The sequence below is a fragment of the Thunnus maccoyii genome, chromosome 12, assembly GCF_910596095.1.
Source record: "Thunnus maccoyii chromosome 12, fThuMac1.1, whole genome shotgun sequence".
NCBI classification, from domain to species: Eukaryota; Metazoa; Chordata; class Actinopteri; order Scombriformes; family Scombridae; genus Thunnus; species Thunnus maccoyii.
Genome location: NC_056544.1, coordinates 28,006,754 through 28,078,842, shown reverse-complemented (window position 1 = coordinate 28,078,842; position 72,089 = coordinate 28,006,754). Strand labels below are relative to the sequence as shown.

General features: G+C 38.8%; 2 protein-coding genes across 3 annotated transcripts in view; one reads left to right on the top strand and one right to left on the bottom strand.

Annotated features, from left to right (window-relative positions):
* The window catches only part of gtpbp4 (GTP binding protein 4), a 10,390-nt gene extending 9,778 nt beyond the window's left edge, over window positions 1-612 (bottom strand). Inside the window, exon 1 of the mRNA XM_042429857.1 lies at window positions 501-612. Within this exon, the coding sequence (XP_042285791.1) occupies window positions 501-548 (48 nt within the window). The 5' untranslated portion in view covers window positions 549-612. The remainder of the gene's footprint in view (window positions 1-500) is intronic.
* Window positions 613-12,149: 11,537 nt separating this feature from the next.
* On the top strand, window positions 12,150-58,404 carry larp4b (La ribonucleoprotein 4B). 2 transcript variants are annotated; one of them, XM_042427577.1, is made up of 17 exons: window positions 12,150-12,900; window positions 18,306-18,439; window positions 34,700-34,853; window positions 39,326-39,490; window positions 41,094-41,172; window positions 46,292-46,428; window positions 47,209-47,312; window positions 50,717-50,827; window positions 51,069-51,122; window positions 52,998-53,204; window positions 53,497-53,603; window positions 53,852-54,115; window positions 54,988-55,012; window positions 55,233-55,403; window positions 55,512-55,708; window positions 55,823-55,934; window positions 58,072-58,404. In XM_042427577.1, the coding sequence occupies exons 2-17, from the start codon at window positions 18,359-18,361 to the stop codon at window positions 58,402-58,404; spliced, it is 2,301 nt and encodes a 766-aa protein (XP_042283511.1). In that variant the 5' UTR covers window positions 12,150-12,900; window positions 18,306-18,358. The 2 variants fall into 2 exon arrangements, with proteins under 2 accessions (XP_042283511.1, XP_042283510.1); XM_042427576.1 differs by having other exon boundaries at window positions 54,967-55,012.
* Window positions 58,405-72,089: the final 13,685 nt, after the last annotated feature.

The window sequence follows — 72,089 nt, the reverse complement described above, 5'->3', positions numbered from 1 at the left end:
AAACCTGCAACTTTAATACATGCTCGTTTGTAAGCAATTGCAAACACGTTTTAATAAAGTCACGTTTTACTTCCCACAATCATTAGTGTCTTGTGGTAATTTCGGCATACATGCAATTCACATAGCAGCACTTTATCTTGAGTTCCCACAACCGCAACGTGGTGTTTAAATGGACGGACAGACGAGAAACAGGTGAGAAACGCGGATTAAACTTCAAGATTTTCGAAAGGAGTTTGGTACGTGAAATATATTCACTTATGTCATTTCTTTACCGACCAAGACTTTTCTGACTCAGTGGACAAATACACAGTTTCGTCTGTTTTTCTGCTATAATAAATCAATAACTATGTCACGTTATATTTAGATGGAGACCAGCTACAGTCCAGCACGTGTTTTCCTTCACGTGTTTTTTTCTCTTTTCTACCGTCGCTGTCAGCTGAAAAACCAACCGGAAGAAACAACAAGCGTTTAAATCGTTGAAGACGTGGAATAAAACTCACCTTGGCGGTGGGAACCACCATAATCTTCTTGAAATTATAAAGTGCCATTTTGTCGGGACACGTTGTTGCCCGTTGACGGCACAGGGAAAGGAAAGATCCTCGTTCCGTAAACCGGAAGAGAGACTGAAAACGAGTTTTTAACACATCGCCCCCTGGTGACCCAACACAGACATAGCATCAACAAAAACACATTATTATTATTATTATTATTATTATTATTATTATTATTATTATTATTATTATTATTATTATTATTATTATTATTATTATCCATTTATTTGTCTTTTATTTGTTTAGGCCTGTTCACCTTCCTCTGTACGTATTCTGATTTGTGTGTGTGTGTGTGTGTATGTGTGTCTGTCTGTCAAAGGCTATTTTCGGGGACAAATTTCAGGTTAAAGACAAGTTAATTGTCTGTTTTCCCAATTAGGGAAAAGCTGATTTTAGGGTCAGTGGTTAAGGTTAGGGTTAGTGTGTTTTATTGTGTATTGCACTATTTGTATGGATGTATGTGGGTGGGTGTGTGTGTGTATTATATATGTGTATGTGTGGTATTTGTTGAGGTGGATTACTTTTGGTCATGACTTGTCAATGTTGTATGTTGTATATATTATTTGTCTCAATAAAAAAAAAGAAAAACACAAATATTCAAACATTTCTTTCAAATTCAAGTTTCTTTATTACTACATCTCATTACATTGTATGAGAGAGTAAATCTTAGGTTTCAGCTCCTCAACAATGCAGTAAGGAGAAAAAAGAGAAATATTTAAAATAGTAAAAGCAATAGTAATAAATCAGAGTATAAACAACAAGCTACAAACACAAGGGAGCCACAGTCACAAGGGTGGACAAATACTGGTCAGTGTTCAAGTTTGGTGAAGAAAGCACTACAATTGATCAGTGTGCATTGTTTTTTCCTAGGCTATGTCCAGACAGATCCTAATATGGCCATTTCAAGTCCAAAATGGCACATAGTAACCAAATTACATTGTAGGTGTTTAGAAGTGTAAAATATCATATTTATTTTATACAACAACAAAATTACACAAACTATTCATTAAAAAATGTTTATTTTATGATTTTTTTTTTTTACAAAATAGTAAATAACCCAATATAAATATTATAGGTAGCATAAAAATGTATTTAGGTCACTGAGACAGGCAGAAAAATACATAAAAACAGCAGAATGAATGAATGAATGAATTTTAAATATATAGCACTGTCTGTGCACAGAATGCAGCTCAAAGTGCTTCATAATTCAGCAGCAAGTGAAAAAAACACAAAGTTTAAGACCAAACACAAGGAGGGAGAAAGAAAATAAGAACGAGTGTTCCTATTTATGAAATAGCATTTATACAGTTTCTTTGGAAAGAAAGAGAAGACAGTGCACATAAAATAGTTACAATCATGAACAAGAAAAAATTTAAAAAATCATTAAATAAAAATGAGAGAAAATAATGAAAGATTAAAACAGACAAATGCTGGATTACAGAAATAAGTTTTGAGTTGTTGTTTAAAACTGTCCACTCAGCCAGCATGTCTAATATTTAAAGGCAGGGGGGGGAAACTAAATTCAACAAGAAAATACATATAAACAGCAAAAAACACAGTGATACAATAAAATTATCATAAAACATAAAACATACATGACTGATTCTTCTTTAAAAGTCGACTTGAGTTTTTAAATGTTCCCATTTGTATATATATATATATATATATATATATATATATATATATATATATATATATATGAACTATATGAACTACTGATCTGATGAACTATATGAGCTTTTATACAAATACACAAAATGTAAAAGAAAAAAACTCCTTTTAAAACACACACAAATCTCAACAAGAAATTAAATAAAAACAGCAGTAAAAACAAAGAAGAAAACCGAAAACATAATGATTAAATAAAATTACCATTAAACATAAAACATATATGACTGGTCCCTCTCTGACAGTCAACTTTAATTTAATATGTAAATTTCTGATCCATTTTAAGTTCCAAACGTTAAGAAGTTATGAAGAAACAAGGTGATAAAACAATGTTAAGTTCGTTTTTGAGCTATTAAGCAGGAATAAATTGAACATTGGGGTTAATAATGTGTTAAAAGGAAAATATTTATGTACAATCAGCTCTAATAATGCAATTTTAGCCTAATATGCTTAACTCGCGTTTCCTGTCAACCCGGAACAGTCAAATCTACTCCATATTTGTTATGATCCGCGGCGAGCGAGAAACGACCAATCAGCGGGCGCCGCTGCCTCTAGGCCACACCCACCCCCGCCGATCACGAGTGGGTCCGCGTGCGCCCACTGCGAGTCTCGACCAATCAGAACGGCCTGCTGTGAGCGCGAGGGAGGAGAAGGAGGGGGGAGGGGCGGGAGCTCCCGGTTCAATGCTGCACCAGAGATAGCGAAAAAACGAAGAGCGCTCACTCTGCCAACAGGAGAGTATCCCAGCTTTATTTGTGCCGCCCACTTACCAATCAGAGTTATTGCCAAGCAGGTAATCAGATTACATGCAAGGAAATTTTCATGCTGTTGTTGTGGCGCGCGGCCGTTATATATATGCACAAAACTAAGACATCTTAAATAATATAAAAAAGAATTTACAATAGAAGAAAAATGTAAAATATAAGATGTAGTCTGGTGAGAGGAGCAGCAACAGGTTAAATTTTAAATATTAAATAGAAGAGAATGAGATGTATGTACAGGATACATTTTTAATAATAGTGTGTAGGGGGTCCCAGACCTTGTTGACGAAGCCGGCTGCAGATGGGAATAATGTCAAGACCGCAGCCTCTCGCCAGAGGGGAGCATTTCACAAAGTTTATGTCCGGGGTCGGCCATGATCTTTCCTGCTGGCCTTAGTAGTGTCCTTGAAGCGTGCAGATCCCGGTGGGATGGTGGGTTGCAGCTGATCACCCTCTCAGCACCAATGATGATATGTTGCAGTCTGCCCTCGTCCCTGGAGGTTGCAGCCGTGTACCAGACGGTGATGGAGGAGGTGAGGATGGACTCAGTGATGGCGGTGTAGAAGTGCACCATCATTGACTTTGGCAGATTGAACCTCTTCAGCTGCCGCAGGAAGTACATCCTCTGCTGAGCCTTCTTGGTGAGGCCGCTGATGTTCTGCTCCCACTTGAAGTCCTGGTTGATGATGGTTCCCAGGAAGCAGAAGGACTCCACTGGGGGGGTCATACAGGGTGAAGGGGATGGGTGGGGCTGCGTTCCTTCTGAAATCCAAAACCACCTCCGCTGCCTGTAGAGCACTGAGCTCTAGTTTCACCAAGTCACCAGATGGTCAACTTCCCCCCTCTTGGCGGTCTTATCCCCTACAGAGCCCAATGAGGGTGGTGTCATCCGCAAACGTCTGGACCACGATTGGCTCCAAACTATTTGTGATGTCACAAATCATGCTCATAGGCCCGCCCCCTTATAATCAGGTTTTCAATGAACACAGAGAAACTTTCCACTTTTAGCAGATCAATGTGAAAACAGCCTTCTAGCGTCAAGCTCTGCACATTCATCATTCAGCACAGTGAAGCTCAAACATTCAACTGTAGGAACAAGAAGAAAAACACATTTTGACTGAAGGAGAACTTAAAGTTTAGGTGAAGATTTTGGTTTTGGTTAAATATTATAAAAGTCAACCAACATGCTTCAAGACTGCAAACTCTCTGAATCTGCTTGTTCATTCCCTTTAACACCCATATGAGCAGGGACCCAACAAAACTGCACTTCTATACCCATCCTTTGTAATCTTAAAAAACATGATGTGAATTTCTATCAAGCGATCTTCTCTGACTGTTCGCCTTGATGACAAACCTCCTGAGGTTACATCAATGTCTTTCTTGAGTTTTATCTGAAGGGATCATAAAGGGCTCTTCTGCAGAGCAGCTGATGGGAACGTCATTGGTGGTTTTGGCATAATCTGGATTGTAACTGGATCAGAATGGCAAGTAGTAGTGGTGGTGGGATGTCTGAGGATGAAGATATGGATCTTGAATGGACAAGAACAGTAACCCGGTGACGCTGTCAGGCAAACAGGTACTTGAAGATGTTGAGGAAAGACATGATCTAAGTAAAAAAAACAACTAATGCTGGAAGAGTTTAAGATCATTCTTAAATTCAAAGCAGGACATGAAACACTGTCTGTAAGTCTGATTGCCTTAACAAATGGATTAAGGAAAGCACTTGGGGGTATTGAAATGGTTAAGGTGTTAAGAGATGGTGGTTTGTTGATGAAGTGTGGAAATGCTCAATAGAGAAATAAGGTGCTTAAACTTAAAACAATATGTAAGAAAGAAATAGCATAAAGAAGAACAGTTGGTGATAGAAGCAGCATTAGGCGAGTGATATCAGGAATTCTCCTAGGAGAAAACTTGGAAGAACAGAAAAAAATGCTTAAAAGAGGAATGATAACAGGAAGTAGACGACTGCAGCCATTCAGGAACGCTGAAACCGTTGACAGTCCATCAGTATTGCTGGAATTCAAAGATGAAGTTCTTCCTGGAAAGGTGATGGTTGGATATATGAGCTTTCATGTAAGAGCATATGTTCTGTCCTCCCGAGAAAAACGACCCTGTAGGTCGTAAATTCAGTCGCCAAGAATGACCTCTAGTTACATTTGAATGACAGATGCTATCTAGCGGCCGTAGTAGTTATGACCCGGAGATGTGATGCAGTTCCAGCCTGATCGCCAGAATAAAACGTTGGCATTGTATGTTTCTGCAAACCACAGATACGTTTCAACACGCGTAATACGTAGCATATTAACATTTCAACAAAGCGTATCATATCAACATTTCTAAAGTGACGTAGTTCACATGACATCTATGTGAGCTGACTTTCTTATAAAGGAGGAGGGGTCAGTGGATGGTTAGCAAGTTTGTTGGCGGAAAGATGGAAATCAGCAGAGAGCACGGTTCGAGACCACCTCGAAACCAATGCCCATTTCCCGTTTCAACTGACAAAACTGGGTGTTTTTAGCGTAACGTTGGGACATTTTCAGCCATTTTTATTTTATTTTTTACTTAATTTTAACCCAAACCATGGTCTTTTCCTAACCCTAACCAGGTGGTTTTTGTGCCTAAACCTAACCAGACCTTAACCACAGCATTTTCACACCATAAAACATCAGTATTCAACAGATAATGGCCAACATTGAAACGTAGACATTGAACGTATCCCTGGTTTGAAGAAACGTACAATGCCAATGTTTTGTTCTGGCGATTGGATTGGCACTTCAGATGACGTCTATATAAAATGACTCCCTTGTTGGGAGGAGGCAGGTTGGGCTAGATCAGATGGCGAAAAACACAAGTCGGGACATTTAAAAAAAAAAAAACAATGTGGTGTTTACTGTTGCCATGAAGACGAAGGGTGCCTAACTTTAAGGAAGTAGTAACCGCATTTCAAGTTAATATTTCAATACGAACCATGATCTTTCCCTAACTCTGACCGAGGGGTTTTTGTGCCTAAACCTAACCAGACCTTCACCACAGCGTTGTCACATCATTAAACATAATTATTTTGTAACGGTTTTGGAAAGCGGCATATTATGCTCCAATGGGTCGTTCTGGTGTGCAGGTACAAACGACCTATGTGGTTGTTTAATTTGGAGGACTTGTTGGTTCCTCCTCCCCCCAGATGCTTGAAATGTCAGACATATGGCCACACTGCTGACGTTTGTGAGGGAAAGCAGAGATGTGGAAGATGTGGAGGAGAACATGCTTGTGGAGAATGTGGGAGTAAAATGTTGCAGCCGCAGAGGAATTCACACAGCAGCCTATGGAGAATGAATAATGAGAAAACAGAACAGAGAGTAATGCATGCAGAGGCAGTGAAGATCATTGATAATGGAAAAAGAAATGAAAGTATGATCCAAAGTAAGGAAGCAAGCACAGAGATAGGATTGTCACATAACTGCCAAATAGGAATCACAGCAGACTGATCAGTCCTGTTTCTGCTCAAAGACCAAAACAGAAAAAAATCTAAATTATAGTGAAGGCAGCAGCAAAGTTCTTCAACATGAAAGACTTATCTTGTGGAAAAATGCAGATCTTAGTCAAGGAGAGGAGACCTCAGAGAGAAGTTCTCAAATTATACCATATGTTTACTTCAATGCTAGAAGTCTGATTGCAAATGGAAAAAAGTTTAAAGGATATATCAATACATTCAAAACAAAACCAGATGTTATCTGCATACAGGATACATGGCTAAACCAGCTCTAGATTTTATTATTAAAGGATATTCCAGCATAAACAAAGATAGAACCAGTGGAAATGGCGGAGGGTGTGAGATATTTATCAGACAAGGAGTAAAATATAACAACAGCAAACCTTTTATTTTACACAAATATAAAATACATATACAGAACTCACACAAATCAATAACATAACTTACATCACCAACACAAACAAAAACAACAGACATACACATATATAAGCATACATATATGTACATACATGTCAAATACTATATGTAAATACATCATTCTATAGAAGGAACTAAATTAAAAAGCCAGATAATATTAATTTATGATATCATAGAATAATGACAGCTCTGTATCCCAAGTTTCTGATATTGTCAAGATCTCCCATTTATTTATGTCTGAGCTTTTTGCTCTTCCTTCAATAATTATGTCTTAAAGAATAATATGAAGGAACTCAAAACCAGATTTTTTGGAGAATCAAATATAGAAAGCTTGCCAAGCAACACAACAATATTCAACAACATATTTTTACCATCTTGATAACCCCAAATAATATTGAGAGGGAATAAAGGTAAAAAGATTGCTTGTTCAGATAACCAATTTGCCGCCTGCTGCCAAAAGGATGCAACAACTGGACAAAATAAATGCATAATATCCTCCTCCTCATCGCCACAAAATCTACAGATATTATCCTCAGTTATTCTCCATAATTTAAGCATTTTTCTTGTCGGTAATATCTCATAAAACATTTTAACTGGAAGGCCCATAAACAAGTAGAGTAAGATGACGAGTAAATACATCTAAAAATGTTTAACCAACAGGAAGAGGAGTATCAAACACATCTTTCCAATATGTTTGAAGAGAGTTTTACACTTCCCCAACCATTTGTAATTACTAATGCAAGGGCGACAAACATCTATATTATCCTCAGAGTTTTTAATCAAAGTTCTCCATAATGAAGGGATTGTGGACAATAGCTGCATATATCAATACTTTGTACATATATCCCCATATTTTGAAATTAAACAGTCATAGGTCAGAAAATCTCCCTTGACATCCAATATATCATTCACAAAAAAAATGTGATTAAATAAAAATAGAGGCAAGCATACAGGTTTATTATCTATATATATATATATTTTTTTTTTTTTTTTTTTTTTTCATTTAACCATAGCAACTGTTGTCTCACCTCTACTGAATTTTTTTGGTGGAAGAGACTGAAATTGAAACCACAAGGACATTGAATTCATAAATAAATAATAAAATTGTATAACCCATGCTAACAATTAGAGAAAGAAACATTAGAATCAATTTTTGGATCATTGGAGAGGGAAAGTAATCTGGTGTGGAGACGTCAATGCACACGGTATAATATGGGCGAACCAAGAAGATTCAAATGGAGAAATTATAGAAGAGATAATGGATGAAAAAGGAGCTGCTGTGGTTAAATGATGGTTCAGGCACCAGGATGAATTTGATGAGGTGTGCAGAGTCAGCAACTGATCTCACACTGGTATCACAATCTTTGGCTGGAATAAGTAGTTGGAAGGTATTAAATACATCCAATATCTGTTAATATATGATATAGAGGAATAGAAAGTGATGTAGAACAGGATGAAAGAGAAAGGAGATGGAAATTTGAGGAAAGTAGATTGGAGCAAGTTTAAAATATCAAATGAGGGGAACCTGAAGGATTTAAATATAAATCAGTAAGTTAATCAGTAGAATTATATTAGGAGCAGCTAAAGAGTTGATCCCCAAAAGAAGCGGTAATAAAAGGAAAAAGTTTCAAAGTTTTGAAAAAAAAACCACTGTGTTTTTGATTAATTATAAGAGAAAGCAGGCTGGAGTGAGGAATATAATAAAGAGGTGACTCATCAGGTAGAAACACACCATTAGAGAGAGTATGGGGTATGATTAAAAGATTGTCTGGTAACAGGAAAGAATATGGACATCCGATAATGAAGGATGATGGAAATATAATGATAGATAATAAGGACAAAGCAGAATTATTGGCACAGGCCTTTGTTAAAGTACATTTGATAGAAAATTTGAGTAATAAAGAAAAAAAGAAGGAAAGAATGAACAATAGCAAGAAACAGAAGCACTGCAGGATGTAAAGGAACATGGAAATACAATTAATATGATATTTTCAAGAAGTGACAGAAGTGAATAATGTGTTAAAGAAATCTGGAAAGACAACTCAAAGGAAAGATCAAATAAGCTATTGTATGTTAATTAATCTTAGTGATAGGAATAAAGAAGTATTATTAAAGTTGTGCAAAGAATCCATAATTGTTCCGATCTGTAAACCAGATAAAGATCCGAGCTCGGCAGAGAGTTATAGACCGGAAGCTCTAACATCTCATGTAAGAAAACTCATGGAAAAATGATTAATGAAAGGTGATTTATTATCTAGAAATCAAAGGAGAATTAAAATGTTATCAAAGTGGATTTAGAAAAGAAAGAAGCACAATAGGAAAACTCATGTTAACAAAGAGAGTGTAGTTGTGGTATTTTTCAATGTTGAAAAGGCAAATGACATGATGTGGAGAGAAGGATTAATAGTCAAGTTGCATCAAACAAGAATAAGAGGAAAAATGTATAGATGTATTAAAAGGTTATTTTAACTTGATAGGATGATCTCAGTAAGAATAACCATTGCTTTTAATTTGACAAGTTTACATTATTAATTTCTAATTGACATTGTGGGTGTATGTGATGTGCTGTTGTGTGTAGCTTTGTATTTTGTATTTTGTATTTTGTATAATGTGTTCTGTGTGTTTTTTGCTTTGTACTGTTTGTTGTTGCGCCGTTATAAATTAGCTTTGAGCTAACTCTGGTACAGTGCATCATTCATGTTAAAAATGTACACTGTCCCATAAATAAATACAATACAAAAAAAGATTTTAGTGGGAATTATTTAGTAGAAAATGCAACTCCTCAAGGTAGTATAGTAAGTCCAATATTGTTTTCAAATATGATAAGTAAAATATTTAGCAATGTAAATAAGTGTATCAGGGTCTCATTGTATGCAGATGATGGTGTTGTGTGGAAAAGGGGACAAAATACAGAGTTCATAGTAAAAAAGTTACAACAAGCAATAGAGAAAGTTGAAGCACTGGAACAAGGTTTTAGATTTTCAGTTGTAAAGGGGTTTTTTTTATGAAAAAGAAAATAGATAATCAAATCAATCATAAACTATATGGAGAAAACTTAGAAAACATAGATTGTTTCAAGTATTTGGGAATTTGGTTTGAGAAGAAGCTCACTTGGAAAACACATATTGAAAGAATTGTAGGATATTATTATATGTTTGAGGGGCAGAGAGTGAGAAGCAAATAGATCTGCTTTGAAAACTACATATATTGATTTAATCAGGTCAGTTCTTTATTATAGATGTATAATCTATGAATCAGCGTCAAAGACAATATTTAAAAAGTTTGACACAATCCAGTATCAAGTTTTGAGACTGTGCTGTGCGGTCATGAACTCCAGTACCAGCTTTACAGGTGGAAATGGATGAAATGCCTTTGAAAATAAGAAGAACACAGTTAGCATTAACATATTGGCCAAACTGAAGGAGAAATAACAAGAATCATCCGGCTCAGTTTATTAAAACCATGTCAAGAGAAGGAAAAAGGACAGACAAACAGTTTTAGTTGGACAATAGAGAATAAGTTCAATGAGAGGAACAGCTGATAAAATGTTAAGCCGTTCTCTATTGTCCCACCATGGACTCTAGAAGAAGTTAGAGTCGATTTAAAGCTGCAAAAGAGGGAAAAAGAAAAAAAATTCAGTAAATACATCAAAGGAAATTATTCTGAATATGTTTAAATATATACAGATGCAACTAAAACATTGGACAATAGAGTGGTGTTACGCCGAACCCTTAACAGTCCACCATTGACACAAAGTAGAACTCTAACACCTTTTAAAATACCAAAACCATAACATAAAGACAGATAAAAACAACCAAGACACTAAATAAAATCCCAGGCTGAGAGGCAGCAAGACCCGCAGTCCACAAACTAGAAGCCTGTCCCTGCAACAGGAGCCTGGAGCATTTAAACACTTCCTCTCCTGGGCCAGTTGCACCACATTGAGGACTGATCCTCAATTAGGACTGACCCGGGCGGAGCGAGAGACAGAAGAGGAAAAAGGACGAACAGCACAGGGAATACATACAGCTGTAACAGTGGCTACTCTACTCGCTTTAAGCTGGATAGAAGAAATCAAACCAAACAAATTTTTGATAGGTTCTTATTCCAGCAGTGCTGTAATAAGTATTAAATACATGCAGTCAGACACAAGGCAAGACATAGTAGTCGACATAACTCAAATAATATTCAGAAGTAAGAGGGCAGGAAATAAGTATGGTAGTAAAATATATCAAAGCTGAGGTTAAAAATATAATCAAAAAGGAAATTAAAAGAAATGGCAGGAAGAGTGGGATAAAGGAAATAAGGGCCAATATAACGACAACATACAAGGAGGATAAATGAGAGGAAGCAATAAGAATAGAAAGGAGAAGGACATTATATCAAGGATGAGGTTTGGTCACACCGGTCTGAACACTACATTAATTATCATGAATAAGCTAAAGGTAGGTGTGAACATTGCAGACTACAGGAAACAGTGGAGCATGTATTTTTATACTGTCCTAGATATCAACAAGAGAGACAGACACTTAAAATTACACCACAAAGGAATCACATGACACTTGGTATTAGAGAAATGTTGCAGAGGAGTTGTAGGGTACAGGGCTATTTTCAGATTTATAGAAAACAAAGGACTTAATAGGAGGATTTAATATAATAGAAAAGTGCTTCCTAACCTTTTTGGCCTGTGATCCCCTTAAAATAAAGCAAAGTCTACGTGGGACCCCTCATCACATGTTGCATTGTCTACCAGTAAAGTTATTGATTACTGATTTTATCCATCGGTTAATCGTTCAAGTCCAAGGTTGCATCTTCAAATGTCTGGTTTTGTGACTAACAGTCCAAATACCAAAGATATTCAGTTTATCATCATGTTCGACAAAGAAAAGCAATAAATAATCACATTTGAGAAGCTGAAACCAGCTAATTTTTTTTTCATTTTTGCTTTAAAAAATGAATAAAATGATTCATCAGTTATCAAAATAGTTGCTGATCAATCTTCTGAACCTTGCAGCTCTAGAAAGAGGACTTATTTTGTTTTATTTTAATAACTTTTAGAGGCTTGAGGAGGTAAACACAGTAGTCAACAAGAAATAAAGCAAAAAAAATTAGAAGAGAGTTTGGAAAAAAAATACCAACATATATATTTTTTCTGTATCCAATCTTGTTTTATCATCTCGCGACCCTTTTAATTAATCCAGCGACCCCTTGTGGGGGTCCCGGCCCCCAGTTTGGGAACCACTGTACCTGTTCTGTAACTGATCCACACTCCTTTACAGATGGTGGCGGTAATGCACCCATAAGCTAATTACCAACCGCCGTTAAACAACAACAGAAGAAGAAGAAGAAGAAGTCTGACTGGCCCGTTTCCTGAGTGATCCCTCCGCCTCCGAATAGACGATCTTTGAGCTGCACACGAAAGGGAAAGCAAAGCGACTTCTCCATTCCGGGATCCTCTCTCGTCTTCAACAGTAATGAGTGTTTGAGCGATCGGAAGCGTTTTAAAAAGACGAGTCACGTTTTACTCCTCGGTTTTTTTTTCTCGGTCGGTGTTAGATTCTGTTTTTTTCCCTCCCCCTCCCGTAGAGACGTTGCTGTTGACCGTGAGGAATCTGCTTCGCGTGATCTTTTTTTCCCAGCCGCCAGATTTACATCGAGTACACAAAGTTGATCGGGCAAGCTAGCTAGCTAGCCACGTAGCTAACTTGCTAACTAGCTTGCAGTGCTGATCCGGGAGTGTGTGTTTTTTTTAGCAAACATTTTTCGGGGGCGTCGTTTTGTCAGTTCACTGCTTACTCGTCTTGGCTATCTCCCCTGAAAGCTGAAGACTATTTGCGGCTTGGTTTAGTGAGGTAAACCGGTTGTTCCCAGCTAGCGTGCTCGATATAGCCTGCTAGCTAATACCCTGCGTATTTAGCCTGGAAGCCAACAACTGAAGGCCTCAGTCAGCCTCCAACACATATCAGCTGCAGCTCACACCAGAGTACTTGCATTGCCGTGCAGTCAGAGTTGACAGGTGAGTAAAGAAACTGCTTTTAAACTTATATAACATAAGAACAACAAAGCACACTGGCTCCTGTAAAGTCAGGTTAAGTTAGTTCTCCCCGTGCTAACTAAATATTAGCATGATTCAAACACGATGGGGGGTTGGTTGGGAGGGGATCCGCGAAATCACGCCGGAGGTCGCCATCTTTCATTGGATGCTGCTGCTGCTGCTGCTGCAAGCCAGCTAACGAGACATGGCTGGTACTTTTCTACCCGATCTGTTGTTTGTTTACAGCTGAAACGCTTTTGCTGTTGGTCGTTTATGACCCCGCATGAAGCCCCCCCTCCCCTCCCTCCGAAACCCGCACTTCGCTCTCATTAAGTGTTGCTCAGCCACGCAGGAGTGTCGCTGTGAATGCATGGCCCTTGGCATGGGCATGGCATGTGAGCTGCAGCCCTTTCATCGGCTGTGTCAGCTGCTAAATACGCCTGCATTGCGTCTTCGGTGGAAGTTGCAGCCTTTCTGACTGCTAAAGTTGATCATCTCAGCTTATTCGGATGGAGACAAAAACACCGGGTTCAACACGCCCACAAGGGACACGAGAGATGCTGGGGTGACCATCCTCCACCAGCGGTAACCCACCCGGCTAAAAATAAACTCGTTGGCCCCTCTGTTGCATTTTTCACCGGTACGGGTTGAACCTGAGGCTTGTTTTGAAACATCACAGGCAGCATTTGGGTTATAAATCACCTATTGTGATGATGCAGGATGGACACAACGCAGTAGAAGAAGAAGAAGAAGGAGGAGGAGGAGGAGGGAGGGAGCAGAACTGAGCAAAGTGTGTGTTTTGGTTCAGGCCTTGTCTAGACGTTATGATTGACTCAGTGTATCTGTTGAGGAAATGACGTACTGTGTCCAGGGTCAGTGTTTTTATGGGTATATATCAGTTCAAACTGCATTGTAAATGTTGTCAGGAGCTCTGTGATCAAACTCTGCACCTGTGTTATGTAAATTGCGAGACTTACAGTGCAGTTATTTTCTCAAAAGAGGTAGAGGTAGATTATGTGTTTGTGAAAGGTGTTAACATGACATTGTGGTAGGGCATGGCGTATATTGTTGTGCTCTGGTTGTGTTGGTGTGTCAGGATCAAAGGGTAAACCACCTTGGTTTAAGATGAACTTTGTGCATTTTGACTTTCCCAGTAAGTTATATGAAAAAGGCTCTATAAGCACAGAGAGTTGTAGGAGTTAATCTAACTCATCTAGGAGGATATAATCCCTCATCATGAAGCTAAAAAATGGAAAACATCCATTGTGTTTACACAGCATATACATCACAGCAGCCTTATAGTTTCCAAAACACAACTAAGTGTGAGGATTTGCGGCACAGTTTGACGTGTAGGGCCCAGAGCAGATCAATCTGAGGGTTTATTCTTAATGAAAGAAGCTCGTTTGCCAAGTAAGGTTATAGATGACACACAGAAATGTTGGTGGACAGACCCAAAGCCTTAAAGGTTCAATATTTTTCAAGTCTGTCTTAAAACATCACTCAGGTCCCCAAATGAACACTGAAACATGCTGTAATCATCCCTCCTGTTCATACTGACCAATCCACAGTCCTTCTCCTGTGCTGAAATGTATTTAAAAGTTTATCTGAAGCTAATATGAAGCTTCAGCATCCAAATGAGTCAAATTAAGTAGATATCTTTCAACGTTACAGTCTTTTTAGTGCCAAAGTCGCTCTTTTTTTTACTATACTTCCACCGCAGCTCAACAGAGAAACACTGTCCGAGGAAACACAAAGAGGGAGTTTGATGCTGTAAAGACTGTAAATGTGTCAGATATCCACTCGATATGACTAACTCAGACTGCTGAAGCCTCATATAAGCTTCACATCAACTTTTAAATGACTGTGTGGACACACTGTGGATTTTGGCCTCCATCATTTACACTGAAAGCACATTTGAAGGATCTTTTAATGGTCAGTATGAACAGGAGGAAAACCTCTTTCACTGCTCATACAGACACCTGACTGCTGTTTTAAGACACACTTGGTGAACCTGTCCTTTTAAAAACCTGCTTGTGAAACCACAGAAACATTTAACATATCACTTCAGCCTGCTATTCATATTGTCGGCTATGCTGTGGCTGAAAAAAAAAACCCCACACACACACACAAAAGTTTATGGTACATTTCAATTGGTAAACAGCTTCTAAACAAATGTTAAACGTTTATGACAACAGCTGCTTTGATAGCTGACTAGAATTGATAGATAGTTGTGTTTAGCCCCATTCATTGCAGTGGCATGACACACACACACACACACAAACACACACGCACACAAACACACACACACACACGCACCCCATGTATGGGAATCAGTATGTGGCTCAAAGGTCATCAGCTTTACAGCCATGCCATTCTTTTTCTGCTTTGTATGCAAACACAGCGAGGGCCCGTGTCAGAGACAGGCACCCGATTGTTGGGGCGGATTATCACTGCTTTACAAGCGGCTCCAACAGGACAGAAAAGAAGGTGTTTCCAGTGATGTTTGGACACGGTGGAGTCCTCCTCCTCCTCCTCTTTTTTTTTTTTTTTTTTTTTTTTTTTTTTTGTGCAATGTGTAACTGTTGAAGTCAGATATAGTGGAAGTGATTAGCCAATCACATAGCTGATACTCAAACAGCTGCATAAGAGATAAACAGATACACTAAAGTAGAAAAATGTCAGTCACTATGTGGATAAGAATAGATTATCTGAGGGTTGTGTGGGGGTTGATGATCAGTTAGTCGAATGACTGGCTGAAACTTCATCAAATTTCAACATCTCTAAACGGCTTTTCTTAAATCTGAAAATGTTTTTTTTACAGGCTCCTTACTTTGGCTGCAGCTGAAGATTATTTTCATTATCAATTTATCTGCTGATTGTTTTTTTTTAGATTTTTAAAATTTGGTCCATAAATTGTCTGAAAAGCTCTGAGAAGTTTAGTGACATAAAACACAAAGAAAACCAGCAATTATTCACATGTGAGAAGCTGCAACCAGTTCATTTTTTTTTTGTAATTCTTGCTGAAAAAATAACTTAATCGATGATAAATCAAATCTGACGCTGAGTATTTTTCTGTCGGTCAACTAATTGATTCATCAGCGAATCGTTTCAGCTTAAACTTTATGAATCTGATTGTTATTGGCCATCGTTGTTGTTTCATAAAGGTTTATTTTATAAAGGTAGGTGAGCAGAAATTGATCATAAATAGGCCTAATTGTTGCATCTTATTTTCTTCCTCTTGGCACAGCATGAGTCAAGACTTCCTTAAAATATATCTATAATTAGGGGGTTATATATATATTTTGAATTATTAAAATGTCAAAATCAAATGCAAACTTCATGTGAGTTGGATTTTAAAAAACAAACACTGTTGCTAATTATCGTCGTTCTTTTTAATAGCTTTGCAGCTAAGCAGCCGCTCATTAGCAACAATCTTCGCACATTTTTCTTCACTTCGTATCATGTGAAACACATTCAGAGCTCATCTGACGGCAGCAGGACTCAGTTTACTGTAAACTAGTAAACAGGAGGGAAAGCTGCATCTTTTTGACGAGCCGGGACATAAAAATTTAGGTGTAAAACCTCAAGTTTTTATTTTAGAAACTTGGGGATCTTTCAGTAAAATTCAGTAAAAAAAAACAACAACAAGCTCAACTTCTCTGTAATGAATTTGACCACAAGAAGGTGTGTTCACTTTTTTTGTTTTAGTAGGAATTTGATTTGCTTTTATGAAGCTCGTATTAATATCTGTAAGTCTGTTTCTATCATTAAACATGTTAAACTTTGTGTTAAACTGTCACAATTATTTTTATGTTGGTTTATTTGGCAGCAGATATCGTATATTGTTTATTAAACAGCTGCATTGTTTCAATAAACACAGTGCAGCTGATGTAGAGTAGGTAGTCGAGGCCGTTTGTTGGGTTGTTCCTGTTATGGGTTTTAAAATCTGTTAAACCTGTTTAACCAAATTTAAACACCCGTCTACAGTGGGTGGCAGAGTGGCAGAATAGATATGTATCCTTCCTAGTTATGTCCCTTCTCTCTCCCCGTAGATTGCAGGTTGAATCAGACTCACATATATTTTCTTGCCATCAGTTTGAACTTTGTCGTATTTTAACATAATGGAACCGGTTTGGCGAGAGTTGCTACGCTGCGGCTAAATGTGACGTGGAGCAGAAACGGAGACGGTTGAATGAAATGTACATGTCGTCTCTGACAGGTTATTAATTTTAATAGCTGCTGAGTGCCGGGAAGATTTGTGTGTTTGGATAAATATCACGGAGCAGCAAACCTTTCTAGAAATGTTAACACTTGTTTTACTTGTGGATAAATTTGTTGTTTTAAGATTTTGAGCTGCGTTTAAATTATAACTCAATAATGTTTTGTTTTACTTTTTTTATTGTATTCAGTATAACATATAGAGCTGTAACAATTAGTCAATCAATTAGTCGATCATTAGAACATTAATTGGCAAGTACTTTAATCAATTAAATGTTTTCTGCTTCCAGCTTCTCAAATGTGATCATTTTAAAGCCGCAACGATCAGTCGATCAGCAGAAAATTAATCAGCAACTATTTTAATCAATTATTACTCGTTTTGAGTCTTTTTTTAAAAGAAATAATAATAAAATTCTCATTTCAGCTTCTTTAATATTAATACTTCCTGGTTACTTCAGTCGTCTGTGACAGTAAACTGAATATCTCCTGGTTAGAGGCTGTTGGTCGGGACAAACAAGAGGTGCATGCTGGGTAACAGTTATCGTCGTTCTCACCATTTTCAGACATTTTATCGATCAAACAACTAATTGATTAATGGAGGAAATAATCAACAGATTAATCGATGATGAATACTACTCTTCTTTTTTTCTTGTCATATGACAGTTAATTGAATATCTTAACATTTTATACTGTTAATCAGAAAAAACAAGAACATTGAAGGCTTCATTGTTGCCTTTGAGATATTGTGAGTGCTGGTTTTTCCCACTATTTTAAACGTTTCATAGGTTAAATGATTAATTTATAAAATAATTGGTAGATTCCTGGATAATGAACATAAGTCTGCAGCTCTAATAACATCCAATAATCTTTACACAAACTGGCGATGTGACGTTTCTATGAAGAAAAAAAAACATTTTGTCTCGTGATGGTTCTCAACAACTTGTGTGTTTTTATTTATTTATTTGTCAAAGTTCAGCGGTCCTTGGCAGGCTTCGGTAGAGTAACTGTCGGACACTGCCCCCCCTGCCCTTTTTCCATCCTGCAAGTGTTAAGAGTATTATGCTGCACTTAAGTGATAACCATTCGTTCTTCACTCTCTCTCTCTCTCTCTCTCTCTCCCTCTCTGTCTCTCTCTCTCTCTCTTGTTTGTCCCTTCTGCCCCCCCGTAGCTTCTTTGGTGACACAGAGACTTCTCCCTGAGGAGCCAAGAAGCAGACGGCTCATGACTTCTGACCAGGACACAAAAGTTGTCGCTGAACCACAGGTGCAGCAAGTACAAGAGGCAAAAGAGAGCTCTCATTTGGTAAGTTTTTATATATTTATACACGTGTACACACTTTTTTTTTTTTTTTTTTTTTTCAACCTTCTCAATATATCTGAGTCATTTTTCCAGTGACTGTGAAAATCCCAGAAATGTTCTGAGGGTATTTGTTTTGCAGTTTGTTTCAAGTGTTGTGAAATTTGTGGAAAGTCCTGAAGATTTATTGTAAATGTCGTCATCAAATCCTGAACAAATTGGCAGATTAACTTTGTTATTCTTTAACATTTACTGTTGGAGTTAAAAACTAAAAGTTCTTAGTTTTTGGAGTGTTTTTCTCTTCAGGATGGGTGATGTAAATAAAATCCTCTTTCATGATAGGTGAGATTTTATATTGTGACATCGATACATATCATGAAACGGTTCGTTTTCTAGAAAAGTTGTTGAGAAATTGTTTATTTAAATTATATTTAGTGTATTTATTTAATGTTAATGTAAGTTAGTTTGCATGTCCGTCCATAGATGAGCTTTTGAAATACAGAGAACTCAACAAGACACAATGATACAGTTACAATCAAGCACCATAAAAGAGCTGCAACTAATGATTATTGTCATTATTGATTAATCTGCTGATTAATAGGTTAGTTGTTTTTGCTATAAAATATCAGAAAATGTTGAGAAATGGCTGTTGTAGTTTCTCTGAGCACACGGCGACACCTTCAAATGTCTTGTTTTATCCCAACAGTCCAAAATCCAAAGATATTCACTTTACTATCCTCTACAACAACAGTGGTCCCCAACCTACAGGTCCGTAGGTCATTTGGTACCGGGCCTGATCTGTGTGAAGCACGGAGTAGACTGAACATAAGCAACACACTTCGGGTGTCTCCCGTCACCCCTAGATGGGACCGTATGGTTGCAGAGAAACAAGCTCAGGGCTCCCACTGATTCAGCGTTATGTCAAGTTGTGTTTTTCATGCATGTTATATTTGTTTTTGTGGTGTATCTTATTTTGAAGGCATGTTTAAACGTTACCATAGTGACCAGCGAGCATGGTGGGGGGGGGGGCAGAGAGGATGTTACTCGTGTTATGTTGTTGGCGCAACGTTATGAGGACGCTGCTAATAAAGTTGCATACAAGTACAGAGTGGATTCAGGTTTATTATTATATTTAGAAAACACCACAGTTTTTATGTCTTATCATTTTAGTTTGTTGTATTTATCCGCCGCAATTCCAAAGGCCGGTCCGTGAAAATATTGTCGCAAAAAAGGTCGGGGACCTCTGCTCTACAAGACCAAATGTGTGGCATTTTTGCCTAAAAGATGACCAACAGTTGCTGGTTTATTTTCTAGGTATTGACTAATCATTGCAGCTCTACATAAACCTCATTTACAAGCTCCAGATGCGTTCATGACCACATGACTGATCCCTCTTTTTAAAAAAACATGAGTTTTAAATGAGTCCAGTCATGATCCAGTTTGAGCTCTGAGGATCTGAGGATGAGGAGATCCACACATTGATTCCCTGAACAGAAAAAAAAACCATCTGTCCAAATTAGGTTTTATGAAAGGACACCTCAGAGTTCCCCGTAGACTCACCAGGTCACTGAGCCCCTGAAGAACCAGGTCATTTAAGGCATGTGTGGACGGAGATTAATATCATTAAAATTAAGAGTGTGGCAGTGATGAGATCTGATCAACTTCCTGACCAACATTTTAACTGTACTATTAACTTAAATGTGAAGAGATGAGACGTTTAAAGGATACATACCTCCAATATAAATTATTACAGTATCCACATATCGCCCATCCTCGTATATGCAGTTATGCAGCGACACTACAGTCAAATTTGCTATGAAATCATGTTGAAAATCAAGGAATTAATTGTAAAATATGTGGCTTTTTCTGTGATCTGGCTTCTGTTATTAGACGCTCTGCCCACCACCTTTTAGTTGACTCCATTGATCTTCCTCTATTGATCTTGCTTACTTATCCGTCACGTCGGTGTCACCCAGTGGAACGTGAGCTGTCTGCTGTTTGTATCTCGTCCTCAGGCGGTCACCGTGTGTGTTTTTTATTAAAGCCATCTGCTCGAGGGGGGGATGACTCCGATGCATCAGAAGTTTAATGATTTTTTTAGATGTTGTCGGGTACAACAAATTTCCCAATATGGGAGGAACTTGATCGGACACACACACACACACACACACACACACACACACACACACACACACACACACACACACACACACAGTGGATTACTTGCATTGCTTTGAGATAATTGGCATTCAGTCGACACTCTTAACTTAAGTCTTCAGACTGAATTAATGAGTTTAACAGTGAAATTAACTCAGTTTTTTGACTGGAAACGTGTAGCTGGAGGACATTTATCTCTGTATACACATGCATGCTGTGTGGCTTCAGAGGTTTCTGCAGATGGTCAGTGGTCAGACAGCGCTGTATAGTGTCGCTTTTTACATTTATGAGAGTAGTTGTATGTTGGTTTTTGTCTAATTCTATCTTGAAAATTTGTCATTTTAACCTTCTTTCTTTCTAAATAGGACTAAAATGAAAACAAGCTTTTAGCTTTAGTCTGATTTTCATTGTTATCTATTTTTACTTTATGTCGGCATTGAGTGTTTGCGATCTTTTATTTACATTTTATCCAGAGCTGCAACGATTACTCAATCAACAGAAAAGGAATCAGCAACTATTTTGATAATCAATTAATCATTTTGAGACACTTTTTTTTAAAAAAATGCTAAAATTCTCTGGTTCTCTCAGTTGTTTTAGTCCTATATGACTGTAAACTGAATATTTCTGGGTTGTCGACTGCTGGTCGGGACAAAACGAGACATTTTAAGTTGCATCTTGGACTTTGGGGAAAAAGTGAGCGACATTTTTCACAATTTTTTGACATTTTATAGACAAAACAACTAATCGATTAATCGGGAATATAATTGAAAGATTCATCAATAATAAATATAGTTGGTAGTTGCAGTTCTTCTTCTTCTTCTTCTTCTTCTTCTTCTTCTTCTTCTTCTTCTTCTTCTTCTTCTTCTTCTTCTTCTTCTTCTTCTTCTTCTTCTTCTTCTTCTTCTTCTTCTTCTTCTTCTTCTTCTTCTTCTTCTTCTTCTTCTTCTTCTTCTTCTTCTTCTTCTTCTTCTTCTTTATAGTTGGTAGTTGCAGCTCTTCTTCTTCTTCTTCTTCTTCTTCTTCTTCTTTATAGTTGGTAGTTGCAGCTCTTCTTCTTCTTCTTCTTCTTCTTCTTCTTCTTAGTGAGACAAGACCTAAAATGTGAAGTAAGACAGGATGTAACATGCCTAACTTGAAGACTTTGTCATCTTTCTATCTAATTAAGACCACATTTAGCTTTATTCTGATTTAATCCTCGTTAATTTTATGTTAGCAGTCTTATATTTACAGTAGGATATTACTAATTCTGCCAATCTATGCCAGTTGCTGATAATTTTGAGAATGAAACTTGTTCAGATCTTGCTGGTGTTTTCATGTTTGTAGCATTTAGCAGCTAGTGGTATAAAACCATTGCAACATGAATGTGGTTTTCAGTTCTTGCATCACCAGCAATGAATACATAGTTTGGACAGAAGATATAGTAGATAAATAATACTAATAATGACTTTAACATGTTTGAATTCAAAGCCAAAGTTATATTTTTTGTTGTAGTTTGTATAATCAGAGTTGTACCAACCACTTGGATGATAGTCACTTCCTTTTTATAAACTGGCTGATTTAATACTCACCATCATACAAACCACAACCTGCTTTTGACCGGAGTTGATTTCTCACACTGATTATGTATAACGGAGAACCGCTCGGCAAAAGAAACAGGAGGCAGAATAAGAGGCAACTCTTGTAACAAAATAACCGTGACCTCTTTTTTTTATTTCTCTCTTTTCATGAGCCCGTAGTGGCCCTATTGATCATAGGCATGACATTTTGTTCCCTGTTGAAGCGTGAAGGCCAGGCCTGGAAAACAGAGCGGTACATCTTGGGTGCAGTAGAGCAACAGCAGCAGTCGAGGTTGGATTCCCATGCCTTCATTGGGTGTGACGACACAACATAATACACTATCAACTAAACAAACCGGAGCTCAGACTGAGGCCTTGTTAGGAGCAGTGTTGGCTGGGTTTGGATGTTGTCGCTTCTTAATTTTTTAGCCTTTCTCATCCCTCGTTTACAGCTCCTTTTGTCCCGGTGTTTGACAGACCTTTTGTGGTTTTTTTTATGCTCCAATCCCTCTCATCACAAAATCTGTTGTTTGTTTTTTGTCCTCTGCTTTTCCTCACATTGATTTGTGTTTGTTTTTTTGAGGTGTATACTTTATTTTAAGGCTGTTACTCTTCATCATTCATTCATTCATCTGGAGATTCTTTTTTTCCCCTTTTATAAATCTTTTAGTCTTTATAAAATGTCATAAAATAGTGACAAATATCCACATTTTCCACCAGACTTGTCTTTAAATTGCTTATTTTGTCAGACCAACAGTCCAAAACATTTAATTTGCTATCATAGAAGACTAAAAATGTAAATAATCACATTTCATTTTCACATTTTTAAAGGAGTTATTAATTTGTTATCAAAACTGTTGCCAATTTATTTTTGATCAACTAATTGTTTCAGCTCTACCTTATTTACAAAGCAGATAAGAGCTGCAATTAATTACTATTTCTATTGTCACTTGTCTCTGTTTCCAATTAATTAATCCAATGTTTATTATACAAAGGCAGAAAATGTATGAAAATGACCGTCACAATTACCCTAAAACTCCACAGCGACGTCTCAAATGGTTTTTATTCGACACACCAAAGAGACAAAAGTAATAAATCCTCATATTTAATAAGCTGGAACCAGCAGATATTGGGTATTTTTCCATTTTATTCTCTAAATGGATCAATTGATTACTGTTATTTCAGCAGATTGTCCAGAATCGAGAAGTGAAGCAAGAAATTCTGCTGTGTTGACATTGGTAAACCAATGGGAACAACAACTGGTGAAGTTCAGTTGAGGTTAATGCTGTTTGGTCTTATGATAAACGCCACTTTCAGAAAAACAAAAAGTCCACACAATGCCGTTCCTCCTGCTGTCGAGACCTAGACGTAGAATTACCTCCAAACAGAGCGGAGCCCCGACGGCTTTGTCTACACCATTTTATTATTGTGTTTCCCTTTTAATACGAGGGCGGCTGCCAAAGTTAATTGCAGGTTGTCTGCATGTGTGTGTGTGTGTGTGTGTGTGTGTAGTACGCGGAGAATGTTTTACATTTTTTGGCTCGTTGAAGGGACGATGGTTAAGGATTTTAATGTAGTGGTTGAGGAACTTGATACCGACCACGAGACAAAATACCTCAGGAATTTATGTTCTCCTATTTCGCTAAACCCTTTAGCAAGCAACAAAACATGAGTGGCAGTTTATTATAGATGTAGGGAGAGTCTTGAGGGACCGCTACAATCTGCAAGGCGAGCATCACATGACGGGATTGAAACCGGCCCAAGTTGTCAAGGAAGCTAATTTGCTGTTAGCCTTGCTAGCTTGTTGGCTTTTACTGTAGAAGGTAAAACAGTGAAAAATCACATAACACAACTGTTTCATGTTGTTTCACCTTTTATTTAATTTGGTCAAAATTATGATTCAAAGTGTAATTAATGAAACAAATGTAAAAAATTCTGATTATTGGAGAAAAAAACTAAGAATTTGTAGCTAATTTATCCAAAAATACATTCTACCCTTCATCAATATTCATGCTAACACAACTTCTAGTCAGAGTTTTCCCTCAAATCCTTTAATGTGTGGATGAGAGATGATGTTGTCATGATAAATAATGGTTAATTGAAATTGTGAATTGAGTTGTACCTGCTTTGAAGAGACACTCAACTCAACCATGTTAGCAAAATTAGTTTTGGAGTGTTAGTGTAGGCGATGGGTCTCCAGTTATAGATGCGTGTCAGGGGTCACTTAAACTGAAATCCTACTGTCAGTGGTAAAATATAGTTAAATTACGTAACGCTGTGACAGTGGTCTGTATGTTGCAGCTTTGTTGGAAAATAACATCAAAAACATTCATATTTTGGAAATGTGTGAATTTTTCCTGATGAAATTGATCACTTGATTCCTGGAGTGCAAGAACTTTGCAGTGAGTTTATTCTGCTGGCTGTTAACAGTTAAATATTTCTCTTTTTTAAAGGCGGAGTACTTTGGACACATTTTCACTCGTCATAAATTTATTTCCTCCGTGGCAGAAAAAACACGTTACACGAGCCTTCAGAAACTCCTAAACTTTAAACTGGACTAACAAAACACTTGTAGGGCTGATTGACTGTAACACACTCACCATAAACAGACTTTGAGACAATCGCTAGCCTAGCAACATTAAAGCTACAAACAATCCATAATGCAACACTCTTAAGTAGGAGTCAGTTTTACACTTTATCCATTCAAAAAGAATATCTAATGTTGGGAACACTCCGAATGTAAGACGACCCCACTTTTTCAGACGAATTTCCAGGAGAAATCTCTTATATTCTGACCAATACGTTAAACTTTTCAAATACATTTATTCCTGTAGTTTATTCTTTATAGCCTTTATATTCTAATATTCTTTATTCCAGTGTTGTCGTTAAGAGGCCGCCTTTGCAGCAGGAATATCGGTCAGCATTCGACAGGCACGAGAGAATAACTGATGTCCCGTCACTTGAGCAGATCTTTCAGCGGTAAAGCTTGATTCTACGGTGGGTGTAACGTGATTGCGTTACCGCGGTAATCCAGCAACTGCGACAGCTCTTAGTCTCAGGTATTTAACCTCTGTTGCGTCGTTATCAAGGTCATTTATACCAATTGGTTCGTTAACACTCCTGGCTGTTGTGACGACGGTCGTTAGCATCGTCGGAGTTGTCACATGAGGCCAAATTATGAACGGTTGTTAAATCTCCTGGGAAGAGATGAAAGGACGGCGTTGTAGGTGGAGGGATAAGTGAAGTCGTAGACCTTTGTCTCTGTTGAGGGAAGGTTTCCCTACTTAGATGTAGATATCCTCCCTCACTCCTCTTCAAGAGAAGGAAGATAAAGTGTTCAGTCAGGTGTGGACGGTTTACCATAAGTGCTTTACATAGTCTGACAGTGTGTGTCTGAAATGTTCTTTATTTTATCTGCCAGTTAAACCACAATGAGTACGTTTACATGTCCACTAATATTCCACTATTATTCCAAATATGACAATATTCTGAATTTGATAAACAGCATATTCCGTTTGGATATTCCGAATGTAGCATCTTCCGATAAAGACATGTGGGATATGCCGGTATTATTCAGGTTTAGGAGCATTCTTTGGACGTGTATACAGTGCAGTCGGAATATGCGTCTCAATTGGGAGTTTTTACCACAGTTTGCGACACACGTCCCTCTCGCCTGTTTACCCTTGCGCAGGAAAAATGACACAAACTGGAGCAGGAAGGCAGACAGAGGAGAGCCGTTCAGTTCAGGACAGGTCGGAAAAGCAGCAGCAGCAGCAACGACGGAGACGGAGAGGTTTAGTTATTATCCTGACTGATGGCGACGACTCGGCGTGATGCACCAAAAAAACACTCAGCGGTGTAGTAAATATCATGGGACAACCGAGGGACTGGATGTAACTATAAATTTCTAATATCAGTCATATCACTTTATAAATATCAGGCTGCAGCAGCTCACTAGTGTTTCTCACCTCTCGCTGGTTTACTTCACTGCCTGCGGAGATCTTGCCGTTCCCACCGGAGCAGAGAGGGAAACCCTCAATATGCTCTTCATGTAAACAGGAATATTAGTGGAATATTCATTTTCATTAGCCATGTAAACAGCTTAGTAGGAATATTACCTTTTTGGGAAATAAGGGCAAAAAACAAAAGTCGTCAGTCATTGCTTCACTTTGTCCTCAGACGTTGAGGTGACGTTAAACAGGTCAATAAAACCGGAATTGAATAAAATATTCCCTTCTCTCTCTCTCTCTCTCAATCCAACTGGTGGAGGCAGATGGCCGCCCACCTAGAGTCCGGTTCTGCTTGAGGTTTCTTTCGTTAAAGGGGAGTTTTTCCTTCGCCGCTGTCGCCAAGTGCTTGCTCATGAGGGGAACGTTTGGGTCTCTGTAAATTAAAGAGTACAGTCTAGACCCGCTCTATGTGAAAAATGCCCTGAGATGACTTCTGTTATGATTCGGCGCTATATATATATATAAATACAATTAAATTGAATTGAGTGGGTTTGATTTGTAACTTTCTAGGCAGAGAAACTGAAAGTAAATTACAGACTAAGATCATTTTCTTCTGGTTAAAATCATTTAGACAGTAAAGTCTCACTGAAACCTTTAACTTGACGCTGTTCTCTGTGTGTACAGATATGATGAACAGATGTAGACTTCAGATTAAAACTCACTGACTTGATGCGCTTTTTATCTTGTCAGCTGATGAGGTTTGACAGTTTAAAGAAGAAACAGAAGACTTGTACTGTATATCTAGTTAGTGCCTGAGTTTTTTTTTTAAACTTTTTGCAACCATTTTTCATCAGAGAACAAACTACAAGCAGGAAGTCTGTCAGGGATTGGACAGTTTTTTACCTTGATGTCTTTCTATTGGTTGCTTCACACTTGTCATGAGTCTCATGGGAAGTTTTAAACCAAAGTCAAGGTAGTTTACATCCCCGGTGGTTCAGGAACACGTGTGAAGACGTTGCAGCTCGGTGTGGAGCAGCGAGCCGTGCAGCCCGTTTTTAGATGTGAACGATCATTCGCTCTGATCTTGATTACTGAGTGTATTTGGTGGTAAACAGGAACCAAGATTTGACTGCGTTTCATTAATGCATGATGACAGATGTCAGCGTTATTATTATTATTGGCTGGTAATGACTAACTGCATCTCCCAAAAAGCAAACTTGTCATTTTGCACTCTGTACCACCAAATTAACATAATGCATTATCTATGCATGGCTGCTTATCCAGGGGAATAAGAGCAGTACATCACCCAAAAAAAAAAAAAAAGTGACACAAGAATGCAAAAGACTTTAGATTACCAGCTGCTGTTAACCCTTTATCACCCAACTGAACCTAAAGCTTAAAGATCAGTTTTTTTTAATATCTATCAAGGATAAACACTCACATATCTGTTTAGAAATCATATATAAAAAAGAGATAGTTATTATAAAGTAATCTCTTCTTCATAATTACAGGTCAGTCTGTGGTTACAGTGGAAAACAAGAACTACTAGTAGTAATTCAGAATGATTTTCCACGGCTCAGATTCATCAAAATGTAAACACATTCAGGCTAAAAACCCAAATGCAGCCCAGCCCTTTTTTTTTATTTATTTATTTTTTGGTAAGGTGAGGCCAGTTTATTTGTGTAGCACATTTCAACAACAACAAGGCAATTCAAAATGCTTTACATAAAACATTAAACGCATTAAGACAAAGTGCAAAAGAAATACATTATAAAAGGACATTTAAATACAATAAAAAAGTAGTTATTAGAGAGTTAAGAGAATAGAAAATACAAATAAGCTAAAATAGAACAAGACAGTGCAAGAAATTAATCAAAAGCCTCAAATTTGATTTAATAAAAAGGCAGCAAACAGAAAAGTCTTCAGCCTTGAGTTGCAGCAGACCTGCAGTTTTCTGACAGTTTGTTCCAGATAAAAACTGAACGCTGCTTCTTTTATATTTAGTTTCAACTTTGTCCTGCAAACTGTTCTCATATTGGCAACGTTCAGACTGGCTGAACGTTATCACAACAACAATAAAGTTTGGACTCTAAGACGATCAAGCATTTGGACTTTAAACCACAGAGATTCAAGACTTCCTCACTTGTTTTTGGGTTTTTTTTTTTACTGGCGTTAGCTAGCTAAATGTGTCAGGAATACAGCATACTTAGACTGAGTCGCAAGGTGGGCAGTATGGGTGGGTGGTGTCTTAATTTATTCATGGCTTTAATTGGCAATCAAGTGGGTTTTTTTGGCCCCGGTACTGTCTCACAGCCCACTGGTCGGGTATCATTCTTAGCACATGTATAATAATACCGCTCACATCAACTTATCAGGAAAAAAACAAAATATGGCTACCAAGGTAAGACATGTAGTGACTATGCCAGTAAATAAAGGGAGTAAAAATAAAGAGGAAGTGCTATGCACGCTACGTTGATTTATTCTTCTTTGTTTTCACTCACGGACCTTCCTGTGTGGGGAAACGCTGCATACTGTTCCCACCACACACTCCTTCATTCATTTGCATTGAGAGTCTTTTATGGCTTATGATTCTGCACCACCCTGCAGGTTTGATTGATGGTAGCACATGTGACACCTTTTGTAGAGACTGGCAGGGTAATGTGCAGTCACCAGGGTGGGATATTAACACCAGCCAGGCAAAAATCCCTCCCACCCCACCCCACCCCCAACCCCCCCCTTCTGCACCAACCACTTAACCAACTGTCCCTTTTTTACATTTCTAGTTCTTTGCTCAGAGAAGATTGTTGGATTGAAGGCGGGTTGTTGTTAGATATGTAAGCTAGATCATCCCCCAGTGGTGTCAAGCTTGTCTCTCCCTGAACAGTATTTTGTGCCACTGTCTTGGCGTAGACTTCGGGTGACTGGTTTTCCTGGCTCGTGCTGTTACATGCTTCGAGGTCTGGGATCGGAAATCAGTTTTACTTTTGTTTGGCACCGGTAGTATGACTTGAGGAAAGTAGTCCAGATCGTTCCCTGTTTTGGTCACGCTTATGTTTCAGTGCAGGCTTCTGCCCTTTAAATCAAGCTTCTTGGATTGGGTGATGATGCCTCTTTGTATTTTTAGAGGGAAATCTTTCTCGGTTATGCTGTTATACTTCAGCTTGCTCTCTCTCTCTTCTAGCAGCGATGGTTAATCCTCTGCTGCTGCTCGAATGCAGAGGAAATGCAACGTTGGAAATCGAGAGAGTAATAATCTGCCCGTCGTAAAGAAAGCGAGCGCAGGGATGTGTCTTCATGTTTCCCCCTGATGGGTTTCAATCAACCTCTTCAAATAGGAAAGAATGTGGGACTGAGGAAATGGGTAAGAAGTGAGCGGATGGCCTTCAGGCAAAGAAAAAGTTATTTTTCCTGAGTGCTCCGAAATTAGGAAATGGAAAGAGCCTGCTGTCTTTTTTCCACTGTCATTTACACATGCTCAAGATTGGAAAGAAGATTGGCAGCGAAGAGGACGGGGCAAAAAAAAAAACCTCCCTGTCGACGGAGTCCAGTGGGCTAATGCTTCAGGCTGTAGGTCTCATTACAAGACAGGATTAGTGGTGGGAAAAGTGGTCGGGAGAACCGAAAGGCTTCCAGGGTTGAATACACACAGTTCAGGATGTCAAAGTTACTGAGCAAAGAATCTGAGAAATTATAGACACACATTTCCAGCTCTGAAAGTCATAAAATAATGAAGGTGAAATACACAAATGAATGCATCTCTAATGCACATATTGGAGAGCTTCTTGTGCGTGACCATGACAACAGCAGAAGTTCAGAAACGCTCGTTTACTTTCTCTGTCGGCTGCTCGCTGCACGTCTCGTGAGCTGAGGAGACGAGGAGGGTTGACGTCAGCGTGGTCTCTGCGATCATGTTGTGTGTTGTTAGCCGGGTTGCTAACGTTAGCCACAGGGTTCGCCTACTCTCAGGAGTCACCTGATGCTGGTTTAGTTTGTCTGGAGTGTCAGTGAGGCTACGCTAACGCTAGCTGCTGGGTTAATAAATCCTTCCAAACCACAAATCTCATTTTCTGTTTTCACATGTGTTTAAACACAAAAGACGCAGCGTGTGGAGGATTTTGTTTAAAGGCAACATTGACGGAGCTGACGGCTGAGTAACTAAAGTAAAGTAAGAAGTAATATAACACTTGCCCAACCCTGCTCTCAACATGACGCCTTATTTGTGTGTTTTATCAATCCTGTCTTTTAGTCTTGTTTGAGTCTTGTCGATGTATTCAGCTCCCACATCAGTTGATTCCTTTTATATGTTTTATGTAGGTTGTTTTACTCCATAATGACATTAGAATTAGTTTTCAGGCAGATGCAAATATACTTAAATAAGCATATAAAGCAAATATCTTTCCAAATGTTCTCCCAGGGCAGCATGTCCCTTTCTCTATCCACACAATGTTCTGACCTTTTTATCCTGTTTGCATCCTTGTTTAATTAAACAATTAATAATTAAGTATTAAACTTGGCAGGATTAAAACATCTCATTTAACTAAGAGCATCCAGTACATCTTCAAATAAGAGATATTGAGATAGTAAATCACCTTTTCTGTGAAAATAATACATTAAACAGAATCGTTTTCTTTCATCTAATTAATCTTGTTTACTCCCAAATTAAATTGGTGCCATAGAAACACAAGCCATGGTGCTACCAAACCAGTGTTTCCACCTCATTCCTTATTCACACACACACACACAGAGTGATACACCATATGCTTTGCACATATGTGTTAGAAACAAACCAGATATTGAACATGACCTATTTATAGCCGCGCATATTAAATCAAATCAGTTACGGGCAAAAAGCCGGAAAGAAAGAAGGAAAGAAGTTTCAAACTGGACTCCAGCTGGGATCAGATCCTCGGATCATTCGGGATTCGTTACTGGCTGCTGTTTAATGCATTGGAAGGAAAAAAAAAAAAAGCTTTGTGTATGAATGCAGAAGTAAAAAAATATCGAGTCAGAAACAAAAATGCTGAGTTTCAACCACATCAGAGGAAACTCAAATCCTCAAAAGATATTCTCAATTAAATTAAAAATAGTCCGTCGTCTTTTCCCTGCTGCTGCTTTTTTGTTACGTCACACCGATACCTAACAGCTCCAGCTGGCTAATTATTGCACAACATTAGCAACCGAAAGCACAACTTGACATGACACATTTGTTTAACCATTCACTGCACAGATGGCCAGATAGATATGCAGCGTTGGAAGTCCAACTTAGTGCTGATTGGCTTGATTTTTTTTATTTCTTTTTCTTTTTTTACTTCTTAAGTGAGAATACTGAACATGTTAAAAATGTGTAACAGTTACAGTTTGTGCTGTGTGACATCAATGAAGTGCATCACAGTAATATTGCTGTTGGGGAAACTTTTTTTTTTATGCCAGTTTCTGTTTCAATTTCTAAACCTAATAAACCTTTCATCTCAGTCTATTTTAACTCATATAGTTGAGACAAAACTTTTCTCAGGAGTTGATGGAGACCAAACAGAACTAAAAGAAGAGCGAACATGACTCCAAACTCTTCATTTTGGATCTTCACAACAAACATTATATGCTAACATGTTAGCCGTATTGACTTTATTAGATGATATGTCCGACTTGTTTCAGTGTGGCCCAAAAAAGTGATAAATGTAGCTTTCATAACTTATAGAAACCTTCATTTGGTAAAAAAGATCCTGCTGCAAGTTGATAAGAGGTTTAAAATGCTCTTCACTAGTTCTGTGAAACCTTTTTATTACAATAAAACTCATTATACATGTCCCTGGGCGGTTCACATACTTTCTCATTCAAGCAAATAGGAAGGTGTGTCCACACTTTTAACTGTATGTCTTTGCTGTCATAGCATGACTTGAGGAAAGTGCTGTTTGATCAAAGGCCTTATCAATAAATGCTGTTTAAGCACCCTTCAGCTCAAAGTTTCTTTCTCTGTTTCAATGCTGAATTCTTAATACTTCATCACCCTCTGCTGTTGATGTGGTATTAGCCTAATGGTGTAGTAGTGGTCGCTCCTGGTGAATCATTTCGCGGTGTTTGTGATGCATTTGACTGCTGCAGCTCTCGTCTGGGCCCGCTGTCTCCTCCGGCTCTGTAGCTGTCAGAGAGGGAAGAAGAGCCTCAGGTTGCAGGCAGACAGACAGACAGACAGACAGACAGATAAATCCAAATTCAGCTGGTTTTTTTTGTTGTTGTTGTTTTCTCCTCCTAAAGGACTCTCACATGTCTGCCTCCTCTGTCTGTCTTTCTTTCTTTCTGTCCGCCGCTGCAGTTTATTGTTCTCACACCGGCCCCGATGACACCGACAATAACTCGTCTCCGTCCGCGCGGTTTGTGATGAATCACACACACCCCCCCTCCCACCCCTGCCCACCCCCCCCGAAAATACATTCTCAATCAGGGACGCAGCTAACCTTTTCCTCCTCTGTGAAGGGAAGGGAACATTTAAAAATTTTTGAAAGGTCAAGCGGTGCCCAGAACGTACACTTCCGGTGATGTCAGCCGCAGTTTCTATGGCAGCCAGCTCGGACAGGAGTGGGAGTTTTAGATTAGTGCAGGGCTGGATTATTAGCAGAGGCGGGGGTGTGTGTGTGTGTGTATGTGTGTGTGTGTCTGTCTGTCTGGCCAGACACATCCCCAAATGATCTCGTAGTGCAACGTTTGTGAAATACGACCCAGGAACGCTGCCTCTCGCTGCTTTTTTTGCTTTTAACAAGCCAGCCTTATCTCTCCGTCTTACCTCATTTCTCTATTCTTTCTTCTGTGTCTGAGACTTAATTCTCGCCGCTTCTTCTCAAACAAGAAGAAGCGAGTTTTCCCAGCCTTTTTCTTTTTTGCCTCAGCGGCTCAACTCGTTAGCAGAATAATCTATTAAAACCGAGGGGTCAAGAGGGCTGATTTAATTTGAGCAATGCCTTAGGGTTGATTTAGCACACTGATCCCCCGGAGCAGGCTCTGTGTGAGCTCAGGTGTGCAAATCAACACACACACACACACACACACAGACACACACACACACCCTTCTTACAGCTCCGGCGTTCGAGCAGAGAATGACTCAGTGCAACAGGGACAAAACAAAAGCAGAGACGGCTGCTTAACGGGAGGCAAGACAGCCAGTCAGCTTCTGCAACGTCAGCCTAGCCCACCGGGGTAGCGGAGCCTCGCTGCTGTCATCAAATTTGTCGAATCAACCACCCAGCTGCTCGGATCAGAGGGGCCAGACGGAGCGTGGCAGTGGCTGAGATTTGACGGAGGTGGTGGGGGGGGGGTGGGAGAGAGACGGTGATGACTTTGAGAGATGCGGTGCTGATGCTGGTTGTGGTGGTTGTAGTGGTGACTTCACTTGAAGGAGCCCGGGTTATGGCTTAAGGCATAAAATGTTGGCCATGAATCTTCCTCTTCCTGCCCGCGGAGATACTTAGACTCTTGTTTATGTGTGTTAATCATGGATTGGATGCAGTGGAGCTTTATACCGCTGCCGACAGGAAGCACCTGGCCCGCTATGCCCCAGGACTTCAATGAAACGCTGGCTCTGACCACGACTCTGGGCTACAGCCTGTTAGCCTGTGAAACATGCATGCTGAACTGCTGCTTTGATCCTGTGAGTATGTCCGGCAAGCAGCGGGGCTTTATGGGCCTGATTCCTGTCAGCTTGTACCACTGTTTCTGCTGGGTTTTTTTTGTTGTTTTTAAAGCAATTCCTTTCAAAAGTTATTGGTCTGAGGAGTGGTCGTACAAAATGATCGTCTGTTAAAGGATTGCTTTGGCTCAAGACAGAAAAATCCATAGAATTAATGACATTTCTGTAGGTTTTAATTATGTTTCCCTTATCTATTTCTGTTACAGATTGCTGCCTCTCTATCATTTGGGGCAGTGCTCAGTTTTGCACATTTATAAAAAATAAGTTATTAAAGCACTGCATGATAAAGGGAAACCTCATTTATTTGTGCAAAATTTGTAAAATGTAATGCAAATGTCATTTCCTCCCTGTATGACAGTCAGATTAGCAGAGAGGAAACTGTTTGTTGCCGTCAATTAAATGTTAAGTTCTGATTCCACCGATTTTACACATAGAAGTCTGTTCACAGGGGAGAGCACTACTGCATATGTGTAAAAAGTTGTGTAAAGCGTTTTGTGGCTCCAGAGGGAGCTGTTCTGATAAACTGTGATGTCACTAGTGTGCTACTAGCATAGCACAACCAAACTCTCCCACTGAAATGGACTCTGGCTGAGTTGGATTGTGGGTAATGTGGCTGCCAGGTTTTAACAAAGAGGAAGAATGTGTGGCAAAAAAAAAAAGAAAGACGTTATCTCTGGTTCTGCTGTATTGATTTTAGATTGTCCATTGTGAATCTGACAATGTAATAAGAGTGCAATGCTACATCAGTGGAGTGCTCACTGGTTTCACTGGTTTCCTTCCTCATGTCACTAAGCTGATGCAGGTTATATTGTCAAAAAAGCAAATGCGACAGTGTTCTGCTTGATTCTTTCTTGTTTTACTCTTTAAGTTACTGTCGATATGCATCAGCTGACATCTCTGACCAAACTCTGTATTCTGTTCACAGGAATCCGCCAAGGTTTCAGACCTCAACCCCAATGCGAAAGCATGGGCCAACCACATGTTTAGCCTGGACCCCAGCGGGAGTGCCGACACCACAACTGCTGCCTTGCAGCCATGGAAGGAAGGCTGCGATAGTTCGGCCGACCCCGGCCCAGAAGGTCAGCCAACCATGTGGGATGACAAATATAACGACCGCTTCTATACTTAGCATTGGTGTTTTGGCCATTATAGGGAATTTAATTAATCTGCAACACACACATATTTGCATATAAAAGTAATCTGAACACACACACACATATATATATATATATATGTATATAGACACAGATATAAGTAGGAGGCACTTAAAAAAAAAAGCAGCAGGCAGCTTAGACAGCAGGATGACACTTTTAATAATGGGCTTTTGTGCCTTTTTAATGCCAAAGTATGTAATACATCTATTAAGTTTTGGTGACATGTTATGCCCCAAAGCCAACTGAAACATCAGGACCACCACTAAAGTTAAGTAGATAAATACAGTTGTAAAAAAAAAAAAACATTTTCTGAATTTGTGGTATACCTTTTAGAAAAAGTCGATGACTTTGTCTTAAAGGAGATAAATTTGCAGTTGAAGTGTAAGAACTTGAAGCGGTTGTGGTGTCAGTGGGAGATGAAACACTGAAATGAGGTTAAATGTCAGTTGGATTTTAAGCATTGAAAGGAATTAAACCGAATAACTGAACAGAGTTGAAAGTGTCAGTTGGATTCGTACAATGAAGGCAATGAAGCTGTTTGTGGGATTTGGAAAAACTGAACAGAGTAAAAGGGCCAAGTGGAGTTTTATCACTGACATGTATCACAATTACATTTATAATATCTACCAACATGTAAGCTATCATGATGTTAGTTCCTTGGATGTATGTTGGTTTGGGAGTAACGGGGGGATGGTTGACGCACTTAAAGGAGTTAAAGTGGCAGCTTAAGTGTACGAACTAGACGCGCTTCAGTGTCGTTGCACTCTTTATATGAAGCCTCATATAAGCTTCAGATAGACTTTTAAATGCATTTTTGTACTAAATGACTGTAATCACTGTGGATTTTTGGCCTCCGTCACTCCCATTGAAAGCACATTTGAAGGGGATCTTTTAATAGCCGGTATGAACGAGGAGGAATGATTACAGCGAGGGGAAAAAAACAACCTCTTTTTAAGACAGACTTGGAAAAATTATGAACCTGTTCTTTTTAATTTGTTTTGAAATTTGAAACCTTGAATAGAACAGGACGGGAGAGGTGGAGCCGAGGCACTGAAAGGACCTGAAGTGTTAAAAAAAAAAAAGCACATAAGCCATGTGTCATAATCCAATAGTGACCAGTGATGTCGGCTCTTCTCACAAACCCCTTATTTTATTTTGAAGCCTCCGCCTCCGTCCGTTCTCCGCTGTTTTTCCCTCGTCATACTGAGACACCTCTTTAATCATTCATTCTCAATTTAGTATGAGCTATGAATATTCCAGCCTCTAGTCACGTTTTTCCCCTCTACACAAATGATCATAATCAGTCACTTTAATGTACCCGGCCAAGTATAGACAATAACAGAGGCAACAAGGATATGGTGGTGAAACAGAAATTATTGATTAGCCTGCGTTGGACTCTGATTGACATCCCGGCCTATTTCATCTCCTACGTCTGCGAGGACGTTGATGGAAAATTTATGACAGAGGACCGGTGACTCAGTATAGTCGGACCATTCACATAGTGGCCTTTTTTGCACCACTGCGGGCTTATTTTGCCATTAAGGGGGGGAACTTTTCCTCCCTCAGCCCTTTACAGTGGCTGTTTCCTCCCCCTTAAAGGTGACTTACAATGTTTTTTTGTGATTTTTCTGTCATGTATGTGCTGTTATAATGTTGGATGTCTATGTTAAACTTGGTCAAATTACCAAAATATGAGGTGAACATATGTAAAAATACTACTGCTGCTAATGCTACTTCCCCATCGAGCTGACGTCAGATTGTTCTGTTGCTGTTGCTGAGGTTGTTCACTCGCGTATTTCAGGTCAGATTCAGGCTTGATCATGAGAAGTTTATATTTAGAGTTAAGGGCGAGAAAAAGTGAAACCAGACGACTATTGTTTGTTTACGTAGCCTCTGTCTGTCGAGGAGCAGCATCCTGAAACTTAACCAATCAGATCGGAGTGGGCTCATCTGGAAGAGGGAGGGAGGGGGTCTATAAAGGGTCCATAAAGAGCCAGTATAAGATAAATAACTGTAAATGATGCAAAGATGTTCCAGTAGAGCCCCTGAGTATAAATATAGACCTGGAAATGTGAGTAATACGCTCACTGTCACGATCATTGCAGGAAATGACAGAACTTGCAGATAATTTTGTTTGTATTATTTAGACAAATAAAGAAATATCACTGTTGAGGTTATAGAGTGCCATGAAGGAGTAGGGGGGGGGACATCACCCTTATTCAGTAGCAACTTTGACTTAAGACGTTTTTGTGAGATTATCAAATAGACGTAGAAACGATCAGAGAGTTATGGAGATGTATTTTTTTATTGTCTATGTGGAGAATTTTTACCAACATTTTAGTGTGGTGACTCATGTTTGGTTGACTCATCGTAGCCGTGAACTCCATTACTGTCAGCATACGTTATCCTGGAACACAGATGAAAATCTAGACAATACGTTAATGTCCAGAGAAAGTGTTTAAATTATGTGAAAGATATTTCAAATAATTGTGAATAAGGTTGAGTTGCAGAGAGAGTTACCTCTCTCTCTCTCTCTCTCCAGGGATTAATCTTAATCTGTGTCTGGTAAACAAGCTTTAAAGGACCAGTGTGTAAGATTTAGAGGCATCTAGTGGTGAGGCTGCAGATTGCATCCAAATCAATACCCCTCCTCCCCTCACCTTCCCCTTCCAAGTGAGTAGGAGACGGTGGCTGCAAAAAAAACACGAAAGGCCCTCTCTAGAGCCAGTGTTTGGTTTGTCTCTTCTGGGCTACTGTAGAAACATGGCGGTGCAACATGGCGGGCTTCTCGGAAAAGGACCCGCTTCCTATGGAGATATAAAGGGCTCATTGTAAGGTAACGAGAACACAACCATTCTTATTTTCAGGTGATTTTACACTAAATAAAACATACTTATGAAGATTATATTCAATTTCTGCCAAATCTGTTCTGCTAGATGCTTATAAATCTTACACACTGGTCCTTTAATATCTATAGGCTCATTACACTTCAACACTCTTGAGTATTAACTTTTGTGTTGCTCCTTTTGAAAGTGATTTTTCCATTGCAGACAATTTAGATAACTTTCTCTAGAATACATGAAGAGTTGTTCTCACCTTTTAAAGAATAAATTTAACACTATAAATGTGAAAGAATGAGCTTAAAGGTTCAAAGGACTATCACAGAGCAGGTTGACTACTTGCATCCTTCCTTATTAGTCTTTAGAGACGTTTTCTAAACAAACTAACGGACCCAAACTCTTTAACAATCAAAAAAAACATGGAAAATCACCAGCCTTCATCTTTTAAAATAATAAACAGCTATGACAGCGAGTGTCTGTATTGAGCCAAAGATTGTTTGAGAAGAGACGTCACTCTGTAACACCTCAGTAGGACCACGAGTCAACATTGTGTGTACTGTAGTTCAGCAGGAACCAACAGAGTAATGAGTCATCTCTCATAGAAATAACCTCGCCTCACTTCAATGTAAGAATTTCCCTGTTAGACCTGGATTCATATCAGGACCTTCAGTATCAGGAGTTAGTCAGATACAAGAATACAGATACAGAATGTGTCAGATATGTTTAATTAACATGTTTATATATTATGCTGCTCATCTGGTTTCCAGGTTATAGATGCAGGTTGTGAGCATTAATTAAACTGTAGTGTTTCTGCCAACAAAAGAGCTTTTTACTTGCAAATTAAATATAAGTTGGATGAATTGTTGAAAGATAATCATAAAATTCAACAAGGGCTTTGATACTGGGTTCAAATGACACGCTATCGAAACCCATCGCTACTCATTTATGAAGGGCATCTTTTAAAAAAACAAAAAAACTTAAAGGCACCAATTTGACTTTAACCCTTTCATGCATTAATTATGATTTTTTTTTCCTCTTTAGGCATGAAAAAAAATATTTGAACTTCTTTTTTTTTTTTTTGTCCAACTTAGTGGACAGATGATTAATTGTCATTTTCTCCCAACATAAAATCAATACTTTTAATTTTTTATAATTGTTTTACTCCTTATTTGTTACTTGATGTTACAAAATTTTATTTACCTGCAAGGGTCTACTACCATAGACGGATTGGCAAGATGTTCCTGAGTTGATTAGCATTTCCAGCCGGCAGGCGGCCATCTTGGTTTTGAGCTTTTACAGTCTATGTTTTTGAGAAATTTGTGTTGCACTTACAAAGGCTGGCCAATGAATGGCAGCGTATGAGATGACACACTAGAGTCCACTGTGTTGGCTGATGTGCAACTATACCATTAAAACCCATGCATATATAAGAAAACGGCTTTTGAACAGCTGTCTGCTGTAGTGACCACTATGCATGAAAGGGTTAAAATGGTGAAAGTCCATATATTTCAATGCCTTTTTAATAATTATGATACCTCCCCTTGTTGATTGCCACAGGCTATGAAGCCAGTGAGGACAAGGCTTACAAGGAGCCCCTACTAACCGACCCAGATGAGCCTCCACCGGTACCAGTAATGCTGGCCGAGCCGGCCCCCGTGGCCCCCGTCACACTGGAGTGCTCTGAGCCAGCCTACACAGAATACCCCGAGACTGGGCAAACAGGTGGGCTGGTTAGCAATCGGTTGTTTTTGTCGGAGGAGGAGGAGGAGGAGCAGGAGGAGGAGGGTGTGGACTGGTTCCTTATCACACTGCAGATTAGTCACACAGTATGATGTAGCTGTACAGCACCTTAAACCAGGACCTAACTGATGATATTACAAGGTCTAGAATTAAATCCTAAAGGGTCTTGGACCTTCATAACTCAGCATTTAGGGAATTTGGTTGCTGGATAAAAAAATATAGAATCAAATGTAAAAATTTGTTTGTTTGAATTAAACAACAGGCACAATTTCTGATTATTTCTACAACAGAAAAACGCAGCAGAATCTACCAACTGAGAGATTATTGGTCGTCCAAAGTGGTCTCGGCTGAGTCAGTCTATCTAAACCGGCAGATTAAATGAATAATCGCTGTAGCGCTTCCTGTGTGGTGACACTTGAGTGATGTTAGCAATATTGTGTCTTTTATTTGACCGATCCGAGTCTTAGTTATTGGAATAAAATCACATTATGTTGTGAGAGCCTCAAGTAGGAGAAGTTATTGTGTGGAGGTGTACGCTGACCGCTTAAGAGCTATTTGTTGTTTTTTTTATGTTTTATTTATCACAGCATTAAAGTTTCATTGACCCTGTATCAGACACTACCTGCGACAAGACATTTATCTCTAAATGAACCTCCTCTACCCCAAAACAATGTCAAACAACACAGCTGAAGGGAAGAAACCTGATTACATGATCCATTTCTGCATATAATATGTGGATTCATGTGTTAAAATATCAGAATATCAGACATCTAAACTCATTTGTTCAAAAACTTGAAAATGGATAAAAAGTCGGAAGTCTGAGGATTGGTTGACAAGATTGTTTCCATCGATTTGTTAATTTCAGAGCTGCAATGACGAGTCAATTAAATGATCAGTGGACTGACAGAAAATGTATCCGCAACTGCTTTGATAATTGATTAATAATTAGTCATTTTACAAGCATTTTTTCTTGATTTGATGAAGAATGGGCAGCTTTTCTTTGTTTTACATTAGAGTAAAGTGATTAATTTGAGATTTTGGACTGCTGTTAGGGGGAAAAACATGACATTTGTTGACTTAATTTCACATTTTTTAATGTTTTCTGAGGTTTTATTCAACAAACGACTGATAGATTAATTTAGAACATGATCAGCTGATGAATCGATAATGAAAACCATCATTAGCTGCAGCCCTGATGTCAAAACCTTTTAGCAGACATGGTAGTCTAGATGTTAAAGTAGTGAGTTTGTGACCAAAACCCAGATCTGAATAAATTCTAAGACAACTTGATAAAACCTTGATAAAATAAAGACAATTCACAGAGAAAACACACAAGTTATATCAAACTCCAAGCAAAGATCATTTGTATAAACAAGTTGGTTTTTTTTGCACCTTTTTGTTCATATTTGATCATCCTTGAAATGTTTCTGCCGCTCTTCTCCACCCACATCCTGCTTTTTAAATTCAGTTCGTTTCATTCAGCCTTACATTTCGTTGGTCTGAATCATGTTTTGCTCCCAGAGTCGGGGGATTAGTTCAATTGCTCTTTAATTTACACAAACATTTCCCACTTCTGTGTCAACAGGCAGCGATCCCCAGCCAGAGAATCTCCAGGAAGGCTTGAGGGAGCACCTGAAGAAGACTCTGGAGTTCTGTCTCTCCCGGTGAGTTTCCATCGATAGTTTTAACGCCACATTACATCACAATAAAGCACGGGGCTTATTTTGTTACCTGAAGAGGAGTTAGGAGGAGGAGGAGGAGGAGGAGGTACAGATTGATTTCAGGAGGCTAGGATTATTGAATTACCAAACACAGAATGGTGACTAGAGTACCAAAACTTTTGTAATATCCGTCAACATCTGAGACTAGAAGGAATATGTCTTTGCACGGTGGATATATCGACTTCCAACCAAACTACGAATGAGAAGCTTTTCTCCTTTTTGAACACATTTGAAAGAGAAGATAAGAAGCTAAACCTCAGACTATCCAGGAAACAGACAACAACAAGCTAAACATGCTCACCACCACCTCCCACCTCCCTCCCCTTCCTTCTCACCACATCTGCTGCTGCTGCTTCTCGCGTCGCTCAGCAGCTGTTTCACACTCGTTAATGGAAAGAAGCACTTAGAACCACATAAGAAGTGGTTTACATCATCTGAAAGCTGGGAACCTGAAGATTAATTTGAGATGCAGCTCAACACTTTGTGTCACGTTTTTCTAGTCATTAATCTGTAATAAACATTGTGTTCACATTTTGAAAGTGTATTAAGGTCTAAAACTGTGTGATGGAAGTATATGATGGTCATTCACATGTTCAGATATGTCTCGTAAGTTGTTGCAGCGATTTTTTTGGGGGGGTTGAAACCATTTGTTACACAGATTGGGTGCAAAATGTAACCATTTTTGATAAAAATGGTCAAAAATCCCTCCAAAATACTTTATATTTATTTCTGCAAGAATTGCATTTTTTGGCAATTGGATGGTGAGCATTTTTCTTCTAGAAATGGCTCAGAAACAGCCCCCCTCTCTCTTATGGTCGATATATCCAGTAAAGCCATACATCCTCTGAATGTCCTCGGTCTCTAGTTTGTGGTTGTAAAGTTTCATGAGGCTGTTATTATCCTAGAGGTCACAATAGGTCATTTTTATACCGTGATGTCAAGTTTAAAAAAAAAAAAAAAATGGTGTCAGTACAATGAAACATCATCCCACATGAATACAACTGGCCTCATTGAATCCACAAGATTGTCCGCTATCCAGTCATAACAAATTTTTGCAATTCCGAGACTGTTTAGGGACCTCAGTATGCAGAAACACCATTTATAGAACAGGTGAAAACAACATTTAAACTGCATGGGATTAGCATAAAGTGAGCATGTCTGTAAAGAGGAGACTCGTAGCTACTCGTAGAACCCATTTTCATCCAGATATATTGAGTTGAGAAGTCAAGGGACCCCTTTGAAAAGGGGGTAAGCATGACCTCATTGGTACCGATGGAGGCCTTATGTCGTCTAGTCTCATATTACACCAGCTTCTTCGCTCTAGTTTTAAAACTCAGCCCGCCGCAGCCTCTGAAAGACAGTAATGTCGGCCGAGGGCGCTGACGCCCCCGCGGGTCTCTGAGGGTTAAAGACGCTTTTGTTTTTATCTCAGTCTCACGTTTTGATTTATCACCAGAAAGAGTTTCAAGCTCAGTGAATATGATGAACGTCTTACTCGTTTATCAGGAAGACAGGAAACTCTTGACTTGGTTCAAACATCTCAGTTGATTTCTATTTGCTTTTAAAAAATCTTGCCAATTTCAACTTTATTGTCTTGCAGCCACATGAGACATAGAGCACAGTCAGACTTAAATATAAAACACAATAAAATACCTTTAACATACAATGAAAATATACCATGAAGCTTCACATCTTGGCTTTCAGGACACATCTAAAAGACTTTAGGAGGTACAGCAACAGGTGGCTGTACTTCTGGTTTCTGTATCTTTAACACTGTAGTCATAGTGGTGTAAGAAGATAAGGCACATTGTTGTATGAGCAGTGCTTTAATGTATGTTGGTGATGTTTTTAGCTATTTATGCTAACGATTCTGTCACTAGGATTAAGCTAAACTTCCAAGAGAACTTCAAGTAGCATAATATGTATTTTTCTCTAAGTACAGGTTCTGAATTGTGAGGATTTTCTGCCTTATTCTTGTCTTATATGAAAGTGAACTAAATATCTTTTAGCTTTTAGATTGATGGCCAGACAAAAGAAGCAATTTGATGACATTACCCTGGTCTTTTTTTATAGTTATAATGGGCATTTTCAACCATTATCTGCCATTTATAGACCAAACAATAAATTCATTTATCAAGAAAATGATCTGTATGTAAAAATAATTGTTAGTTGCAGCCCTAGCATTAATCAGTAATTAAATCTGTCTGCCACCAGTGTGCCGCGGGACTACACATTGTTTTTAATGCTGATGGAGCCTCTCTCTCTCCCCGTGGGCGTCAGGCTCGGTCTGAATGAAAGCCTTATTTCATAATGTTGAATGCCTCTGCGGCGGCTGGTTTTAGAGGGAATCAAGGCCTCACAAAAATTGACATTTCTTTCTGTTGTTCATCAACTTAGACGAGTTTACTGTCTGGTTTTTGTCAGTAGCTTTGCCAAAACTACAGTAGGAGTAACAAAACCAAAAAAAAACAAAGATCAGACATGATGGGAGGACGATGGAGTTTAGAGGAGCGCTGTCGGATTCTCAGACTGGTTCAGAAAATGTCTGGAAAATGAAAATGAAACATCTACTCAGAGCTCCAGACTGTGACCAAAACGGTTGCATATGAAACCCATTTTTTGGGAGCGTGCAAGTTCAAATTCTTGGCTCTTTTGGTGCGTGTTCGTATCGGTGGCGCTGCGTGAAATTCACGTTCTCCAAAGTCAAGGACACAGAACTTAACAAAACAATCCATTAAGCTGTTTCTGTGTTGCACAAATGAAGCGGTCTGTAGCTGATTATTTAAAAAAAAAAAAAAAAACAACAAAATGAGGAAAGAGAGGAGGAGGAGGAGGAGGCTGGTGGGGAGGGAGAGCCAACGAGAAGTTCCAACCCAGATGCCACTGATGATGAAAGTGCAGGCAGAGACGACCGAGCAAGCAAAGAAGAAAAAAAATACTACTTTCAACCACAATGGCTAACGCAGTACCCGTGGTTACAGTACAAGGGGGGGGGGAAGAGCTTTGCTGTGTGTGTGTGTGTGTGTGTGTGTGTGTGTGTGTGTGTGTGTGTGTGTGTGTGTGTGTGTGTGTGTGTATTGTAATGTGCAGTGTGTGGTCCGTCCATCGCAGGCAACTCTAAACTTGTCAAACTGGGTCAACGCAGCTTGAAACTTTGAACTTGCAGAACAACAAGTAAGAAACACAAAACCAGCGGGGACAGATGCATGAGCCGAAACACCGAACCCCTCCCGACTCCTTTTCATCGGTTCAGTTATATAACAGAAGATGACCTGTTATGTCGGTCACTGCTTGTGGCAGAGAAACTTAATATTCAGGTTCGAGTCTGTCGATCTTTACATCGGTGCAAAACTAACTAGGGTATGCAAATTTAAAAAAACGATTCATCAGCATGCAAGGTCATTGATTAATACCATGCTGTACCAAAAAAAAAAGATAAAAGGGCCAGTACTACCAGTGGAAAAGTTAGTCTGGAGCCCTGCTTCTGTTGCATTTTCTTTGAGAAAACCACTTCAACTCTCATAAGTGGAGCAGCTGAGCGTTCAACAGCAGTGGACTGAAGTGTCTGAGGTCCTGTTTACACCTGGTATTAACATCCGTCTCAGTGTGGACGGCTCTAAATAAATACAGGTGTAAACGCACCCAAGACGCATTGAGGACGGATAGAGATCTGATCACTCAGACCCAATTCGGAGGTGGTCTGGGCCGCATGTGACCACATTGGGCCACTTTTGAAGGACCGCCTACTCAACCGACGTCCTCTATTTTCCGACAGACGAGGCGGGGAATCGCATTGCTTCAGCTTGTTGATAACAGATAGAAAACATAATCCACCTCCTGTTTTTTTTCCTGTTTTTCCCCTAACCCTCAAATTAAACCAGTAATTAAACCAAAACCAGAAACTAACTTGTTTTTCGCTTGTCTGTCTAAAAAAAAATATTTCAGAAGCTAAACATTGCTGGATAGTTTCCTCTTTCCTGTCAAGTTGATAACTACAGTTTTTAGTTTTGCTGTGCTGCTGTATCAACCTGGACCCCTCTCTCTCTCCCTCTCTCTCTCTCTCTCTCTCTCTCTCTCTCTCTCTCTCTCTCTCTATCTCTCTCTCGCGGCAACCCGGTTCTCTCACCGTGGGGAAGTGAGATCCGATCACAAGTGGTCACTCAGGACGCATGTGGAGACACATGTTTTAATGCCAGGTGTAAACAGACGTACTTAAAGCTGTCCACTTGTGATCGGATCACCCAAGACGGATGTTTAATACCAGGTGTAAACAGGACCTGAGAGGTCTTAAGAGGAGCCAGAAGCTCACAAGATCAAACCTCCCAAATAGGGATGAAACAGATTCCAGTTTCATGATAAACCAGGGTGAAATTCCCGACTGTTAGTATTACAGTTTCAGATTTTAATTGTATGCTTTGAAAAACTCACCGTACATACTGTCCACCTTCAACCAAAGTAAGCAAAAGTCTCCCAGACGCAGGCGCAGCGAGCAGCGTGTTTGTTTTGCATCAATGAAAACAGCCTTCTTAGAGGAAATGCAGCACAATCCAGCAACGATCCGCTTATGTTATGTACTTTTCTCCACCTATGCGTGCTAGTAAACAAGGCAGTGTATATATTACAACCCGCTGTGCAGTGTTTTTCTGATCAGCCTTTAAATGCAACAATCTGTTACTCCAACTGGATTTGCTGGATTGTATTTCATTGTCTCACCGGTGTTTTTAAACACGCCCCACACCAGCACAGCCTCATGTATTGTTTAACACAGGACTGTTTTCAGTCTGAATGCAGCTGAACAACAAGAAAAAGTTTTTAAAAAATGGTTGTTTTTATATGTTTCCCTGCTCCAACACACCTGATTCAAATGATCAGCTGGTCATCAAACTCAGCAGAAGCAGCAAGCAGAAGCCTGATAACAAAACCCTGTTCATTTGAATCTGGCGTGTCGGAGCAGGGAAACATCTAAAACAGGACAGGTGTGCACATATTGTCATCTGAGCAGGGTCCCCTGGAAGTCTAACCAACCATCTCTACCTCCTCCTTCTTCTTCTTTGTCTCTCAGGGAGAATCTGGCCAGCGACATGTACCTCATCTCCCAGATGGACAGCGACCAATACGTGCCAATCGTGACGGTGGCCAACCTGGACCACGTCAAAAAGCTCAGCACCGACGTGGAGCTGATCGTGGACATTTTACGATGTGAGTAAAAAAAAAAACGTCACCAGTAATGATTTGATGTGTTTTTTTTTTTGTTTGAAATTTATGACCCCGCTTCATGATTGTCAGGAGTAAAACTGGGCTTTGATGGCGGTTGCTTATCTGCTAAAGAGGCGAGACAAACTTACCAGGCACAGTGATGTTTTTTTTTTTGTTTTTTTTTCAGCTTGTGGTTGGGGCTGATTTCCCAGGAGAGGTTGTTAAAGTGCATCCAGCAGAGTCGTACCTGCTCGTGTTTGATTTACACACATAGTTAATTTACTACTTAAATTAATCCTATCTGACTCGGAGCTGAACATTTTATTTTACGGCTCAGTGATGTGCGGAAGATTTTTATATATGAAAATTGGCTGAGACTCTGTAAACAGTTTTAAAAATGTGACGCATTTTTTGCCTCGTATATTATAATATAATCTTTATGGCATCTGGTTTAACTAGAATTACTCATTAACAACTTACAGTTTAATAGTGTAAAAGTAAAGAGTTCAGTTATTTTCACATTTAAATGTCTTGTTTTGTCCTGATTAACAACCTGAAGATATTAGATTTAATATCACAGAAGACTAAAAAAAACTATAAAATATTCACAAGAACTCTTTTTTTTCCTTAAAAGAATGACTCATCAATTATCAAAATAGTTGCCAATTAATTATCTGTCGAGACATGTTCAATTGCTTTACATCAACAACTAAAATGTGTGTAATAAACACGAGGAACCCGTATTCTTACCCGTAATTTTACACCTTTTGTGTCTTCTTCCAGCTCTGCCATTGGTCCAGGTGGATGAGAAGGGGGAGAAGGTGCGACCCAATCAGAACCGCTGCATCGTGATCCTCCGAGAGGTTCCAGAGAGCACGCCCATAGAGGTAAAAAAAAAAAAAAAAACGGATGTGTGCTCGATGCCAGTCCTTTCACCATTTTATAAAAACATCTCTCACGTCTTGTAACTCTCTCCCGGTAGTCGTCTAGCGTGAGTCAACAGGTGTGTGATTACTCCACGGGTGTACGCCTTTACACGCCGCTCACGCCATTTAATACAAGCGTAACTTGTGTACTTTTGCAGAAGTCAAATATGTAGTTTGCCTTCATGGTTTATTCACATCTCTGTGCTCCTCTGTGTTAGGACTATCGTTATGTTCTGTGTTTTTCTTAATTTGCTGTTCGTGACAGCGCTCGACTGTAGAGATGAAAATACAGCGAGCGATGTTTAAATAAAGCGTTTCCTCGTTGTGAGTGAGTTTAATTCAAATGTAGAAATGTTTAATATATTTATGGAGCACATTTAAAAAAAAATACCATCAAATAAAAGACTAACAAGACTGTACAGAGAATAAATAAATAAGGTTGTTGCGTTGTTCTAAGCATCCCAATATCTAATGTAATGATTAGTAAAATCTAAAAATGTCTTATGGGTGTAGTTGGTATCGATATCTTATACAATCCTACATGTGGGTGATGCATCTCGAGAGCGTTTCATTGATTTCTCATTGTGAGGAAGACCACCTGTATTATTTAATCAGTTGAATAAACCAGAGAGCCGATCCTGCATTCACACATCCAAGTTGTTCTGTGTGTGAGGTTGTTGCATAAACCAGCTCAGGATTTTAATACGGACATGCACTCCATCCTCCATCCTCCACACACACACACACACACACACACACACACACACACACACACACACACACACACACACACACACACACACACATACACATTTACAGCGTACATGCAGATTTAAGGAGGGTTAATGTCACTCAGATGTTGCTGCAGCAGCATGAAAAGACAACAGCTGCTGAGAAATCCTGAAGAGTGAATTGCTGAAAATTTATGATATCAGCGTCACGCTTATCAGCACCAGCATGACGGGGCGTTTTTAGTTTCAACTTTGTCAGAAGCTGAAGATGGTTATCGCTCTCTGTGATGTGTGCACAACGACTGTTTAGTTTTAAATTTTTGGCTGGAGGGATGGTCAGTTAGTCCACAGCAAACTGAAATATCTCAACTATTTGATGGATTGACATGAAATTTTTTTTACAGACGCCCAGAAGATAAATCATAGTGACTTTAATGATCCTCTGACTTTTCTTCAAAGCGCCACCGTGAAGTCGCCACTTAATAATAATGATCATGAGTTTTAATTACGGGCGACTCTCAAAGCACTCAGACACCTTACAAGACACAGTTTAAAAAAAAAAAAAAAACGTGTCGTATCAACTCTCAGATGTACGTCGCTTTGGATAAAAGCATCTGCTGAGATTTTACATTTACATTTTTCATGTAGCAGACAACACGAGCAGGGATCTAGTCAGGAGACAACAGCACCAGTAAGTGTCATAAAGCTGAAGTTTGGGCCCGATAGAACGAAGATGCCAACAGGAAGTGCAACAAGGCAACGATTAGAGTGCATAGAAGCATGTTATTGTTTTGTTTTTTCTCTCCCTACAGTTCATCAACTGCAGAGGTTTGATTGTAAAGATTGTAAGATTTACAATAATAAGTTAATATTATTGATGATCCAGAACACGGCGGCACAGCTGGTCTTCAACCAGTTGTTGATATCCCTCCACTGGCTCCCAGTTGCTGCCCGCATCAAATTCAAAACCCTGACACTCGCCTACCTGAACTCCCCCATTCAGGTTTTACACTCCCTCCAGATCACTACGCTCTGCCAACGGAAGGCGCCTGGTAACAACAACACAACAGGGCCCTAAATCACCAGCTAGACTCCTCTCTCCTGTAGTTCTCCGGTGGTGAACAGGGTCCCTCTCAGTCTTTAAGAAAAGACTAAAGACCCGGCTTTCTCACAAACACCTCTGCACTTAATAGACTGAAGGAAGAAAAGAAACAAAAATACAAAAAAATAAGAATAAAATCTGCTTCTATGCATCGCCTATGTGAATGCGTTCGTTTTTGGCAAAATACCATCAAAACTAATGACATACTCATCAGCCTCAGCTGTGCAAATTAGCAGATGTTGCTAATGCTAAAGTCCTAAACTAAGAAGAGGTGTTATTGCCATTGTGAGTATATTAGCATGTTGAGGTAACCAGTTATTTTAACTAATTACAGCCTCAGAGCTGCTGGTGAGTCTGTAGATTCAGAGCCGTCCAGCAGGAAGTTGAACCGGACACAACCCGGCGTCAGGCTGCGTCGGCCAAATAGCAAACATGCAACCGCACATACCCGGTGGATTACTTTGTAACATGAGCACCGTATTCAGCTGTCTTCTTGTGATTCGTCGTTACGATGGAAGATAAAACGGTTGCTGCTGTTTTAAACTTTCCAAAGTTGTAAAATCCTGTCTGTGAGTATCACAAACCGCCGCACTGGGTTTTGGCTTTTTTTAAACGCTTTAATCTGCAGCTTCAGCTCAACTCCCTGGTATTTCATTGTTTCACCATCACCTCAAACACGACGCCACCACCACCGAAGCCCCCCCCCCCCCGCGCGCCGTAGTGCCAGATTTAGTCTGAACTTTTGCTGATTCTCACAATATTTTGCCAAATGCAACTGAATGTTTTTATTCGCTTCACATCATCCAACTTTTCAAACCAAACTGAACGTTTCCAAGAGTCCGAAACCAACGAAAGGCCAAATAGCCAGAGCAAATATTTATTATTATAATAATTACTGTGCAACAACAATAACACCCGACACACACACACACTTATATTCAGGAGCCACACGAACTGTTCAGAGAGTTATTTACAACAGGACTCAGACACCATAATTGAACTTTTATCTCTGTTCCAAACAAAGTTTCTGCTGCTCGCCAGTTAAATTGGTTCACGGAGCAGCGAAGCCTGTTAAAAACCAGTTCAGTTCTACCACATAACCAAGATCTGGTCTTCTTTACACAGACCTATTGTGTTGTAAGTTTGACTTTTTTTTTTTTTTTTTTTTTTCTCTCAACATTTTTGGTGGATTTTTATTAGTTGTGGCAAGAAAGTATGAATGTTTTTAAAAGAGGTAGAAACAATGGAGTCTTTTAGGTTTTGCACATATTAGACCTGTAAAAGTCTAAAATGATGGTTTCTGTTACAAATATCTTCAGTTTTAAAATCTTAGATAACAGAAATTAAATCATCTGTCTAGACATAGAATGAAAAACTGTTATAAAATGTAATAGATACTTTTTCCTGTATGGCTGAATACTTGATATCTTTTTTTTATATATTTGATATTTTCTTTTTCTACAGGTTGTTTTAGTAGGTCACTAGTGAAATGACTTCATGTTCTCACCTCCTCTCTTGTATTCTGTTTGCAGGAGGTTGAGGCTCTTTTTAAAGGCGACAACCTGCCCAAGTTCATCAACTGTGAATTTGCCTACAATGACAACTGGTTCATCACCTTTGAATCAGAAGCAGATGCACAGCAGGTAGAAAGTTTATTGTCTCACCCCTGAGTTACACTTTCTTTATCTCTCTCTGTCCATTTCTTATATATATATACACATCTTTTTACTTAACCTTTTCCCACTGATGTGCGGTATATTTGAGTTTTTACCCTGATTGGACTGTTAGTAATATGATAAACTGTTAGTGATGCTCTTGTTTCTTATTGTATTTAATATCAAATTGTTAGCTAATGCTGTGCTGTTTACTTTCTCTTGATTAAAGGCATATCAGTATCTCCGCGAGGAGGTGAAGACCTTCCAGGGGAAGCCTATTAAGGTACGAAACGTTACGTTAGTTTGACAGACACGTTTGTCCAAAATGACACAATGAACAGCGTCGTACAAAGTGACAAAATCTCCAACACTCACAAGACAAACATGTTTTAAAGTCAGTCTCTAAATTCAATATGAACCAAATCATATTTCTCATAACGTTGGTAACTTTTGGCTGCTCTGCTCAGACAGTTAAAGGCTTTTTTAAAAGACAAACGATACACAAAACCATAAGAACCACTTTGGTCAACTGTCAAAAGAATAAAAATAAAGAAAAATCTGAAAAGTTAAAGTTAAGTTTAAATTAAACAGACTCAAGTATTCATTAAACTCTCTGGTTTCAAGTGACAAGGCACCTAATGTGTCTTTGTGTCCGTCTCAACGGTTATTCCCTGCGTTCGTCTGTGTGCAGTTCTTTTATTTTCTGTGGTTATCGGATCGTTTTACGGAGTCTGGAAAGGCCCACGGAGGGAAAAAAAATAAGTAATTCATGCTCTCAATTTAGTAATTTGTGCCCTCAATTTAATAATTTGTGTTCTCGTTTTAGTAATCTGAGCTTCCGATGTAACAGAACGTGAACCCTCACCAGGGATCTCTTGATTTAATAAGCTTTTATTTTGATCTCGGATATATTTCAGTTCTTTTGGCTTGTAAGCAAAACATTGTTTTATCTCCGAGATCCTTTAAACGTATTAAACAGGATTACTGGCTTTTTTTTAAAAAAACTTTTATGCTACTGTGAATGTCATCCAGTTCTGATGTTACTGAGGAAATGTCTTCATTTGAGAGCACAATTTATTAAATCAGAGTTCCTCCCGGGGCTCCGTACTGTTTGGAGGTTAAACGCTTCAAGCCAGCTGTGTTTCAACAGAGTCAACGTACATGTTGAACAGGACAAAGTTATCTTCCTTCATGCATATTTAAACAGCTCCACAAAGAAAACACGCATCGAGGTTCCTCAGCTGAAAACATGCAAATCACAGATGTTCACCGCAGAGGTTCGTTGAGAGGTCACGTGACATCACGCTTTTAAGTAATTCCACTAATGTATGAAAATCCCCCGTTAACACCACAGAAGAAGAGCCTCGCTCGGCAGAGCTCCGTCTGCAAATCTTTTTTTTTTTTTTAACCAAACTCTTATATGCCATACAGTGCTGTCGACAAATGTAAAGTGTAATTTATACGTGTTATTTACACTGTAAATTACTAATGATGAGTTTCAGTTTTACTGTCAAAATTATTGCTTTTATTTAAGCTAAAACTGGTTGTCAGCCAGCGTGTTTACCACAGTGATGAGCAGTAAATTAACGGCACAAATACATTTAAAACAAGAAGCAACTAAACTAAGTCTCAAATTTATCAGATTAGTAAAAATGACATTTTTGTCTTAAGTGAAAGATAAAAGTCAACATCTTTTAACTTCTACTCTTATTCAGCAGACTTTTCTTCCGGCTTCAGTTTAGTTTTCTTTTTGTTTCATCCCTATTTTTTTATATTAATACATCATAAAAATATTTGTATTAATGTTGTTAATTGAACATGTTAATTGCAGGCAGACATATTAAAGATTTGAAAAACTAAACGCACATTTTTGCCACATCATATCATAACATATCAGTGCATAAAATGGATGAAAAAGGATTAAAAACATAATAATGAGGCAGATGAAGAGTAAATCCTTGTATCTGATTGGTTATTTCTGCCCTGATCATACATTTAACTTTCAAGTAGACATAAGTTGCTTCTTCACTTTCAACAAAGAACTTTTAAACCTTTTTAAATTGTCTCTTTAAAGCTTTCATAGAAGTCTCAACTATGTGATAAACTCAAAAGAAACGTCCAATATATTCATGTTTCTGTTCTGATCCTTCTCTTCCAGGCGAGGATAAAGGCGAAGGCAATCGCTATCAACACTTTCATGCCAAAGAACGGTTATCGGCCGGTGGAGGTGAACCCGTACGCCCAGCAGCGCTACACATCCTACTACATCCCGCCGGTTTACAGCCCGCAGCAGCAGTTCCCCCTGTACAGCCTCATCACGCCGCAGGCCTGGTCGGCCACACACAGCTTCATCGACCCCACGCTGGTGAGAATCAGACGCTACATTTCAAATTCGTAGACTTATAACATGTTTTTCGGAAAGATTAGCTTGATTGATTAGCTCAGCTTGTCTAGTTGTACGTAGCTGTTTGGTGGTTAGATTTGTTGTAAGACTTTGTAAAATAACCCAGAATTTATTACATATTTATTTACATAAAAACACAGAAGCGTCACATCCAGAAATAGGTAATTCATTCTGCTTTTTCATTTAAGTCCCTGCTCTCAGGGTCTCACTGTAATTGTTAACGTAGCTGATAAATGTGCTTTCTGTTTACCAGGTTGCCCCATTTCACAACAACCAGTTCATCAACGGATTTACCACATCACACAGTTTTAAACCAGCGACGTCTCCCCTCACTGTCAGACACTACTCACCCAGGAACAGGTCTGTATTTCTGAAAGAATAACTGAGTAACAACACCAGTGTTTTTACATTTTTATGTAAAGAAACCAGGAAAAAGAAGAGGATGATAATTATAAAAGTAAAACTACTGGAATTATTTCAGTAAAAGTTGCTCACACGTCCTCATATGCTTTCAAAATGGATCCAAATCCACAGATTAACTTTTTAATCTGATATTTTCTGTTAATTTAAGTTCTAAAAATCCTCGTTGTGTTCCATGTTCCCCGCAGGAATCACAGTAAACCTCACCTGAGGCCGACCGTCCCCACAGCGGACCGAAGCACCGGTCTCCTGGACAGCCCGGGTCTCTTCCCCACTTTCCCCAACGAGAGGCTGAACGGGGTTCGAAGCAGCCCGCCGACACGACTCCCCACCAGCCAGCCCAGAACCAGGTTACCCTCCACCGCGGCCTTCCCACGCAGGGACACCGTGGGCACGGGACGAGTAACCGAGCCCGCCACCACAGACTACTCCCTGGGAGTGGGAAGAGGAAGGTACGGCATCAGTCATCCGCAATGTGTCACTTAACACTTCTGCTGAACTGAGCAGAGAACAGAGAGATACATTAAATTGTTAACAAGTACATGGACTTACATAGCGCCTTTCTACCTTAACGGACAAAGCGCTTCACAACTTTTCGCCTCTCATTCACCCATTCTGACCATCAGGAGCAACTCGGGGTTCAGTATCTTGCTCAAGGACACTCTGACACAGGAAGAGCCTGGTACTGAACCTACAGTAGACCTCCTGAGCCGCAGCCTCAAGTAGATTAACAACCGTCTTGTAAATCGCATCAAGCATCATTAGCTACAAATTAAAACCGTCGGAGCCTTAAATCTAGATGTGTGCATGAGTTTCTGGAACCAAACTGTTGAGATAAAGCAGGTTTACGGGCTCTTGCGCAACAGAAAAAAACATTTAGAGATACCTAACAGATGCAGGAAGTCGGGCTTAAAATTAATCTCGGGCTACAACTACTGATTATTCTCATTATCAGTTGATTAGTTTAGCCCGAGGTGATGTCATCAGATATCTTGTTTTGTCTAAAACCAATAGACTATCAATTAATTATATTTATTATAACGTAGGAAGCTGAAAAGCAGTGAATTCTCACACTTGAAAACCTGGAACCATCAAACGTTGTTGTGTCTTTTTGATTGAAAAAATGACATAAAATGAGTCGTTTCTGATTGATTTTCTATCCATTGATTATAACTGACAATATCTGCTGTGTGCTGTTAAGTGGAGACCGTTGAATCAAGTGATATAAATCGTGTATGTAAGGTTAAGTCATTGTTTCAGACAGAATGGATGTTTGTAAATTCAAGTGTTCTCTTTCTTAAAGGAAAAATATTTCTGCTTCTAGGAAAAAGAGGGACGAAAAGTTTACAGTAAGTACTTTTTTATTTTTTTTTAACTTTGTTCTCATTTAGCTGCATCACTTTCTTTAATTGTTTATCTCTAGTATGAGTTTGGCTTCCTTTTTTATGGAGAGACTAATAAATTAATGCCGTAACGTAAACATCTGTAGTATTATCATTGTTCCTGTCGTCCCGTGTGTGTCGTTTCCCTTCCATGTGCTGACTTTTGTGTTTTGTCGCCGTCACGCAGAGAGTGACGCCTCAGTCGCCGCCTCCTCCTCCCAAACCTCCGTCTCCGAGCTTCGAGTTGGGTCTCTCCAGCTTCCCTCCCCTGCCCGGAGCGGCCGGACAGCTCAAAACAGACGACGTCTTCGACAACCGGCTGGCCAGCAGCGTAGTTGTCGGAACCATCAAAGAACGGGTAAAGGACTGGTTTTAACACCGGGGTTATGTGTTTTATATATTTTATATGGATAAATTCATATATTCTTTCCTTTAATCTCTTCCCGTTTGTGTGTTTTGATGACAGAATGTAAGTGCTGACTCCAGTACCGGAGGAGCCCTCTCTCCAGCGGGCCCCAAAGAGCCTCTTCGACCTTCCACCTCCCCGATGCCCACAAGCTTCCAGCCCTCGCCGACCACCCCGATCCCGGCCTCCGGGCCTCCGACACTGACCCCGGCCGCCGGACCTCCGCACAGTCCCGCCCCCTCCCTCCTCCCAGCAACGTAAGAACCAGACTTCCTGAGAGATGTTATCTTGTTCATGCATTTGACATAAAGTTCCACATTCTCGCCTCCCGTTTCGACGGCTTCGCCCTCACGTTTTGCGTTTTGTTTCAGGGAGGTGAAGGTGACGGAGGTGAAGCCGAAGGAGGCGCAGTTATCTGTGGAGCGAGTTCCCGGCACTCTGTCCACCGCAAGCAAATCAGTGCAAGTCAACGGTGCTGCCACGGTCAGTATTGATTTCCTCTTTTTTTTTGTTTTTGTTTGTTTTTTAATGTTTACCTCGTTCTCATCTCAATCGCAGACGAATCGATCTCAGCATGAAACAAAAGGAGGGTAAATGAATTGCGCTTTAATTCTGCAGCGTCTCATATTGATCCCGATCACAGACGAGTCAGATGTTCTCACCTCCCGGGAAGAAACAAAAAAAAAAGTTAACATTTTTTAAAAAATCAAAACAGACAGAAGTTTCAGTCTAAAAGATTTACCTGCAGCAACTGAAGGGAAAGTTGCTGCACAATCAAGATAATAAAAGCCATAAACACAATAAAGACAAAATGAGCAACTCTCATAATGAGTTAAAAGCAAAGGAATATAAATACAGACAGTGAGGGAGTCAGTCTAACATGCAAAGGCAGCTTGTTCCAGAGTTTAGCCGCTTTAACCTCGATCTTGGCACAACCAGAAGCAACCTTTCAGCAGACCTGAGCGACCTTGACGGGGCGTGTGGTCGTAAAAGGTCAGACAGACACGTCGGAGCTCGTTGGCAAACAATAAAATCTTTTAAATCAATTTTAAGGGAAGGTCTGCTTTGGCAGGAAAAACCTGTCGGCCTAACTTATAATGAATTCCCCCCCCCCCCTTCCTAGGTTTTTTTTTTTTTTTTTTTTTTTTGCAATGCGGTAAAAACACAAGTGAGGTGTTAAAATCTGCAGCTGATGAAACGCTTTGATAGACCACAAACATGTAGGTGTGAACAGAAGGTTTATAAAGATGGGAGAGGGAAACATGATAACAGGATACGGCAAATGAAATGCCTTTTTCAACACATCCGAATGTTAGATAAACATGGTTGATATCAGGTTTCAGGAACTAGCAAACAGCCATGTTGTTAGACTGGTTACTGGTTTTTAAGAAGGCTGTAAGATTACCCACAGAGGAAGATTAAATCCTCAGGTGCTGAAGTGTAAATCAACTCCTAACACCTGAAGATTAAAGTGTTTACTGCAGGAAAATATGGCAAAAATGTAAAGTATGCAGTTTATTTAGGTGGAGGTGTGACTGTATGTGTCACAATACATTTACTAGAAGTTCAACTGAGGAACTATTTGGACAATAAGCCACGTTTATCAACCATATAACCGACATAATGAATCTCTCACGGACATTTAAATTGACTCGTATCACAGTTTGTTTGTTGTTGTTTTTTTTTCGATTTCAAAATGGCGACAGCAGAACAGCAACAATAGCTGTGGCTGCATTAGCTGATTGGCATCTGCTCAACAATCACTGGCAAGCGAAAGCATGTTGGATCATTTATTTGCAAGCAGCTCCCACATTTGTGCAAAAGAGCGAACTGAAACCAACCAGGACATTTTGGTCCACTTCTGAAAAAAAACTGGTCATAAATGATGTAAAACCTGAATAAAATTTAAACTCTTAACTCAGGTATGAAACGAGTAAAACTATCTAGTGAAGCTTTTTTAGTTATTTCAGACTTTCTGGTTGAAATAAACCAAAACACAACATTTAACTGCTGACTAGTAACCTGAAATCCCTCACTGTAGCTCTGCTGGTGCCTCCTCCTCCTTAAGCTTTTTGTTATTGTTGATTTAACTGAGGTTTAATGTTCATGGCTGTTTGTTTAGGGGGAGATTAGTTCTCACAACAGAAACCTTGTTTGCTGCTCAGAATCTTTTGAGAGCTATAAATGGCCATTTCCTTGATATTATAATAATAATAATAATAATAATAATAATAAAAAGTTTATTTAGTATAACACCTTTCACACAAAGTGCTTCACAGGAATAAAAATTCAAAATAAGACCATAAAAATATAATATAAGTGTGTCAGTGATATGTAACCAGAATTAAAACCCACCAATCAGACAGAAGCTGAGAAACTTTGAGTAAACAAATCAACATGAGAAGGAAAGTGATAGTTCTTTATGGCCTATTTTAGACATTAATCCAGTAATTAAACTAACTTGCAGATGAAGATTCGTCAACATGGTTTAAATGATACGACAGCATTTCTACTGGTAGATGAATACTGTATTGTGATTGTGTTAACGATGGCGTCTAGGTCAGTAGAGCGTTTCACAAGTGCAGACTATGGAGTGACCCTGCCGGTTGTTTCCTCCCAGGAGCTGAGGAAGCCCTCCTACGCAGAGATCTGCCAGCGGGTGAAGGACACCCCGACATTACAGCAACCGCCGACCCCTAAGGAAGCCAAGCCAGCATGCGCCGCCTCCGCAGGCGAGGAGAGGAAGTGCCCGGACGCCTCCATCCCGGCAGGGGAGGCCAAAACCAGAGAGACATACCCCACCTCCTCCAAAACGGGCTCGGCGGCCGTCACCCCGGGCAGACCCCCGCGGGAGGCCCGAAGGCCGGCCGGGCGGTGGGCCTCCCCGCCCCCACACCCAGGGAAAACCCCCAGCAAAGATCCACATCACACCCCGCCCAAATCCCCCCAGTAGGGCGACTCCCTCTCCCTTGAGCCCCCCCCCCCCCCCCTCCTCGCCCCCCCCCCCCCCCCCCCCCCAACCCCACTACGCTCCATAGATGCGTTTAAAAAAAAAAAAAAAAAAAAAGGAAATATAAGTCAGGGCTACTCAATACTTATATCCCAGAATCACCAGTCACAACAAGCATAGAGGACGCCTTCTTTTCTGGATCAGGGCTTGCAGACAAAAAGCACTTTACTGTGCATGTAGAGCACCGTTTCATTCTTTTTATTCTATTTATTTGCTCTTTTTCTTTTTTTTTCTTTTTTTTAAATTTCCAGTTTTATTTCTCCTTTTTTCTCTTTTTTCTCTTTTTTTTTTGCATTACGTAGTTGTGTCAGCCTGTAAGTTGGCACAGACAACACTGAAATTTATTCATTCTGTCCAAACGGCCTTGTGGGATTAAATTAGTCTTGTGTGTGTGTGTGCGTGTGTGTGTGTGTGTGTGCGAGCGAGCGAGCGAAGCAGCCAGGGGCATTGTGTTGGAAGTCACCCCCCAGTGGATGATGGGACAGAGCGCGTACAACAGACTCCACCTTGTTTGACTCTCATAGTGAGGGGGTTTGTTTAGCATGTTGAGTGGCACTTTTGTGCAACTTTTATGTAGCTTAATTATGGTTCATAATTAGCAGATGTGTCTTTTTTTTTTTAATACATATTCACATCCATATGCAAGATTTAACACCGAAATCTCATCACAACAAGATCCTTTCGTTTACATCGCCTGAAAGTGATTTTTTTTTTTTTTTTTCCCCAGCTTTATTCACACTAGATTTGTTTTCAAACTGTCTATCGGTACAGTTACTGCTGGTAAATCATCGCTGCCTCAGCGTTTGTTTTGTTTTGTTTTTTTTTCTTCCTCTGATCATTTTCTCTGGAAAGAATCGCCTCCCTCTGCTGTTGTGTTGTTTTTACTGTTTGCTAACACTGCTAACTAGCTAGCTACGTTGCATTAGCTTGTGTCCGACGTGAGGTCAGCGATCGCTCGTTCTGATGATTTTTTTTTTTTTTTTTTTTTTTGGCATCAGACCTGAAGGGCATGTGGACATCTGCAACCAAAAAAAAAAAACTGTGCTTGATGACAAATACTCAATCGAGGCGCCTGTTGTCGGCCAACATTTATTTGTTTGTTGTAAATGTGTGGAAGTGGGTGATTTTTTTTTTTTTTTTTTTTTTTTTTCCCAAGTTGCTCGCAGCGTGTGTGAAGACATTTAATAGTCAGGGGGAAGTCCATTTTTTTCTTGGCATTATGTGTTTGTTTGCTTCTCTCTTCTTATATTAACAAACTGTGGAAATAAAAATTATCAGCGGGCACATAACTGTTGTGCGGTGCTGACAAAAAAAATCCAGTAGAGACGATAAATAAACTCAAAACGCCACTCCGGAGGTGAGAGGGGGGGGGGGGGGGGGGGGGGGAACACTGGTGGAGCCGGGAACAGGAAGTGAGGAATTTAACACTAGCTGCCGTTCAGACGCCGCCGCCTTTTGTGTGAGAACACACGTCGGTCTACCAGCTTCGACGACTTATTTTGTCATTTGAATATCTGCTGAGACAAAGGGGACAAAACGTGTTTGTTTCCTGCCTGAAATGCATCAGAAGAGGCAGAGTTCAGTATGGAGGTGGAGGGTTTTTTTGTTTGTTTGTTTTTTTTTTTTTTTGAGGCAGAGAGGCGACAGTGTGATGTTCAAATCTATTCAAACAGCTGCATGTTTGGAGTTCTTTCTTCTAGATATTGGTGCTAGATGTCGAATCCTTGAATCTGTTACTACGACTCATCCAAAACTGTATGTAGAAATGCTTGATTTACACCTACAGAAACCTTTTTTTTATTATTATTATTATTATTATGATTTGCACTGTTAGTGTTCTCTCAGACTGGCAGGCAAATGTATCAGATTATCCTACTTGAAGAGGAAAAAGGGAAGAGTTTTTGATCCTGAGAGTAGAGGAAATCAATCAGGAGTTAATAAACCCATCACATTTTTTTAAAACCAAGAACCCATAAAACACCCCATCACCGTACACACACACATTCGCTGGAGCCTTTTTTTTTTTTTTTTTTTTTATTTGTTTGTTTGTTTGTTTGTGTCGTTCTGCCTTGTGGATGCCAGTTGAACACACTGTGGTTGAAGTTCGGGAGGTCTGTGCAGCAGCTCAGAGCGTCTCTTAAGAAGCGTCCAGCTCGTTGTTGTTTTTTTTTTTTGACGTCGTGTTACTGATGCTCTCTTTTATTTTATTTTGTTTTATATGTGCGTGTTGAAGGAGTTGATGCTCGTTAAGGCAATGCTGTGGTTTGGATTTTTTTTTTTTTTGGCCTCTTGATTATAAGTATCAATGATTGTCATTGAGAGAGCGCTTGTATAACTGATGAATATGGAAAGTAAGAAGGTTGTACAGACCTAGAATATTTTACTAAAGCTTAAAAAAAAACTAGATGAAGGTAAATGACGAGCGGGTTTTGTGGAATGTAGGTGCAGTTATTCGATGATGGAGCACGAAAGAGAGACTTTGGGGAGACCCTGTTGTTGGGGGGCTCGTGTGAACAGTGTCAAACCAAACATCCTTTAAAAAAAAAATTTTTTTTAAAAAGTTGCGTTTGACGACAGCAGATGCAGACGAGAGCAGGAAAGCAATCAGGGAAATCTAAAACTGTAAAAATCCATCCTCGGTGTGGTGATGATCAGCTCCTCCCAGCATCAAGTCTTTTACCACTAGAGTTGTTTTTGTTTGTTGTTTTTTCTGTCAGCATCCTCCCTCATCTGTTTCTTCTTCTAGTTTGGTTTTGCACTGTTTGAGTTAAAAAAAAAAAAAACTGTTTCGGGAAACCTTGGGACAAGATTGACCAAAGCACACGCTTCTTCTTCTTCTTCTTCTTCTTCTTCTTCTTGCTGCTTCACTCCTGTGTTTTTTGGGAATAATAAATAAATCGCAGCCGACCGACGGGAGTTTAAAATTTAAAGCACAGAGTGGAGGGGAAAAAAAAAAAACAACCTTTTTATATCTCCTTGAGCCTACAGCATTTGAGGTTCAGAGGTTGGAGACGTTCACACACATACAAGCGACCACAGATTTCGGGTTTTATGGGACGTTATCGAGCAACATTTTTTTTGGTCGAGGAGCTGGTGGGAAAAAAATTCCTATGTCAACAGTGAAGTAGTAAGAAGATCGATGCAGGGAGGAAACTTGAATTTTCAGCTTTTGGTTGGATGGTCTGTCTACTGTAGCAGCCACTTTGGCAGATAACCAACCGTGTCTCGGATGTCTTACTGTATTCTAAATAAAAAAAATTGAATTTGCAGGAGAAATAGTAAAAAAAAATGATTCGAGTTTCAAACTGACAGCTAGAGCCTGAAACTGCAATTATAAAATGTAACAATTTTTTTGTTTTTTTGTTTTTTTTTGTTTCCCTCCCTGCTCATCAGTCTTGTGCTCGGGTTAATCTTCTTTTTTTTTTTCTTTTTTTTTTTAAGTCGTCACCTCAGATGCAAAACACCCTTAAAAAGAAAAAAAAAACCACTGTACTATACACAATATCTGTTTTTTGGGGCGGGGAGAGGGGAAATAACCTACACGACGTGGGACCTCGCATGTCTCGCCAAAGTCTTCCTGCAACAAGAAGCATTCTGGGAAATCCCACTAAAGAGAAAACAGGAGCCCATCTGGAGAAAGAGGGAAAAACTTCATAACAAAGCCTGAACTCCTGGTCATAGCTGCTTTTGATTTGGACGCTAAATCTTGAGTTTGCTTACAAAAAAAAAAAAAAAAAAAAAAAAAAAAATTTTTTTTTGAAATTTTTTTGAATTTTTTTTTTTTTTTTTTTTTTTTTTTTTTTTTTTTTTTTTTGAAGGACTGAGATGCACTTGGATGGGTCGATTTTTTTTTTTTTTTTTTTTTTCTTTCCATTGGTGGAAATGGTGAAAGAGATGAAAAATGCACCATATCCACTTATTTATAAACCAATGCTGTTTATTCCATGAGAAATATCGTTAAGTTTTCTTTTTTAGGGAGAAGAAAGAAAAAAAAAACATAGAGATGCATCTAAGGTCTCTATATATATACGCAAAATGTAAAATATTTCCATCCAGTGTTTGAGAAACTTGAATTTTATTTAAACTTGAAAAATGACTTTGCCTTAACTTTTATACAAGACAAGCATAGAGTTTATTTCTTTTCAACACCCCCCCTTCCACCCCCCCCCCCCCCCCAAAAAAAAAGAAAATGTTAACGAAGCGCGACTCGTGGAAAAATATTTAGTCGTACCAGACTTAACAAGTCTTACTGAGAGAGAGAGAGAGAGAGAGAGAGAGAGAGTACAAATCTAGCAGCGTTTTCTTTTCTTTGCCCTGTTTTTTTGTTTTTGTAAAATGTACGAAAAAAAAATCATTTTGATTGTTCTCTTTTTCTTTTTTTTTTGTTTGTTTTTTCTTGTTTCATAGTTTCAGGTTGTTTTTTTGGGGGGGGAAAAATATAAACCTTGTAAATGCAAAACTAGTCAATACTGTATTAAATATGTGCACTTTGAAGTGTGTGCTTTGCTTGTACAGTTGTAAATACTCAGAAAAATATAAGAGGTACCTTAAAATGATTATAAAAATATATTGATCTTGTTGAACTATTAATGTCGCTATCAAGCTGGATGTAGGATATAAAAAAAAAAATTAATGTTGTGCTTTTGGAAATATTTTTTCTTTAACTTTTTTTTTTTTTTTTAGTTTTGAGTGTGCGGAGTTTGAATTCTGCTCCACTCTGCAGCGTGGGCAGGTTGTCTGATTGTATATTTTTTTTTTGTTGTTTATTTGTTTTGTGTGTTTCATTCCATCTTTGCTACCTGTGTCCTCGGTCACACCTGGGTGTTAACAGGTGTGTGTCTCTTGCCCCGCCCCCCTTTTCCCCCAACCTTTATACAAAGCTTTCGTGTCCACCAACATCCTTTTTTTTTTTTTTTTTTAAAAGCTCTGGCTTCTTTTTCTGTTTACGTGAGAAAGAAAGAAAAAAAAATATTGTTTCACAGAAGCCTTCCGGTTTATTTGCGCGTAAAGATATTTGAATACTGAAGCACTACATGTCAGATTTTTTTATTTTTTAGTCCACACGAGTTCAACTGTATTCAGTTTTGCAAGACTTATACCGGGTATTTTTTTTTGACATCTTCAAATACTACTGTTACAATACCAAGAAAATTAGTAGACGAAACATAAATAGCAGTTTTCCAACAGAATTGTATCCATTTCAGATGAGAGTGGAAAAGCAGCAGCATGTAGACCATGACACTAATACTCAACATCGATATGGTGATGATAATGACATGTTCATGCATATATGCAACTCTACAGTAAATAATCAAACTGCATTGTGTCCACGTGAGGTGGACAAGTATGACTAGACAATATCTAACATCAGACAATATGTAATCATAGGACAATAGAAAGCTTAAGTTCTCTTTTTAAGATGTTTCACTAACCTCGGCTCGATAACATATTTTCTTATAGAGGATTTATTAATCAGTTTTTTTCTGAAAATCTGGAAAAAAAATGTTTGGTTTTCTGTCCATATTTCATGATAAATTAAGACGGTAAGATTGAAGCATTTTGTCACTCGACGTTTAAGGAAACATGTTTTGCTTTCTTTCCGAGAACAACGGTGCCACTCAAGTGCATTTAAGTACTGGATGCGGTTAGCTTAGCGTAGCATGAAGACCGGAAGCTAGGAGAAACAGCTAACCTGGATTTGTCCAAAGTTTTTAAAAAAAAAAAGTAGTCAACCAGCACTTCTAAAGCTTACAAAGTAACACTGAGTAGTTTAATTTGTACACTAAAAGGAATGTAAAAATGATAATTTGTGGTTTTAAGACTGTCACGCAGCTGTTTTTTTGTCAACAAATAGTTCCGGCACAATACTCACCCTGAAACCACAAATTGTCATTTTTACATTTATTTTGTGTACAGACAAACAAACTACATATTACTGTGTTACTTTGTGAGCTTTAGAGGTTGTTTGCAGGTGCATTTTTTTTTTTAACTTCAGACAGAGCCGGGTTAGCTGTTTCTCTACCCGTTTCCAGTCTTGCTATGCTAAGCTAAGCTAACGACGTCCTTACTCCATCTCTGTGTTAAACACACAGGCGTGAGACTGATATCAATCCTCTCATCTACCTCTTGGAAAGAAAGCGAGTAAACAAATCCATTTGATCTTGAACAGTTTCTTTAATGATGATTAAAAATGCGAGTTTAGTTGGTAAGCGGCGGCTACAGCTTCCATGAATAAGGTCGGGTATCATTAATGTTTGATACTAAATGATACCGTAGTTTCCATTTTCTCATTTAACTAGAAAAAACATCCAACTTTTAAGAGCTTTGACTTCTTTAAACAGTGGACGTTTGATGGCAGCTTTCGTTCTGTTTTTCTGTGCGATGGACACATTTCCAAAAAAGCGCCGAGGTTTGATATCCAGTGTTTTATATTGTTAAAACTCACTGGAGCTGAACACGAATGAATCTTCCGTTTACTTTTGGTAAAATTGTCCTGTACAGTTGAGGTTTTCAAAGGGTTCGTTGTATCCGAAATATGACCCAGGTGACGACAAAAGAAGGTCGTATGAGCGTTTAAATAGTGTGCGTTGACAAAATTACAATTAAAATTGGGTTGAATTACACTGAACAACAGACTTTGGCGTCCATGTTTTGTTGGTTTTGAGGCGTTTCTGTATTAAGTGCCGAGTCGGATATTTCGGAGAAAAATCCCATAATTACGACTGGGATGTTGACGTAAACGCTACGTACAAGTCGGACACTCGTAATTACAATTAACATCAATATGACATGAACGCGGCGTCGGTCCTGTTTCCTCAGATTGACTCGGTGTCAGATTGGTCGTTTTTAACGGGGAAATAATCAACACGTTTCTCTTCAAATATGGACAGAAAACCACCAGTTTCAGCTTTTCACAAAGAAAAAAACCGTTAATGACAAAATACAAAAAGCGGAAGTTAGCCAGACAGAAACTTAGACATCTTAACCGACACGTTATCGCCGCTCTGTCTTTTACTCTCCCCTCCGCTACGCGCTGCAACGCCTCTCGCCAGCAAGAAAGAAAAGAAAGCGATGCCTGATGGACACGTTCCTAAGTTTTGTCATATTGTCTTCAGACACGCTGTGTGCTTCACGGCGATCTGATGTGTGACGCCAAACGGACACGGATATGAACACGAACACAGTAAAGCACATTTGAAGCACAGAGTAACACATTCAGAACATTCACGCTTTTAGATCGTACGGCGCACGACGCTCAAGGTGGGAGATTATCGGTCGCCCTGATGCGAGGCAAACGACAAATTAGTGGCCTGTGGATTTTAAAATTTGGGGGGAGACGCCAAATTTATTAATTGAAAATCTTTGGGAATTTGTTGTCGTTGTCATCGAGCAAATAGTTTTCCCCACCTTTAGTGTCGATGTAGGTACCAGACGATAAACATCCAATCAGCCAAAAAATCATTTGTTCAGTGTTTGTTTGTCAATACCTGTTGTTATTTTTCCTTCTGATTTATCGTCAGCTTCCATGACTTCCTCTCCTGAGAAATAAATGTATAAATAATTTTCTTTTTGACTTTTTTTTTCCTGTTTGTTTGTTTGTTTGTTTGTTGTGTTTTTTATTTTAGGGGGGGGGGGGAGTTGGGGACAGAAGCAAAGGCTCAGCTGGAATCACAGTGACGTTTTTGTTGTTTTGTTTTTGTTTTCTTTCTTCAACGTGTCTCAGAACGATGTTTTCTGGCACATACAAGTAACATGCGCAAAAATTGAGATGTCTGTTTAAACCATTTGATCACATGTGGACTGCATTTTTGATGTGGCAAAGAAATACCAATAACTGTGCCATTATACAACTGTTGTTTTTGTCTGACTGGGCAGTTTAAACCTGTACATAGCTGAGCGCTTGCCATCTATGGCTTTTACTTTGTTTTTTTGTTGTTGTTGTTGTTGTTTTTTTTTTTAATTATTATTTTAAGATGCAATTTTCTTGTTCTCTAGAAAGTCCATCAAAGACTTTTTTTTTCCACATCCGGAGAAATCTACAATGTGACACCACTGACTGTAGGAGCGTTTTGATTGGTGGTGACTTGGCGGTCGATGATCCCTGCCTGCTCCACGAGGCGGAGGCAGCAACCTTTGACCCCTTCGGCATAGCCTCGAACTTTGTGACGTTTAAAAAAAAAAAAGAAAAAAAAAAAAAGAAAAACACAGACGCTGATTGCAAACTGGGCATCCCTGAACTGTGAATGTGTGCATGTGTGGAATTAAAAATGTACCACCCGGAAATTCAGAGCGATGCAGAGAGAGGGTGACTCTTTTCTGAAGAGCGGGTACCTCAGACTGGATGGTACCGCTTTGGAAGGGATCTCTTTGTGTTTTTTGTTTGTTGTTTTTTTTTTTTTTTTGGCGTGAAGACGGGCGCAAGTTTCGGACTGCCTCTTCCTGTCTCGCCGGCACTAACACAAAAAACGCCCCCCCCACCCCTCCACCCCCCCAGGTGTGGCGTTTTTTGTTTTTTTGTTTTTTTTTGTTGAGGAGCTCCTTTCTCTTCTCATGGACCTTTAACATGGAGCGTCACACTTCATATCAGCCCCGTCAGTCGCCTCAGCTCTCAAGTCTCCTCCTTCCTGTTCGCGCGTTTTTTGACAGTGCCATTGTTTTGTTGTTGTTGTTTTTGTTTTTTTTTCCCCCCTCAAGGGTTGCATCTTGTCGTAAAAATGGACCCCCTTGTGTGTGTGTGTGTTTTGTTGTTTTTTTTTTGTTTTTATTTTCTTAAAGCAAAAATATAATAACGAATGCACAACAACTGACTGGAACATGACTCAATCTCTCTATCAACTCACTGTGGTTTAACTCATTAACACTCTTACCATGCTACGCTAACAGCTGTGGACAATCGATGACTCCACCGTGTTGGGGTTTGGACAGATAAATTTGCCTAACGACACCTTTAACAGACGTGGAACGGAGATTGCATTCAAGAGGGCTTCTTTCTTTCTTTTTGTTTTTGTTCTGTTGTTTCCTTTTCTTTTCTTTTCTTTTTTTTGTTATTTTTTTGGGGTTTACTCTTCCATTGAGACTGGAATCAAGCGTACATGTCAGCTATAGATAATTTAAGTTACTCTTGTGTCATGATGTAAAACTGTCTAATTTGGAGAAAAAAAATGTAGCTTACTGAAAAATAAAGATTTAGGCACTGTTGAGGAGCCGGTGTGTGTGTGTGTTTTTTTTTTTTAAGCAATTCTGTGAAAAATTTGCATCTTTTTTTTAGTGTTTTTTTTTTTCTTTTTAATCAGTTTTACATGATTGAGTTTATGACATAATTATATATGAAAAGTACAATCACAATAGAGATAATAATTACATTCCTTTAGCTTCATTCATTTGTTCACTGCTCTGTAAAGTGAGATATGAAAGGGGAAAAAAAGATAAACATACAAAGGTTTGGACTGGTGGACTGGTATATTTTACAGTATCTACATACTCATACTTGTATGTTTACTAGGGGTGCACCCAAATACAAACACATTATTCGGCAATGCACAAATAATGTGTTTTTTACAAATATTTGTTTCATACAAATATTTTTAAAAAATATCTGTTAGAGGTCTGTCTGCAATGAGTAAAGTTTTAGCTCAGTAGATAAGGTAGTTTATTTATGAACACTTATTGTTACACTTTCATTTTCTAAAATTAAAAGCATAATAAAAAAACAAAAACAGGATTTTTAAGCCTCTTTCCACTTTTATTCGAATACAAATACAAATAATTTTGCTGCCTCAACAAATACAAATACAAATACTGGGCTTTCTGCACATCCCTAATGTTTACACACATAAACAATTACAAGGGTAAATTATCTTTGGGTTGACAGTACTGTGTCCCAAATCTGCATTTCACACTTTATTAGCAGATTTCGAGTCTTATGTGAGTTCACACCAGAAAAGTGACAAAAAATTGAATGCGGTGCACTCAGGAAACAGGAAACAGAGGAGCTTCTCACAGTTGGGTGAAAGTAATAGTGGATGGTGTTGAAACTGCTCCAGGAAAATACACAAAAAAACTTCCAGTTCCTTTTTTTTTTTTTAAAGCAGTTCTGTAAAACATGTCTCTTTAATTTAGTAGATTTTGTTATAAAGTTATAAAAGTTTATTTACACCACTGTGCAAAAGTCACTAAAAGTAAAGAGAGGATGCTTTCAGAAATAATGCCATGACTAGTTTTTATTCATCAATTAACTTCATACAAAGTTGAATAAACAGAAGAAACTTAAAGTAAATCAATGTTTGTTGTGAGCAGCAGTTCTCCTCAGTGTTTCAGGTACTCGGCAGGTCGGTTGGTTCCTGCGTCTTAGAGAAGTTGCCGCAGTTGTTCTGTGAATTTCGGCGTCTCAGTGTCTCTTCATGTTAATCCCAGACTGACTCCATGACATTGAGATCAGAGACCATCTGTTGCAGGACTCCTTATTCTTCTTGTTGATGAAGATAGTTCGTTATGACTCTGGCTGGATGTTTGGGCTCGTTGTCCTGCTGCAGAATGAATCAGACGTTCTGTATATTACATGATTACATTTAGAAACTACAATCACAACAGGAAAAATAATTACATTCTTCAAACTTCATGTCCCTTACCCCAATCTTCCTGTCACATTTCTCAATGTAAATGTCTCAAAGAGGTTTTCCTCGCTGTAATCATTCCTCCTGTTCATACTGGATATTAAAAGATCCTTCAAATGTGTTTTCAGTGTAAGTGATGGAGGCTAAAATCCACAGTGTGTCCACACAGTCATTTAAAAGTAGATGTGAAGCTTCTATGAGGCTTCAGCAGTCTGAGTTAGTCATATCAAGTGGATATCTGACACATTTACAGTCTTTATAGCATCAAATTCCCTCTTTGTGTTTCCTTGGACAGTGTTTCCCTGTTGAGCTGCAGGTGGAAGTATAGTAACAAAAAGAGGGACTTTGGCACTAAAAAGACTGTAACGTTGAAAGATATCTACTTGATTTGACTCATTTGGATGCTGAAGCTTCATATTAGCTTCAGATAAACTTTTAAATACATTTTTGCACAGAAGGAGGACTGTGGATTTTGTCCTCGATCACTTACATTGTAAGTACATTATGAAGGGATCTACTAATGGTCAGTATGAACAGGAAGAATGATTACAGCAAGAAAAACAGGTTTCAATGTTCATTTGGGCTCCTGACTGTTGTTTTAAGACAGACTTGAAAAATTGTGAACCTGTCCTTTAAGTGCATGGTCATGTGTATTTTTATACACTTAACAGATATGAAGAAAAAATGACAATTAAATGTAAATTAGATAGAAGCAAAGTTGAAGGGAACCGTAGCAACATTTATTCTCCAATGTACCCACTTTATATAAAGAAGGGGATTAGGACAGCGCACCTAGTCAACTGATTTTAATTTTGAACTGCCACAGGGATGTTTCGGGCCAGGCGCCCTTCCTCAGCGTGTATGCTGGCAATCAACACAATCCACAACAGGTGGGCTTAATTATAGACATCCACAACTGACGCAACAGGTTCATCTCAGCGGGGGGGAGCTACACATATGAGTCATAACATAATAAACAAAATCAACAAAAAAAGCTTATGCCCAGTTCATAAGAAGACAAAAACTAAATCTCATTCATGTGGCACATCATAGAGAATTATATACAGATCATACAAAGAAAATATCTTGAGTTCATAAAAGTCCATTGAGAGTGAAGGTATTCCTAATCCCCGTCTTTATTCAATTTCAATATTTTAAGGATTCAGCACTCTGCTTTTTGATTGTGAAGTGAGTGTGTTGTATTACATAATACCCATTTTATATAGACATGAATGTTTTTATAGGGAAGTGATAAATATCTCTACTTCTGCTTTAAAATGAAACTCAGATAATACATGCAGTGTAGAGGTAAACAGTCCACAATGAACTCTACAGAAATCAGCTTCAATTAAACTGCTTCATTTTTTTTTTTAACTGCATCAATTTATAAAGATTTAGAAAGTGACATTTAATTTTGTAAATCTCATCAGCTTCAGCCTCAGGTGTGAGCAGGTCCTGATGAGAGTGAAGAGCCACAAGATGGCAGCATGTTCACAGCAGACGCTGCAGGAGCTCCTCTCATCTCACCGTCGGATGATGATGATGATGATGATTTTATGTCCAGTAACATTCACAAACATGTTTCTCTCTTCATTTTACATTCTTGATGTGTTTCCAGTTAACATAAATGAGAAAAAAACATCACATTAAAAACATTTGCAAAAAGAAACTGATATGAATTCATGTGTTGATTTTCACTCTCATATTTGTCACTTTTTTCTCTTTTCTTTATGTTTCAAGAAATATTTTCAGTAAAACAATAAAATCATTCTCTCTATTATTACTATTTTTACAATATTCCCATTCTATCATGCATAATCCTGACGATGTGCAGATTTCTTATGTGTCAAATGAAAAAGCAGCTTCACCCCATCAAATTTATGTTGTAGGCCTCAGAACTATTAACTAGCTGCACAGAAATGTATTTATTAACGTCTTCTTTATTTAAACAGCACTGTGCTCATTAGGGGCCAAAAACAGGAACACTGGGTTGAAAAGCACTTTTTATACATTTCCAAACATCACAAGGCATCTGTCATGACCTGATAATAAAGAGGTAACAAAAGATAATTAAATACTGAACTAAATATTTACAGTATGGAGTGTAGAAATCAGTGGCATCAGTACACTGTAAAAAAAAAAAAAAGATATTTCACCGAAATTTACTGTATTGCTTTACAGTTTTTTTGTTTGTTTGTTTTTTCTACATTAAGTGTAAATGCCATAAAAACACAGTAAATTATTTTTATTGAAAATATTCACCATAAAATAACAGCTGTAATCTGTAAATTAATATAATGGAATATTATAGTTTTTTTAACATGATTATTCAAATACTTAATGGTCTTGAATGTTAAATTACATTGAATTCTATGTAAAAAAAAAAAAAAAAAAAAAATACAAATAATACACATTCTATTATGAATGTAAAATTAAGGCAACTTTCTGTTTTTTTTTTGTAAAAATGTAAATGTAAAAAAAAGTTAAAAAATGGTAAAAAGTCTGGCAGCAAAAGTTGCCAAACACTTACCATCAAATAACGTTAATAAAACCTTTAGCTATTCTAAAAAGATTTTTTTTAAATTACAGATATTTACTGTAGAAATTATCTGCATTTTTACAGTCCAACTGTTGTAAAATAAAAACAAAAAAAATTATAAAATATTGCTAGAATGTTAAATAAATGTATAAATGTGCACAAAAAAATGAAAAACATTGCAGAAATACCTTTAAATTACCTTTAAATAATGGCTTGTTTTATATAGTATTCTTTTGTAAATTCATAGAATTATCCAATTTATCCATTAGACTGCCCCATCAAAGCTTGAATTTCTGGATGTAAAACATAAAAAAATATGTAAAATTATATTCAAATTATCCTCCTTTAACACCCATTAAAGGTATCTTGAGAGCTTTAGGCTTGAATTGTATGTGATTATCTCATTTATTTCTAATATTTGGCAACTTTTGCCAGACTTTTTACCATTTTTTTACAATTTTTTTTTTTACAGTGTA

Bases quoted from the DNA above. Each gene is read 5' to 3' on its own strand.
- larp4b (XM_042427576.1), top strand. From the start codon at position 18,359: ATGACTTCTGACCAGGACACAAAAGTTGTCGCTGAACCACAGGTGCAG. The intron at 34,854-39,325 runs GTCAGCCAACCA...TGATTGCCACAG, and splicing joins GGCCGACCCCGGCCCAGAAG to GCTATGAAGCCAGTGAGGAC. The intron at 46,429-47,208 runs GTGAGTAAAAAA...GTCTTCTTCCAG, and splicing joins GATCGTGGACATTTTACGAT to CTCTGCCATTGGTCCAGGTG.